Here is a 72,089-nt window from a genome sequence, read left to right as displayed (position 1 = left end):
CCTATCTCTTTGTTGAACTTCTCAATTTGTTCTTGGGTTTTTTTCCTGACATTGTTAAATTGTTTATCTACGTTCTCTTGTAGCTCTGTAAGCATCTGTAGAGCAATTATTTTGAATTCTTTGTCAGGCAATTCCTGGATCTCCATTTCTTTGGGGCCAGTTCCTGCAGGTTTACTATATTCATTTGGTGGAGACCTGTTTCCCTAATTCTTTCTGATCCCTGTAGCCTCACATGGGTATCTGTGCATTTGAGGAAGAAGTCACCTCTTCCAGACCGTATGGACTGAATTTGGTAAGGGAAGCTTTTCACTGTGGGGGGGAGCATGCTGGATCATGCTGTCTCCCTGGGCCTGGTGGTGCAGTGTGTCATGTACAGGGGTAGGGGTAAGTGGAAGCACTGGGTCCAGGGGGGCATGGTGTCTCTTCAGCTCAGGCCACAGTGGTCCACAGAGTCAACAATTGTGTGGTCTTTGGCCAGCTCTGTGGGAGGTCCCCAGTGGCTGCAGGGGCTGTTGGAATCTTAAGTGGCCCCTCCAGGGCTGGTACCAAGAGATCAGGACAGGCAGTAGTGATAGCTGGAGCTGATGGTGTGCACACACTCACCTGTGGGGGCCAGCTGCAGGCACCTATGTAGTGGCAGCAGCTAGTTTTAGACACACTCATAGTGATAGGGGCTATAGGCAAGGTACCAAGGGCCAGGGCCAATTATGGGCATACTGGTAGCTGCAGGGTCCCTGGCTGTCAGTGTGCTCTCCAATGGCTGCACACTACCCCTCCTACCCCAGGCATGCATACCACAGTGGAGGCTGGTGATAGGGTTGGGCTGGGAGTGTGAAGGTGCACAGCTGGTGGGACTAGCTACAGGTGGGTGCAGTGGTGCCAGCCAGTATCAGAAGGTAAGGCCTGATCCAGACCTGCAAACATCTGTAGGAACCCTAGATGTCAGCATACTCTCCATGGCTGCATTCTCCCCCTGGCCATGCACACTCCAGTAGAGTCCAGTAATGGGGATCAGTATGGGAGCAGGCAGGTACACAGCTGGAGGGGCTAACTACAGGTGGGTGCAGGGGTGCCAGCCAGTGACAGAAGGCTGTGATTGATATAGACCCACAAGCAGCTGTGTGGCTCTGGCTGTCAGGTTGCTCTCCTGTGGCTGAACACTCTCCCCTTGCAGTACAGGCCAATGACAGGTGTCTGGCTAAGGGCATGCAGATGCACAGTTAGAGGGGCTAGCACCAAGCACAGGCATAGTGGTGGGGGTCAGCCGGGGTGCCTAGGCTGGTATCTTACACATGCACAGTTGCAGAAACCTGAACTGGCTCTAAAGTTGGCTCCCCAGCTCCAAGGAGGAGGAATTCAAGTGGCTGGTGTCTTACACTTGTGCAGACGCAAAAACCTGGGTTGGCTGCTGGTGTGAGTCCTGGGCTGTGCCAGGGGTGGTGGGGGGAGGGAATGTGGAGGGACTCAGACAGCTGGTGTCAGCAAAAGCAGATACCTGTGAGGCAAAATGTCATCAGATCTGCAGCAGGTCTGTGGAGGCTGTGGAGGCCATGGCCTTCATCAGTGGCTAAATCTGCTAAGTTTGTCTGCAAAGAAGGTCTCTGTGATCCATGATAGTTCTACTGCATGTCTGCTAATAATAGCCTCTGCTTTTCTTCCTTGTTCCTAGCTGGCTCATTGTGTCTTGTCTTTGCCAATCTGGGAGGAGTAAAACTGAAGTGGGACTTTTCAACAGTCCCTTGCAAGGCTAGAGAGGCTGATTCCTGCTCATCCTGCTCTTCCTTTTCTTGTGAGAGGAACTCTTTCTAGCTGGAAGTTCCTTCTTGGCGCTAAACAATTCTGGCTTGGGGGATGGGATGATGCAGGTAAAATGAAATTGTTTTCCTTCTCTTCATGTGCAGTTATTCTCAGTATTTTTCTTGCTCCACGGTGTTGCTAGAACCTCCTGAGTGGAATCTGGAGGTTGCCCGAAGCTGTTTCTGTTCACGGATAGATGTCTAATCTTTGATCTTTGTTAGGGACAGGGAAGCTGCGTTCTCCTATGTTACCATTTTGCGGGGAGATGGGGGCAGGATTCTTGCTTACAGTTCGTTAGGTGAGTATACTCGGATGTCAGGAGGGCCAGTAGTCATTTGAAGATTCAACTGGGCTGTATGTAGATGCCACTTGGCTGGGTTGATGTTGCTTATTGGTTGGAAGCTTATCTAGGATTTGCAAACAAAGAGCCTATGTGTGGCTTATTTATGTGTCTTGAGCCTATTCTAGGATGAAGTCTGAGTTTTAAGAAGGGGTATTCCAAGAGTAAGAGTTTCAAAATCAAGAATTTCAAGAAGCAGAAGAGGAAGATGCCAAGTTGGGTAAGTGCTGTTTCTAGAACCGGCCACAGTATCATTTCTGTCATATTCTATTGGCCAAAACAGTCACCAAAGCATCCAGAGTCAAGGGGGAGGAGAGATGCAAGATCTCCCCTCTTAGTGGGGAGGTAGCAAGATCACATTGCCGAAGAGCATGGGGATTGGTAATTGCTGAGGCCACATTTGGAAAATAGAATCTGCCACAGTAAGGATATTGGATTTTATTTGGAATATATTTCAAAGATACTAGAGGGTTTTGAGAAGAGAAAAGATAGCAGATGTCTTCGCCTTCTTGACCTACAAGCCTCTGTGTGATGTCCTGGTCTCCTATTCTTCTCCTTATTACCTGTACTACCGGCTCTAAATAGCACCCAGCATGTTCCTTCCAGCCTCAGTGTATTTTGCCTGCTCTTCCTTCTGCCTAGAATTTCACCCGACTTCATCCCTTTATCATTTTAACTCCTACTCAAATATCATTTCTCCACTTAAATGCCACCTTCCCTGAGACACCATCAGATCCCTCTGCTTTAGCCCTCATAGTCATAGCTCCCCAGCCATTGCTTCAAAGAAATTGAGATTTCTAATTGTATTATTCTGTACTTGTTGTAATAAATATTTGACATTGACAGCCAATATCTGTCATGCTTATTAAACTTCAACAAAAGAGGCCCCACATTTCTTTGACTCAATTTTTGTCCTAGGTCTTGTACAGTGTCTGACTCATAGAAATCACTGTTTGTTCAAAAAAATAAGCTTTTCTACAAAATTTCTTGATCTCTAAAACAGGTCTTGAGAGATGAGAGTTAAACAACCTGGGAATGTGAAGACATCTTTTATAAGGAAAAAACAAATATAAGTTATAGCATAACTCAGTAAGTAATCCTGAACTTGCAATGCTACCCCCATCTATGGAGCTTTTTGATATGTTAACGTGGCATATAAAAGAAATCTCAGGAAAATCACTCCTTATGTTCCACTTCATTGACACTAACTCATAATAATGAACTCACCCATAATGCTTGGTTTGGTGGACAGGCATTGTTAGCTAGTCAGGCTTGCCAGGCACAGGGGTCCCTGGGCTCATTTGCAAGGTCCTACAAGCCTCCTTTTGTGTGTAGAGTTCACGCTTTTCATCAAAAGCCAACCTCTCTTTATTTTCCAGTACATTATCCTGAATTCTTTCCTACAGTTTCTGTTTTTAAGACTCCCCTGCTTTTTCCCCATTCCTCATCTGCATGAGTTGCAAGCATTTTTCCAATGCCTCTAGCAAGTGAACCCTTTTGCTTGAACCATTTTCACATGTGGCAATATTTTCTCCTAAAGCGGTTAAGCCTTTTATCGTTGCAGTTTGAGACAGAGGTAACTTACAGCGCAGTCTCTGGGTATTGAGAGCATGATGGATGTCGTGTTTGTCTTGATTCTACCGGGCCTCTGTTTCAGGCATGCACTGAATAGTCTGCCTTATTGATGCTTGAGACTCAAGTCACTAACACTCGGCAGACATAGCTTAGCTGCAGACTGGTCGCCAGCTTTTACTCCCCTGCCACACCTCCCTCGCTTAATTCCTAAAAGGCTGCTTTTTACATTTGTACTGAATTTCCTTCTTGAAATTCTTAAATATTTCCTGAAGATGCTTCATATCAATTTAAATCAGAATATGTTCTCTACTTTATAATGATGCTATGTTTTCTCATCCTCGTTCACATTTTCTGTTAAAACACTGAATCATAGTTATTTACTTCATAAACATCATCTCATATTATTTCAATTGCACATTATTAACTACATTTCCAAGAAAACTTTACATTCATTTTTATATATGTCCAAAGGAGTCTCAAGAACATTAGAATCTGGAAATAGGTATAAAAAGATGCATCGTTTGATAACTATTTTATGTATATGTTATATATATGTTCATTCAACATTTAGCTTGCTAAATTTAAAGCAAAACAGGAATTTTAGAAGTATCTTTTGGTGTTTAAAATCCATGTCAAAGACGTAGGTCCATAATTTATTTAAAAGGGGTGCAAACTGCTATATGTCTACAACGTTTGAGGAATCAGGTCAATGAAACACTAGTTGTGATAGCATAGTTTCTCACAAGAAAACATTATTATAAATTTGAGGAATAACTAGTGAGTTGAAATCCAGTCTTTTAATTTAACTTTCTAGCAGTGGGATTAAAGAGGGGAGGAGGGAAGAGTTGTAACACCTGAATTAGTGACCATGTATAATCTGAAAAGCCAGCAATTCTGAATTACTCATCAAATAGTGTCAGTAGTTTATTTTCAAAAGTTGCTCTCTGAAATGACAGGAGTCAAAGTTTGTTATGATTTTTCTAGAGAGTTTCTGGGTAGGAGTAACTATTGCATAATGGTGAATGCTGATGGTAGAGTAATAAGCAATTTTATTTGCAAGAGAAAGCAATATCTTGAAAAAGGAAATAATTCTGTCATAATAATTTGTGACTGTGGGATTGTCATTAGGACAAAGCTGATTTTGTGACAGGAAGTGCCATATTTCTTTGTAGGCATAAGCTTCCATGCAAAAAAGTACTGATACAGGATATTTTATTTTTTTCCATTTAGTTTTTCTCCTTTTTTTATACACAATATAATTAAAAGTGAGAATCTGCCCACATTACACCAGCAGAGAACAGAATAACAGAGCTTTAAAAGTATTTCAACACCTGACTTTTCAGTTAATAAAGCCATCCAAATGGTAAAATTCTGCACTCTTACTTCATGTTTCAGCCAATTAATTTACATAAGTTAAATTAACAAATCTTAAAAAAAGCATTTTTCCTCCAACACACGCTGCTGGTAGATTCCAGCCTCACAGCTGAGAAGAGCAACAGTTTTGGGTCACGAATTTTAAATGTGATAATTCATTTCAGGAAATCAACTTCCTAGTAACCAGCCCTCAGTAATTTTAAAAATTGTTAGTTTGTTTTTCCAACTGATGATTTTCTTCCCCTGGGCAGTAGTTCTTGAAAATTATGGGTATGGTACCTCACCTAGAATTCAAGAAAATATATTGCACAGCTACATTGATATATCTATTCTTGGTACTCATCAAGATTTAAAGATGCTTTGTGAGAACTCTGAACCCCTAACAAATGAAATAATTGGGTGGAAATTTGTATTTTATTTCTTCTATTTTTGGAAGCTAGTTGTGTAGGCAAGTGATTCCAGAATGACTGGTTACTTTTCACCGCAGTCAGTCAATTGTTATTTGTGGTCTATTCCAGTGATAGGAATGTTTTCTACTGCTCTGGAGAAATGGTTAGATGTCTTCAAATACAGGGAAGAGTTCACTTGAGCATCTATGCGCTTGGACGCAATCATTAGGTGCTAACCTCTCTGTTGAGCACCCCTCCTTTTTGTTCCCATTGGCTTCTCAGAGTCATACTGGTTTGGGCCTCAGATCCAAATAAAGTCCATTGTACGATGAATAGTGATTCCTGGGGTTTTTAAAGTAGTTCATATTTTAATTTCAGGGAATACACAAACTTTTTTTTTTTTTAAATTAGAGGTAAGCCATAACATAAACCTAAAATTCAGCGTACTTGTAAGTTTCATAATATCCGTGCTCAGAGGCTTCAGAAATTTCGAAACTAGAAGAAACACACATAAATTGTTGTCCCATGGTTGACAGTTGATTGTGCTCGTTTTCTCTGCCTTTCTCCTTTTTCATGAACTAAGGAAACAGCAAGGGTAATCTTGTGATTAACTGAGATAAATATCACTCCCCTGCTTAGAATCCTGTCATTTCTTGTACTCAAGGGAAAGTTAGAGTTTCTTAGCAATACTCACAAGGTCATGATTTCCATTTCAGCCTCGCTTTGCACTGCTCTCATAATTTCTCACCAATCCCTCAATATTTTACTCTCAGGTTACCCTGATGTGTGCAGTTTCCCAGCTATTGGGTACTTGGTGTCTCTCCCCTGAGATACCTACCTGACACCAAGTGCTCCTCCTTTTCCATATCCATCTGCTTTTCTCCAGGCAAATACCTATTTATCCTTTTGGAAGCAGCATTTTGGTTACCAGGCTGCTTCCCCTGAGAGGCCTGACCTACCCTTCACAGACAAGGCGGGTTCTCCATTGGCTCTCATGGCACTCATTGCTCTCTGTGCCCCCTCCTTATCCCCACTCCAGCAGCCAGAGTCTACAGTCCTTATTGTTGGCTGTGTGTAATCTAGGTTTCAATGACAATTCCATTTTCTGGCTAGATATAACTCATTCACAAATTATCTGATGAATTAAAAGCTTGAATTGCAAACATTATGGAAATCATAGTACATTATTTTCTGCCTCTTGCTTCGTGAGTGTTTGATGAATACTAATTTCTTAACTCCTTTTAATCTTATTTTCATCCCTGCTTCTCTGAACTTAACCTCTTAACAGAGTCTTTCTAATTGTCAATCCAGCTGTCTCCTTCTTGTTACCTTCTTTGACCTCATTGTAGGGGACAATACAATTGGTCATTTCTTTTTTGTTAAAAATATTGCTTCCCCTAAATTTCATAGTATGCAACTCTCCTTGATGCTTTTTCTCAACTCTCATGCATAATGTATAGACATTCCCCAGGTTTCTCTTGGGGAGCATTTTCTTCGTGAGTTTCCATCAGAGATCTCACTCAGGTCCACAGCCTCAACTCTTATTTCTGTGCCCTGGACCCTTAAATTATTCTTTCCAGTCTGACTTCTTTCTGTAGTTTTAGTCTGCATTTCCCAACTTGCAATGATTCTCCAGATATTTCCACTTAAATTTCTTAATACTTCAAATTCAACAGGCTTTTAAAATGCTTCCCCACACACACTCAGACTTCCTCTTCTCAATATCCCAATTCTCAAAGCTCCCTGGAGTTGAAAGCTGTCCTTCCTTGATGACTAGTTCTGTCTTCTCTTTTCTCTCCTGGGTTGCTAAGTCCTAATTACTGTACTTCCACAGGATTTCTCATATGCATGTTCCTTTGTTTTCTTTTAATACCACTAGAGTCACAGCACTAGGTATCTCTTGTTCACATTAAAAAAAGAAAGAGAAAAAAACCCCTCAATTTAACTGACATTTCCATCTCTATTTTTTCATTATTACTCTGATAAATCTTTAACCTTTTGCAGAAATTTTAAATGACTTCCCGTTTTGAGAAGAGTATCAAGTTAAAACACCTAAACCTAGCATTCCACGGTCTAAACAGTCTTGTCCCAAGCAACCTACTGTGATAAACCTCCCATCGCTGCTTTTCGCAAAGTTGTTAAACCAGCCTAACTCATTCTCAGTAAATTCTGTATTTTTCTGCCTTTGAGATATGTTTGTATCATTCACTCAAGTTGAAAAGGTGTTCACCATAGTCTCTGCCTATCTATTTTCTAAATACTGAGCTTAGCAACTTTCCTTTATAAGACTTTCTTAGCTTATTCTGGGGTTACAGTCCACCCTCATAGATTGCCCTTTGAAACAAAAATTTATAATTTATTCTTTATATTAATCCCCCTGGAAACCTAGTTCACCTTAAATATGAGTGCTCAATAAATACTAGTTTATTTCACTCTGCTGCTAATGAAAGATAGTACCTAATTTGATTAACATTTTTAATTGGAAAAGTATGTCTGATTGGGAACTTGGAGTCATTATCAAGTGAGCTAAGATAAGGAACTAAATCTTAATCATTACCACATAGAATTTGGGAAAAAAAAAAACAGACTAAAAGCTTCTGTGAATAATATCAGAAGGTGAGTCCAAGTTAGCTATTTCTAAAATGTTTTTCTCACTTGCATTTGTTTACTTGGCATTTAATAAAATGTAGGGAGATAAATCATAGTCTTCATGAATACTTTCTTAACTGTCTCAGTGGTTAGGGTCAGTTTTTGAAAGAGATGTTACTTTACCATTTTGTCTTTGGAATAAGCTAACTACTTGGAAATCCTGAAGATTTAAGTGAAATCCATATAATGTTAATTATTTTCATTAAAGCACTGCCTAATTACAACTCTTTGTTTAATATAGATTACCTGCACTGAAATATAATGAAGTAGTGTAAGTTTCTTTATTCTCTATTATTGTGTCATTTTGTCTTCTTTATTATATTATAATCAGAACTCCAACTGAATGTATACAGTATCCATGTCTCTTTAAACAATGGGGTCGCCTAAAAAAAAGACAAATGAAAGATACGTTTTATTCAAAATTGACAATGCTTTTCCGTTAATCTCTGATCCTCTTAACATTTTGAGGTAAGAATTACTAGTATTCGTCCCTGTTAAGAGAAGAAATGGCATTTTGAGAGAGCCTGTGATTTATCTAAGATGGCAGAGTCACTAAGTGGCAGGCACATTGTGTACATAAATATCCATGAATCCTGCGTCAAACTCTCCTGGCCTCTGTCGCTGGGTCACTTGTGTGCTCATATCCTACCACCTTTTCAAACTCTAGAACTGCCTAACAGGCAGCCAGCACACAGGAGGCCCTGAAATGCTAATTGACCCTGTATGTCCCCTGGTACAGATGACAAACTGAGCTACAAAACTAAGTCACTCACCTAATGTGGCCTCAGTAGTTGACGTTAATGCTGTGACGCAAATTCAATAGTAAATAGACTGCAGTAATAGTTGGGCCTACATCTTTATCATTTTTTTTCCTCAATTCACAAGGTTCTTTTGATTTGAATAAAGGTAGAATGCAGTGGAGAAGTCAGTACAATCAGAAACAACTTCTTTTTTCCTGGACGTTTAAGTCAATTCCAACAGCCAAGTGTAATTCTGTATTAAACAGGAAGCCTAATAATCAGGTTTCTTAAACAAATATTTTTATCCAATTAACCCTCTTAAATAGATATTTCTTATTAATGTTGCACGTAATAAAATTCTTAGCCACACTTAAAGTCACATTAATAGAAAACAAAATAATAATATCTTGGGAAATTTGTTTATCTGGCAGCCTTTAGACAGCTTCTTTAGAAATCATTATATTTTAGAAATGGTTGGAGAGTTGTTCAGGATCCATTTAGTTGCTTACGTACTCACAGACGCAGGGAGCAGAAGAGAAAAAAATTTTTAAATAATAGCAAAATATCTCTGTAACATACACTGAAATATTAATTTTAACTGTGGTTCTTCTGACCCATTCTCCTTTCTTTGATCTGTACTATAGAGTTGTTGTTTGTTCATACAAGACAATGTTCTAATTCATCCAATTGTCGTGGCAGTGGCTGAGATGCTCTACGTCCTCCTCATCTTGTCTAGCTTCTCTGGAGAGAGAAACTAGTGAAAAAATAATAGAACACTTTCCTTACTCTCTTGGAGTTTCATTGTGTTTTTCTTATTTCTGGGTTCCTGTCTTTTCCTTTTAGCTTAAGTGACAAATTTCACATTCCTATTTATGAACCCAATATATTACAATACCCTTGGCATATTCTTCTTCTCTTTAGAGGTTTATTGTATACATAGTCTACATTACATACAGATAGAATGTGTCTGCAAATAATTTTCCACATGAAGTTTGGGCTCTATACATAATCAAAAAGCAATATTTAATCTTGGGTCCACTACTTCCTAGCACTATAACCTTTGTTCAATTGCACATATCTATATACATGTGTACATATACATGTGTATATCTATTTAATTTTATTTTTTATATTATATAGTAATTTTTACTAGTTTTTCTTTAGGTATACAGTTCTATTAATTTTAACACACATTCAAGTTCCTGTAATCACCTCAGTATACAGAATAGTTCAATATACAGAACAGTTCCATCTCTCCAAAATTAAAAACCTTTATAGTCATACTCTCCCCCAACACCCAGACTCTAGCTATCGCAGCTTTGCACCCCACCACTGTAGTTTGTCTCTCAGAGAATGTCATATCGCTGGAACTATCTGGTAGGTAACCCTTTGCGACTAGTTCCCTTCACTCAGCAACATTTCTTGAGGGTCATCCAAGTTGTGTGTATCAAGAGTTCATTCCTTTTTATTGCTAACAATATTTCATTGTATGATGTACCACAGTTTTTAAAATCTCTTTACTCAGTGAAGGACATTTGGTTTATTTGCCAGATGAATAAAATCCAAATTTCCCAAATGAATAAGGATGCTGTAAACATTTGTATACAGATATTTGTGTGAACATAAACTTTTATTTCTGTGGGGTAAATACCTAGGTTAAATATTAAACAGCTGCGGCAAATATTGTGTTAGTTTAATTTTCTAGAAACTGCCAAGCAAATTTCTAGAGTGGTATACAATTTTGTATTCCCAGCAACAATGTATTGGAATTCTGGTTGCTCTATATCCTTGTCTGCACTTTGTATTGTCAGTGTGTTTGTGTGTGTATATATATATTGTCTGTGTATGTATATAAAAAAATATATAAATACACACACATATACTTACATATATATAATTTTTATTTTAGCCTTTCTAGTATGTATTCATGTAGTGGTATTGATGACTAGAGATGAGGAACATCTTTGTTTGGACAATAATTTAACCTTTTTGAATTTGTTTCCTATTCTATAAAATGGGAGTTATTAGAACATCTGTACATAAGTGATTATGTAAAAATTATATTGCTTCATAAACAAATGATAAAAAGTAGAAGACATTTTAGCTGTTCTTCACAATGGATTACACACATAGAATTGATGACTTGAGTTATTTTTGCTGACTAAAGCCCAAGAAAGCAATAAATTTGGGACCATATGATCAAATATAATTTGAAAATGTATGTTTCCTAGAAATAGTATTTAATATAGTACTAGCTTCTGCCATCTAGAAAACAATTCTTAGGGATCAGCAGTGCATCCATCAACTTTGCTGAGGAATAACAAAAATACAATAGAAGAAGGGAAGGCAGTGTATGTCTTAAGACCCTAGAATCTAATTGGGCAACTGAGTGTACCGTGTATGTGTAAAACAGAAGAGGATGATCTAAGGATATATGGAATATAGTAGGCTATTTTATTGTGTGCATAGTTTCAGAGATGGATCACTTTCATTTGACTATTATAAGAAAATCATGCTAAATATTTACTTTTAATGCAATAAAAATAATTTCACAGCACTCATTTTATAACATTCTACTTTTTCTTTGGATCACATAGAGATTGAATTTGCTTACCTAAAGGTCAAAAATATGACATCATGAGCTTGAAGTTGTAGGAAGAATATCAGGCAATTTGTTCTATTTGTTTTTGAAAGAATGTAGAATACAATGGATATTACCAAATACTACCAAAGAACACTAAGAGCGAACACTGATTGCTATAAATGTAATTACACAAAAACTAATTAGTATAGTCTTTAAGACTATTTTCGCTGGGGGTTTAAATTTTTATTTCACAGACAAGTAAATTTTCAGTGTATTCTCAAATGCAGGTAAAACAAAGTTAAACTCTAATTTTCAACTCTATAAGGACCTTTAATCATTGTCATTAGAAAGTTTTCAATATGGCAAACAATTAGATTTTATTATACACTTAAACTTCTGTATTAAGCATTTAGCCATAAATGTTTGAAACAGGGTATATTCATGAATTTCTGATCCACAGCAGGAGATAAAATTTGATTTGATGAAATTTGGTATTGAATGATCTTCTATCACAGATTTTGTTTATGGAGAAAAAAGTTCATTCCATTTTAGCTGTCGAAAGAAGATATGTTTTAAAATAAAAGCCAACATATTAACAGAATTAAAGGTCTTCAAATAACACATGATGTGTAAAGTAAGTTATAAGCTGTGGTACTGGAGTTAAATTATATCACTGTGAAGTTCATAGATATAATCTAAGATACATCAAAATATTGCTAGCTTATAACCTTGGGAATTATCATAGCTACAAATCTGCCATCATTTCATCTTGTAGACCTGCCTGTGCATGTACTGAGCTCTTTATCTACAAGGTGGCAGATAGTTTATCTTACCCTTATGACTCTTCAATTAGGAAAGCCATTAGTTTGGTTCTTCTCTTTTTAGCCTGGCAGGTGACCCAAAGGACCAATGTACATTTTTGATTCTTAAGATCATTTCCACGTTAAAATATGACATATGTGTATATATATCATACAACTTAAATTTTGCTAGAGGCATCGGCAGTTGTCATTTATAATGCTCACAGTTTTTGCACTAAAAAATATAGTCTTATTTGTTAAAATACGTGTCCCAATTTTTTGGTTCAGATGCCTGATGAGAATCTCTAGATAATGTCAGGAAAATGACCCACCCATTCTTTCTACTGTGTCTCTCTGTCTCCGTCCATTGGAGCTACCCAGATGCCATTAACTTCACAGTTCCTATTTCCTATCAACTGGAAATATCAACCTCTTTTTAGGATGTCGGTAGAAATACTATGCAGACGTTAGGTGAGAAGAGGATTTTGGCCGTGCAGTAAGTCAGCTAAGTTACATGTGGCTCTTAATGGGGATGAGAGTGGTTAAAGCTTGATCCTTTTCACATCTGTGGCCTGAAGAGATTTTTGGTGTAGAGCAAGAGCAAGGATTGGAGTGTCCTGCTGAACTAAATTCAGATCCTGTCTACGCCACTTGTTGGCTGTGTAAATTACTAATGTGCTAAGGCCTTCTTGAGAAAATAAAATAATAAGATGAGATAAAGTACTCTTTGAATTAATGACCATATATAAAGTATTCCTGATTTCTAAACTGTGGCAACTAAAATTCTCCATAAAGTGTTTCCATATTTAGTGCCTATTTGACCAAAAAACATTAGTCCATTAGATTGCAAATTCTTTTGGGCTATGAATCTTGTCATATTTATCTTTATATCCATAAAGAATAGCACCCATGGGAGAGAGACTTGTATCCTTTCTCTAAAGAAAATCTCTCCTCATTTATTTCAGTCATCTTATAATGGAATATCAACTTACAAGTATAAAAATAAAATGCCAGTAGATTTGATAACTTTCTTTTTCCCCCTTGGCAATTCATGGCCCTTGGACACAAAGTTAAGGAATCCTTGTTTATATCTCTTCTTATCTTCATCTTATATTTCCAGGCAATAATTGCTATGTTCCAGCAACTCCTCACTTGCTTTCCCCTAACAATCTTCAGCAAAATAATGGCCATTTATCAGCCATTCTCAAGTGCTTTTTATCATTCAAACAACCATGGCCCATGGACAGGGTACTTAGCTGTCTGTGTGACATTCCCTGTGTTTCAGGACTCTCTAGCATCCGTCCAAGTAGTTATTGCCTGCCTGTTTTCAACCAACAGGTACAAGGCTCCACAGGGTCTGGTCCACTGTTACCTCTATGCTCTCATCTCTTTTCATCCTCCCCTTATCTACTCCATTCCAGTCATCCTGGTCTCCTAGCAGTTCCTGGACCACAAGCCTGGAAAGCAATGTCCCTGGATCTGGGGCTTTGTACTTGCTCTTTTTGTTCGTTTCCTTCAGATTTTTACTCAATTATAACATTCTCAATGAAGCGTTCCCTGACTACATATTTAAAATTGCTACTCTTACTACTTTCCTATTCCCTTCCCTTGCATTGCTTTTCTCCTTAGCACCTATCATTATCAAATGCATCATGTATTTTACTTACTGAGTTTGGTTTTTGTTTGTATGCCCTACAAGAATGTAAGCCCCTTGAGGGCCAGGGTTTAGATCAGTAGCCAGCAAGTATTAGGAGCTGAACAATGTACGTTGAATGAGTGAAGGCACAGTTTACAACTCCTGTCGTTTCTCCCCCATGAGCGGGATATATTTTCTTTTGCTGGCAGTTGATTTTATTTTTCTATGTATTTCCTCAAAGATTCAGTGAGCCAGAGTGCTGTTTCCAGGTTTTTCAGAAAACGGATGAAGTGAAAAGAGAAGCCTACCAAATATAAAGAAAACTGATTAATTAAATGAGACTTCTCTTAGTGAACATGTGGTTTTCTCTAGAACCTGCTTGTTATTTTCTAGAGATGAACTATTTCAAAAGATTAAAATTGCCTTATTATGCACTGTTTTGGGTAGTATGTATCTATTTGTTCATTAATAATTATAATACGTAATAAATATTTATATATGCAAAAATGCTTTAAATATATTATCTCATTTAATTCTCAAAACAATCCAATAAAATAGACACTATTTTCCTTGTGATAGAAAATGAAGAAATAGAATTAAAGAGGTTAAATATCATCCATTATGCAATATTTGGGGTTTTCCATCCTACTTTTGCAAGTGGTTTTGTTTTTAATAGAAAACAGAGAAAAACACACAGGCAATGCTCATATGCTTATGACCTGGTTTTATTGCCATAAACGAGAAATTCGATCAATAACCAACTGATGCTAAAATCTAATTAGAGCCAGAAACAAGAATTCAGACCGATTAAAATAAAGATATTTTTGGTAGATACATTCTAAATATTTAGATTTTTCATTTTGAAATAGTTTATCTTCACAAGAGTCACCTTACGGAGTGACTGTATTACAGAGTGATCTTATGTTACCATAATATTTTATCAAAAGCAGGAAATTTACATAAGTACACTGCTATTAACTCAACTACAAACTTTATTTGGATTTCACAGTTTTTACAGGCACTCATTTTGGGGGGGAGAGATGTATATTTACATAAAATTTTATCACATATATTGATTCATATAACCATCACGACAATCGGGATACAGATTTGGTCATAAAGCAACTCCTTCATGTTGCAGTTCTGTAGTCACGAGCTCCCTCCAACCTTAACCCCTAGAAACCACTGATGTGTGTGTTCTCCATCACCATTACTTGTGTCGTCTCAAGAACATTATATATATAAATGGAATCATACAATGTGTAACCTTTCCATATTGTCTTTTGTTTTTTTAACTTAGCATAATGCCCTTGAGATCTGTCCAAATTGTTACATATAGCCATAATTTGCTCCTTTTTATTGCTGGGTAGTATTCCATTGTATCAATGAACTATTGTTTGTTCATCTGCTCACCGCTGACTGTGTTTCCAGTTTTTGAGTATTACAAACAAAATTTCTATGAATAATTACGTACAGGTTTCTATGTGGACATAAGTTTTCATTTCTTCAGGATAAATATCTGAGCATTCAGTTGCTGAATTTTATGGTAAATGTGCACTTAACCGTACAAGAACCTGCAAAACTATTTTCCAGCGTGGCTATATGTCCCAATTTTTTTTAATTTTATTTTTTTTTGTGAGGAAGATTGTCCCTGAACTATCATCTGTGCCAATCTTTTAAACTTTTACAAGCCTCTGTTTGAATGTTCAATGACTATGAAGTTTAAAATTACTCCTCGTAAGAATACCATTTACCTATTTAAGTTTTTAGCAAGACTTTCAAAGGCTATATGTGTAAAACATTGCATTTTCTGTAATCCATTTGCTCACAGACTGAGTTTGCCCCTTTTGTCTCCATATTTTAGGGTTTGAGTTTCTTAGTCATATTTTATTTGACTCTCATTGCTAATTAATGGAATTCTAGCGCTTTGAGGTTTTGAAAGTCATAGGTTTTCCTACTTCCTTGTCAAAGAAATCTCACAAGATAAAAATGAGAAATTGTCCTTTTTCCCCATGCAGCTGCAGAAAGATATATGCTATTCAACATTTAAAGCTATTCTTGCAAGTCATTTCTAACAACATTCCTGTCACACACCCAATTATAAAGATTATATCTTTATTTTGTGGGTAATTTTTAGCTCTAACAAGAAGTCTGTAATTTGTATTGGTTATCTTAATAATATGTTGCTTATTAAAATTAAATTAAAATCTCAATTTTCTGAAAAGGTTAAGCATTATGAGATTTATTTTTAAGTCAGAAGTAGATCATTGACACATTTTTTTTGGTTCTTCATGGAAAGAGGCAAAAACAATAAAAAAGTATGTATTTTTTGTGTTTAACAGATAATTTGATAGTCCAATCTCATTTAAATGAATCATATGTAAATATGTATATTTGTATTTTATATATTTTTATGTTTTCCAGCTGCATTGGTTATTCATATTTATAAGTAACCATCTAGTTTGACTAGTATTGATAATTTAATTGTGTCTGTTCATCCACAGATGATAATCTCTGTTTCCCTGAGGAAAAATATAGATCCTTGTGAGAACTTACTAGATATCCACGGCTACATGTGTGGCTAAGTAAGTTTTCTATGAATGAGATAATCTGCGTGTGGAGTTGCTTTGCTTTGACAGTGGTTTGGGCGATTCGAGGCATTGCACTTCTTTTCCCATTTCCAAATTGACCCTTTAGGAAGTGACTTGCAGCTTTAGCCCTTTAGAAAACATTGGGGGCCGGCAGCTCTGAGAGGAGGGACAGAATCATTTACTCCACAGCCTTTTAATTAATTGACCAAGCAATCGCACTACTACACCAGTGTCCATTTCCTACCTCACACCCTGAATTATTGTGGCCACTGCTCAGGCTACAAGCTAGTTTATTCTGAGGTCGTTTCTTTGGCTGACATGGGGCTGTTAATTAATTAGTTTTGTTGAGTTTTACATTCAGTCTGATTTCAAGAGTTTTATGTATAGAGAAATTCTCGTGCCTATGGTTTGCTCATGATAATTTACAAATATTTAATACTAGAGTGAATGCTTAAGTTTCTTCTATAATTTCAATTTGAGGAAGAAGCGAGTTCTCTAGTCAGGCACCATAAATTGGAAGTATTTATAAAGCTAGAGAAAGTTGTAATACTTATGTTTGTGAAGGAAGGGAATACCACTATATGCCATTCTATGGAAATTCACTAATATAACAAAGTTAAGATGTAATCAATTTAATCTAAATTATGTAGCTGGAACTGCAAATAGAAAAGGACTCTAGCTGCTAAAGATGGTGTAAAGCAGAACCTTTAAAAAGGTACTATTAATGGAGGCCGATTTCCTCCTAAATTGTTTTTGTAAGATTTCATTTTAAGATGGTATATTTATGGTTTCTGCACTTTGCAAACTCAATAAACATCTCTCTAGATTATGATTTGATGTAACAATTTACTGAATACATGTATTACGTATTCCATTTTCTGAGTGCTTTCTCCATAAGGAATCTAAATCATATTTACAGAAGTGCAACTAATTTTCAAAGCGTTCCTTTGAGGAAGAATAATAGGTAGAAAGAAAAGCTTAGAGAAGCAAAACTTATAGCAATGGGCTAACAGGAAAATAACATTTAAAGACACGGTCCCACATTCTACATTTATGCAATATAGTATAAGGGGTTTTATTTTATTTTTATCTGAAATTAATAATATTTATTAATAAGTATTGATATGTCTGTGATTTCGGCATATTATAAGGATAAAAGGAAAAATATATAAAATTCTTGAGAGCTCACTTGGCTTTAATTTACCAAAACACCATTTAAAGTAATTCATGCCCTATGTGAAATGTGAATACTTGGGAATAGACTTAACTCTCTTAGGTATATGTAATAAAATTGCAATCATTTCTGTGGTTCAAAACCTATTCATTGGAGTTATATTTGTGCTCAGCCTTGTGCTCATTGCTTGAATCACAGGCATGGGATCCAGAATCCTTGAAACTCTCCATAAAGGGAGAAAGTCTTTTAGGTGGGGAATGACCACAGCAGAACTGCTAAACCAGCATACTCTCGCAGTCTTCCAGTGCATCCACCTGCAGATAACCAAGCATCCACAAAGGGCATCAGGCTAGACTAGAGCAGAGAATGTGTTATTTCTGCAAAAAAATGGCTTTGCCTTTTGGTAACGAAAATAATTCCTTGATTACTCTTCTGCATTTAGTTTGATCATAGTAGAAAGTAAGACATCATTGCTAAGTGGATTTTTAATATGTGAAAAACCCAGACAGAGATCTTCCTTGTTAAAGTCTCATTCTAAGAGGTGTATTTCTTACGTAGCAATATATATAAGAAACTGCAGTGTAGGTAGTACTCCCTTGTAAAGATGTTTTTCAATAAAAATATGTTTCTCTCAGAACTTCATGAAGACAACAATGTCAGGCATGTCAATAACAACAGCAAAAAGTGGACATATATTGAATGTCAATGTACCAGCCAGCAGGTATAAAGTTAAGAAAATAATGGTTTGTGATTTCGAGGAACCCAGTCTATTGAGAGAAAGAAAAAAATCTAAACCAGTGAATCCAATATATTTTTTAAGTGCTTTGATGGACTTCTTTACAGAGCTACAAATATTCTGAGGAAGTAAAAATAGCTAAACCTTGCATTCTGGGAATGGTTTCCAGATGAAACGAAATATGCACCCAGTTTTGAATTCTAAATGGGAATTTTGACAGGTAAAAAGAAGTCAGGATGGACATAATATGTAATAATAGTCACAATTCCTTTCCAGACTACTTCTTAGATTTCTATGGTTCTTTGCTCTCTCATCTCTCCTCCCATCTCTCTCCCTTTCTTGATTTGAGAAAGCTGTTTTGAGTAAACCAAATTTGGATGGGACAGTCACACCCCTTCTCCCCTTTCCCTGAGGCGTAATTTTCCCAGTATAAAGGAATTACCCATCACCACAGCCTTGGTCCCCTTTAAGACCCCTGACCAAGTGTTCACAGTTACTCATTTCTTACCCTTTGCCTTGTCTTTACTAAACTTTGGTCAAGCTTGTCTCCTCCCACAGGGGTCTGTCCTCTTAAAAACTTTATTATTGTCAAAGGAGGTTGCTATACTTAAGGTAGAAACTCCCAAAGCAAAAGGAAATTGACCGTCTGACAAATATGCTAAGCTGGGAGTTCATAAATCTGTTCCAATCTCACCACAATGAGACAAGATCTTAAATCTACTGCTCTACTTACCAACGGACCCCCTCATTGAGGAACTTAAAATCTCCCAATTTAAAGCCCCTCAGTGTGGAAAGGTCAGTTGGAAACAAGTTGGATGTTTTATCCACTCAGATGTACTTTGGAGACACTCAGATGGCCATTTAGCTGCCTGACCCCAAATTTATTCTCGGGTTCTATAATATCACTCAGCAAGGAAGGGAGAAACTAAATCCACTCCTCTACCCACATTGGTGGGGGAATTTCACTCCCATGTGGAAAAAGAGATGTCTTCTTGCACCATCTGTCAAAAAGGTAACTGGTGTAAAGCTCCGGCAGGACCTTTTCTTCATTAGCCATTAGATTTTGTTCAGCCTTTTTTTCCCCCTCAGTTTTACTGAGATTTAATTGACATGCAGGCACTGTATAAGTTGAAGGTGTACAACATAGTGACTTGGCTCATATATATTGTGAAATGTTTACCGTAATAAGTTTAGTTAATATCCATCATCTCATATAGACACAAAAAATGTCTTTTTCCTTGAGATGAGAACTCTTACGATCTACTCTTTTAGTTTTCAAATATACTATAGAGCAGTGTTAACTATAGTCATCTTGCTGTACATTACAGCCCCAGTACTTATTCATCTTATAACCGGAAGTCAGTATCTCTTGACCACCTTCATCCAATCCTCCCACCTCCCACTCCCCTGCCTCTAGTAACCACAAATCTAATCTCTTTTTCCATGAGTTTGTGTGTTTTTTAGATTCCCCATGTACATACATGAGGTCATACTGTATTTGTCTTTGTCTATCTGATTTATTTCACTTAGCATAATGCCTCAAGGTCCATCCATGTTATTGCAAATGGCAAGATTTCCTTCTTTTTTATGGCTGAATGATATCCCATTGTATATACATATCACAACTTCTGTATTCATTCATCCATCAATGGACACTTGGGTTGTTTCCATGTCTTGGCTATTGTAAATAATGCTTCAATGAACATGGGAGTGCAGGTATCTCTTTGAGGCAGTGTTTAGTTTTCTTTTGTATATATACCCAGAAGTGGAATTGGTGGAACATATGGTAGTTCTATGAGGGCAGCAACACTCTGTCTTCTATATTGTTGTTAAAGGATAAATCTTCATAGATTACATTATTCTCATACCATGCCTAGCTCAGTCAGTATGTTGGTTTTCATTTGCTGCATATCAAAGGAGCCCAAAACATAGTGGCTATAAACAACAATGATTTGTTATTTTCTACCATTTTTTATGTTGCTTGAATGGTTTCTTTGCTGATTTCACCTGGGTTCATTTATACAGGCACTAAGTGTTAATTGATTAAAAATTTCCAACCCCAAGGAGAGACAAAAGCTCTTCCCCCACCAATAGTCTTACTGATTTAGAAAGTTCATGTGTTGTAAGGTGTTCAAGAATTTTCTGGAGAAAATTGGTCTGTTTTGTTCTTCTTATCTATTACTGCTTTTATAAAGCATGCTATATCAGTTTACATGCCCTAATTTCTGTCTCCTCAAATGGATGTCTCACAGTCTGCTTTTATTGGTGAATATCACTTCTGTTAGTGTTTATTTTATCACATCAGGTGACACCTATCTACTTCACAGAATGCTTTTTTGCACTGAGTTTATTTGGAAGAGAACATATTAAAGAGTGAGAAATCTCAATTGATTTAGAATTCATTGAACAGGTCCTTTAAATTTCATTTTTAAAATGTTGCTGAAGTTAATGCTCGTTCATAGTGAAGAGTAGCAATAATCACCCAACCTCATCCAGCACTCGAAATGTACCAGCACAAGCTCCACAGATGTTCGCTCATTTAATGCTAAGAACAATTAGACATATGCGACAGAATGAGTTCAGGCCAATGGTCATCAGCAATGATGAGATTAATTAGGCAGAGGATAGATAGGAATGAAATGAAATGAGGACTAAGGATGGAATCCCTCTGAGGCACTCTAACATTTAGAGTTCAGGCAGAGAAGGAGGAGCCTGCAGAGCAAATTCCTGGTTTCCTGTAGAAATACCGTGCTACTCACTGTCAATTTTGATGTCCCACTGAGTATCCATATCTTCTTCTAAAACATATTTCACAGTTGTTTTTGACTGAGTTGCATCCCCCCAAAAATTATATGTTGAAGTTCTAACCCCTAGTACCCTAGAATGTGAACCTATTTGGGAATAAGATTGTGGCAGATGTAATTAATTAAGTTAAGATGAGGCCATATTGCAGTAGCGTGCACCACTAATTCAAATATGACTGGTGTGCATATAAGGAGATGGCCATGTGAGGAAAGAGACAAAAGGAGGATGCCAAGACAAGGCAGAGACTGGAGTTATACTGTCCCAAACCAAGGAGAGCCTAGGATTGGTGGCCACCACCAGAAGTTAGGAAGAGGCAAGAAAGGACTCTCTTCTACAGTTTCCAGAGGGACATGGCCCTGCAGGTACCTTGATTTTGGACTTCTAGACTCTGAAACTGTGAGAGAATAAATTTCTGATGTTTAAAAACACTCAGTTTGTGGTACTTTATTATGGGAGCCCTAGGAAACTAATACAACAGTATATGCACGTATTTTCCGTAATGATCAAGAGAGAAAATAAGTGGTATGGGTATCTATAGTGAAAATCCAATGTGGTTAAAGGTTAAAGCTAAACTGTGGAATTACAGTAAATTGAAATAATTCTGTTGACATCTAGTCTGAATTTAGAATTTTCTTCAAATATCTTTGTCAGAGAAGTAGTATAGAAAGATATGCATTCTGGAATTATAAGATGTTTTCAAAGCTTCTATCAAGGTGATAGACATTACAGAAATTTAAGTTTCTGTAAGTTCATTAAGTTTTAATTGGCCAACCACTAGCCAGGGCAAACAAAACAAAACTTCTATCTTCTCTCTATTAGTCATCTCACAAATAGAAAAAAGAATGGCCTTGGAATTATTTAGTAAACTTGACATGCTCTTGAATAAAAACTAGAAGAACATGTCTATTTAAATTTAATTTTCAATTTACAGAAATATAAAGCCTATGGTAGAATATTATGCAACAGAAAGCTTCTTCATATAGACATTTAAAATGCTATATATTACAAAAATAATTAAATTATTCAGGTCTTAGTAATGCTAAATGGGTAACATTTGTGATCAAAACAATTACTACCAAATGCCTCAAAATATGTAGTACAAAATGCATGTATAAAATCAATTATTCAACTTTAGTTTTTGAAATATGAAAATATTTTTCATTTAGTTTTTGAAATATGTATATATGCAAATATAGCATTGTCAACAGGCTGGTATGCCTGTTGACATTGTAAAAATAAAAATGAGAATATTTGGAACAGCATAAATAAGAAATATGGGCTTAAGTTTTCATTTTTATTGTAATTCTGCATTCTCTTGAGCCTCACAATAATGACCTGATATAGCATGCCACTTTCTGGTTTATGACAAAGATTTGCCAATTATACTGTAATCATAAATGACAATTCCAGCTAAGCTTTGGGAGAAAAACTTTCAGTAAAAAATTCATTTTTTTAGAGAAACTTTTATTGGAAGCACAATTCATATGTGCACAGGTCGATACATTTTCAAAAAGTGAATACAACCTGTAACAACAATCCATAACAAAAATAGAATGTTTTCATTACATCTAGTTCAAGGTATAAAATATTTTTCATGCTATTATAAAATGGTATTTTAAAATTTCACTTGTATTTTCTGGTAAAATTGACTTTTGAAAATTAGCCTTGTGCCTAAAAACTGTTTGGCAAAGTTGCTTATTAATTCTAAGAGTTTGTCTGTAGATTCTATTGGATTTCCTATGTACACATTAGAACTGTACATTTTTAAAAATTTATTTTTGAAATTACCCTCATTTTCACAAAATTTTAGAATTTATTAACTTGTTAAATTAGATTTAACAAGATTAGAGGATCAAGACTACAGCGATAAGAAAGAAGGACAATTCCAAGTGGATAATATCATCTAGATAAAAGACTGAAAATGGACAGGGAAAATTCAATTATTTTCAGAAAAAGCATTTATACTTTCAGTTTGTCAAAGACCTTCAGTTCAAATGAACAAGTATTCAGAGACCATGGGCATGTCTTAAGGAAACGTCTCAAAGAAGGTATGGCATATTTCACTTGTTTTTGTAAATAATAATGTTTTGAAGTTGTTTTAGGTTTAATGTCACATTTTGATGAAGTAAAAAGTTCTCCTACCACAACTATCTGTTTACTTTTTCTTGTACCTCCTTCTTTCCCTTTCTCAGTCTTCAATGATTACCACTTTTTCTTGTAACTACTGTCACTCCATTTCTTCCTTTTCTGTCTTTCCATCATTGTAACCTCTACTCAGGCACGTTACACAGAATGACACATGCAGGTTTACAGCACCATGAAAACTATGAAAAAATGAAGAAAATAACCTAACCCTGCAGTTAGTGAGAAGAAAAACAATCTATGTTAGATTTTATGGCCATATTTAAATGATCTTTTTTCTTTCATCACAAAAATAAGCTGAGAACAGGACGTTTATTCACTTAGATAGTTATGCCAACCTTTTCTTTTTAGGAAAAGCTAGATTAATTTCACAGTAAAAATCTCAGTTTAACTATTGGCGATAACTAACTGGTTTAATTCATTAGAAACATCAGAGTATTTTGTTTAATTTTATGATCAATTCAGTCTGAAACAAACACGGGACTATATAAAAAAGCCTATGTTTTTCTTGAGAGGATGAGACCCTTTTCAAGGAAAAGGTTCTTCTCATGGTCAGAGATCACGTGGAATTGTTGATTTACCATATTGTGATATGCTATATTCTTCAGTAATAGATTTTATTTTCAGTTTTATTAGTCTCAACTTGATGGTAGGATATCTTTCAAACATTAGTAGCTTGTGAAATTGTTAAAAGCTTAAGAACTCATCTTCTGTCACAGTCTCTCATCTCTTGGAGGAACTATTCTGAGTCATTTTTATAGGATTCCTCAGAAAAGGCCTGGGATTCCCAGTGGCAGATGGCATTATTCAGGTCCATTACACATTCTTTTTTTAAAATTTTTTTAATTTTTTTATTATTTTAGAGGTCACACTGGTTTATAACATTGTATACATTTCAGGTGTACATCATCGTATTTCAGCTTCTGTATAGACTGCATCATGTCCACCACCAAAAGTCTAGTTCCCTCCTGTCACCATTTATATATGCCCTTTTGCCTTCCCGCCACCCCTTTACCCTCTCATAACCACCAATCTGTTTCGCTTATGGATGTGTTTGTTTGTTTATCTTTCACATATGTGTGAAATCATACACTATTTGTCTTTCTCTGTCTGTCTTAGCATAATACCCTCAAGGTCCATCCATGTTGTGGCAAATGGCATGATTTTGTTTTTTTATGGCTGAATAGTATTCCTTTGTATATGTATACAACATCTTCTTTATCCGTTCATCCATTGATGGGCACTTGGGTTGCTTCCAAGTCTTGGCTATTGTGAATAATGCTGTGAAGAACATGGGGATGCATACATCTTTTCCAATTAGTGTTTTCATGTTCTTTGGATAAATACCCAGAAGTAGAATAGCTGGATGATATGATATTTCTATTTTTAATTTTTTGAGAAATCTCAATACTGTTTTCCATAGTGGCTGCACCAGTTTGCACTACTCCCACCAGCAGAGTATGAGGGTTCCCTTTTCTCCACATCCTCTCCAATGCTTGCTATTTCTTGTCTTTTTAATAATAGCCATTCTGATGGGTATGAGGTGATATCTCATTGTTGTTTTGACTTGCAATTTCCCTAATAATTAGTGATATCAAACATCTTTTTATATGCCTGTTGATCATCTGTATATCTTCTCTGGAAAAATGTCTATTCATATCCTCTGCCCATTTCTCGATCAGCTTGTTCATTTTTTTGGTGCTGAGTTGTGTGAGTTCTTTACATATTTTGGAAACTAACCCCTTATTGGGTAGATGATTTGCAAATATTTTCTCCCAGTTGGTGGCTTGCTTTTTGTTTTGCTGGTGGTACAACTTCTTTGTTAGTTTTTCCTCCTTGATGTTTTACTTTCCCTGCTCTCTTATTCTATCTTCCCAGGATTGCCTCCCAAATAAGCATCCAGTCCTTAAGTTCCTGCATCAGGCTCTGCATCTGAGGGATCCAAATGAAGATACTTACAATCAGGAGCTGTTAAACCTCATTGAATTGCTTTCCTCCACCAGTTAGAATGATCACAACTTTTAAAATTTTTATTCTATTTACATAGTGAATGTCAGTGAGGAATTTTCTGATGCTAAACCATGCATTCCTATAGCATCAATTTTTCACCTTCCATGTAAGATTTAGTTAACTGTAACTTATAATTTGATTAAGATTTTTTATTATGTTCATAGGCAAAACAAGCCTCTATTATAGTGTTAAAATTAACTTATCTTTGAGTTATAGTTGTTTTGAATCATGTTTTTATTGTCAAACTAAATGACTTCTAAATATGTAAAAAGCAACTTAGACACAGACAAAAAATATTAATAGTTTTCAATAAATCTTGAACTTTGGTAGATCAAATAGGGAAGTGTTAGATAAAGAATATAGTTAACATGCATGAAAGAATATCTGTATCAGTTTTGCCAAATGTTATATCAATGCAGATTATGTGCTAAACTACAAAGGAAACCCTTACTGTTAAAAAAAGTTCTGTCTCTGGGCACAGTGAAGCAAAATTAGAAATTATTAAAAGGTAAAAATTAGATAAATGAATCGCAGACCCAAGGAAAAGCAAAACCAAAATGACATATCATTTAAAAATTAAATGGGGCTGGCCCAGTGGCATAGTGATTAGGTTTGTACACTCCGATTCCATGGTCTGGGGTTCGAGGGTTCAGATTCCAGGTGTGGACCTACATACTGCTTGTTGGGCCATGCTGTGGTGGCATCCCACATACAACATAGGAGAAGATTGGCACAGATGTTAGCTCAGGGACAATCTTCCTCACCAAAAAAAAAGAATTAAGGACAATGAGAATACTAACTATTTCAAATGAATTACAGTGATAAAGGGGGAAAAATCATATAAAAGAACACAAACTATAATTTACCATTATGTGATATGTAATGCAGTAAGCCTTTTGAAGCAATAAAAACAAACAAAAAAAAACGCAAAAAGAAAAAGGAAGAAAATTTCAGTGAACACATAAATATTTCAGTACCTCATAAAAAACATAATTAAAGTACAATTAAAATTGTGGCTTACTAAAAAAAAAAATTTGTAACATTTATGACCCACAACAGTGATATTCTGTAAATTAAGTGCTTGCAAATCATAAAGAATAGAGAATATTAATAAAAACAATGCATCAACAAACTCTTTAGAAAGAGATACAATTTTCTAATAAAGAAAAAAAAAGCCAAAGTTAAACATAGGCTTCGTTTGAAAATTAATTATAAAATTATATTTTCCTACTGATGAAACAAAGATTATTTATCATTCTCTCTACATAGTTTTTAATCATATATCATGAAATCAACAATTGTAGGAAAGCTGTGATTATAAGTTGGTATAAATTTTTGAGCTTAATCTGCCAATATAAAATAAGTGATAATATTTATGTTTTTATCAGTAATTTAATTTCAGGATTTCATTTTATAAGCATAATAAGTAATAAGTAAAATATTTTACAGTATTATGAAAGTTGGAAATAAATATATTATAAACCTATGATAAAATTTGGAGATAAACATACATTTAATAGACTGGTAAATTATAAAATTATAGGAAGGAATGGTATGTGGTCAATTAAGCAATGTTTGATAAGGACTTTTGATGATGTGAGGACATAGTTTTTAAGTGGAAACGGAAAGAGATAAAGACAGAAGGGGAAAGGGAAAGAAAAGAATTTCCAATTTAGTCAGACTATGTAGAGGGAGAGACTGAGACCTACAAATCTAAATGTAATCAATGTCTAATTACCTGAAATATCATGAGTAAATTTAATTTTATTATGCTTTTTTATGATTTTCTCATGAATATGTAAAAAATTTTATTCGCAAAAAGTTCTTTTAAAAAAATGAGGTAAAGCAAAAGAGATTTCCCTTGTTGTATTTCATTTTGTTTGATTTCTGGATTGCTTTATAATTATGGCTTTTATTTCACATCTCTATGTATCCACCATAACACGGGAAATATTTTGTGAAAAAAATAGAATCAGAAGCCTTTATATCTCAACCATAAATACCTACTTGGAATCATCAAGCTGAAGTGTCTCCTTTTCAGGAAATGTACATAGAAAAAGAAAATTCAACCATAGATGTACATTAATGGGAGCTTTGCTTTTACTGAGAGCATAGCATGTTTTTCATAAGCCTCTTGTGTAAATAAAGCCTTCTGTTCAAGTTATTTGGTTCCTTTTTTTCATTTTCTTTCAGTCATATACACAAAAGCTTCCTGTCGAATAAAGTCATTCCTACCAGTTTACGCTAATCACATGAATAACTGGTCCTCATATTACACTATAGAGAATTTTCTTCTTGGTTTATTTGTGTTTTCTTTACAACAGAAGTAAGGATTTTGAGAGGCATTTGGGTCAGTTATTTGCTGCTTTGTCTCTCATATTTGCTATTTTACGTAAATTGTCTTTACTGAGGAGTTATTAATGGCGCCCTGCTACCTTTATGAAAATAAAAAATCAACATTTTCAAACTTTTTCTATATTTCCAACAGAGAGAAGTAATCAAAACATGGATGAATAAATGAAGCAGGATGCTTTAAAAATATATTTAAAAAGGTCTCTGTTTTGAAATTCCTGGCAGAAAACCATTGTCTTCTTAATTTCTCATAATTACCTGCAAAGCAAGTAAACCATATATACCATATTTAAATTCTACTGACATTCTCCATCTGCAAATTGACTTATGATATTTTTTATACGATACACATACTCAAAGCCAAGAAAAACTTTTTTGTTTCTACATTTATGTGGTTATGAATTCTCTATTACTTTTGAATTTAAAAATCAATATATTGAAATAAATTTGGATATCTAAAAATAGTTAATTTAATATATAATAAGTTTCAAAAAGCAGCAATATAAGCTTTAATAACTTCTAAATCTATTGCAGAATATGCCATTTAGTAACAAAATATGAAAATAAGCCATATCATATAGTACCATATTTAATTCTTGTTTTTTTAATTAAAACCATTTTTAAAGCAGTTTTTAATATTTATTTATTTATTTTAGGATACAGAAGATTTATTTTTAATTGAGACATACAAAGCACTAATGATTAGTAAGTTAAAATTAAGAAATCTGGTTTATTAGAGAATACCAATAATAAAGTCTAAAGACAAGCTATGGGGAGGATGAAGATATTTGCCAAACATTTACCCAACAAAAGGGCTAAAAGTTCCAACCCTCTAATTACACAGTTGGTTCCCTTGGCATCTAGTCCCCACCCTTAGGGGCTTTCCAAAAGTCACTTTATTAACATAAACTCAGTGTGGTTAAAAAGGGCTTGTCATGACACCCCTTTCACCTTTGTTACTGTGGAGTTACCTCAGGATGAAAGTAATTATTGTAAAAAAAGACAATCCTATGGTTCTTTTTATTTTATTTTATTTTTTTATTGCAGTAATATTGATTTATAAGATTATATGAATTTCATATTGCATCATTATATTTCAATTTCTGTGTAGATTATATCATGTTTACCTCCCAAAGACTAATTACAATCCATCACCATACACAATTGCCTAATCACTCCTTTTGCCCTCCTCTCCCCTAGCCCCTCTGGTAACCACCAATCCAATCTTTGTCTCCTGTGTGTCTGTTTGTTGTTGTTTTTATCTCCTATTTATGAGTGAGATCATACAAAATTTGACTTTCTCCCTCGGATTTATTTCACTTAGCATGATACCCTCAGGGTCCATCCATATTGCCACAAATGGCAAGACTCCAGTTTTTTTTTATGGCTGAGTAGTATTCCATTGTGTATATATACCACATCCTCTTTATCCATTCATCCTTTGATGGGCACCTAGAGTGCTTCCAAGTCTTGGCTATCATGATAATGCTGCGATGAACCTGGGGGTGCACGTATCTTTACACATTCACGTTTTCACATTCTTTGGATAAATACCCAGTGGTGGAATAGCTAGATCATATGCTGGTTCTATTCTTAATTTTTTGAGGAATCTCCATACTATTTTCCATAGTGACTGCACCAGTGAGCACTCCCACCAGCAGTGAATGACAGTTCCCTTTTCTCCACATCTTCTCCAACACTCGTTATTTCTTTTCTTATTAATTATAGCCATTCTGATGGGAGTGAGGTGATAACTCATTGTAGCTTTTGTTTTGTTTTGTTATGTTTTTGAGGAAGACTCGCTCTGAGCTAGCATCTGTGCCCATCTTCCTCTGCTTTATGTGTGGGACACCTACCACAGCATGGCTTGCCAAGTGGTGCCATGTCCGTACCCTAGATCCGAACCAGTGAACCCCGAGCTGCTGAAGCAGAACGTGCAAACTTAATCAATGCGCCACTGGGCTGGCCCTCATTTAGTTTTGATTTACATTTCCCTGATGATTAGTGACGTTGAACATCCTTTCATGTGCCTGTTAGCCATCTGGATATCTTCTTTGGAGAAATGTCTGTTCAGATCTTTTGCACACTTTTAAATTGGGTTGTTAGTTATTTTGTTGTTGAGATGTATGAGTTCTTTATATATTTTGGATAATAACCCCTTATGAGATATATGGTTTACAAATATCTTCTCCAAATTGTTAGGTAGTCTTTTCATTTTGTTGATGGATTCCTTGGCTCTGTGGAAGTTTTGTAGTTTGATGTAGTCCCATTTGTTTATTTTTTCTATTGTTTCTCTTGACCGATCAGACATGGTACTTGAAAATTTGATGCTAAGACCCATGTTGAAGAGTGTACCTACCTAACTTTTCTTCTAGAAGTTGCATGGTGTCAGGTCTTACATTCAAATCGTTAATCCATTTTGAGTTACTTTTTATGTATGGTATAAGGTAATGGTGTACTTTCTTTCTTCTGCATGTGGCTGTCCTATTTCCCAACACGATTTATTGAAGAGACTTTCCTTTCTCCATAGTATGTTCTTGGCTTCATTGTTGAAAATTAGCTTTCCATAGATGTGTGGGCTCTCAGCTCTGTTCCATTGATGTGTGTGTCTGTTTTTGTGCTGGTATCATGTTGTTTTGATTAATATAGCTTTGCAGTATATTTTGAAATCAGGGAGTGTGATACCTTCAGCTTTGTTCTGTTTTCTCAGGATTCCTTTGGCTATTTGGGGTCTTTTGTTATTCCATATAAATTTTAGGATCTTTTGTTCTATTTCTGTGAAAAATGTCATTGGAATTTTGATAGGGATTGAGTTGACTCTGTAGATTTCTTTGGGAAGTATGGACATTATAACTATGTTAATTCCTCCCATCTAGGAACATGGAATGTTTTTCCATTTCTTTGTGTCTTCTTCAATTTCTTTCAACAATGTTTTACAGTTTTCAGTGTACCCATCTTTCACCTCTTTGGTTAAATTCATTCCTAGGTATTTTATTCTTTTTGTTGCAATTATCAATGGGATTTTATTCTTAAATTCTCTTTCTGCTACTTTGTTATTCGTGTACAGAAACGCAACTGAGTCTGTATGTTGATTTTTTTACCTACAATTTTACTGTATTCATTTATTATTTCTAAAAGTTTTTGGTGGATTCTTTAGGGTTTTCTATATGCAAAGTTATGTCATCTGTGATTAGTGACAGTTTCACTTCTTCCTTACCAATTTGGATCCCTTTTATTTCTTTTTCTTGCCTAATTTCTCTGGCTAGGACTTCCAATCTATGTTAAATAAGAGTGGTGACAGTGGGCATGCTTTTCTCATTCCTGTTAAAGAGAGATAGCTTTCAGTTTTTCTCTATTGAGAATGATGTCAGCTATGGGTTTGCCATATATGGTCTTTATTATGTTGAGTTATTTTCCTTCTATACCCATTTTATTCAGAGTTTGTATCATATATGGATGCTGTGTCTTGTCAAATGCTTTCTCTGCATCTGTTGAGATGATCTTGTAATTTTTATTCTTCATTTTGTTAGCGTAGTGTAACACGTTGATTGATTTGTGGATGTTGAACCATCCCTGCATCCCTAGAGTAAATCCCACTTGATCACAGTGTATGATCTTTTTAATGTGCTGATATTTTGTTGAGGATATTTCCATTTGCTCATTTTTTTGAGGATATTTGCATCGATGTTCATTAGTGATATTGGCCTGTAATTTTATTTATTTTTGTCCTCTTGTTTTAGTATCAGGGTTATATTGACTTCATAGAATGAGTTAGGAACTTCCTTTCCTCTTTCAATTTTTTGGAAGAGTTTGAGAAGGATATGTTATGTCTTTGAATGTTTGGTAGAATTTATCAGGGAAGTCCTCTGATCCTGGAGTTTTATTTTTGGGGAGGTTTTTGATTACTGTTTCAATCTCCTTAATGGTTATTGTTCTATTCAAATTCTCTATTTCTTCTTGATTCAGTTTGGAAGGCTTTTGATTCTAAGACTTTATCCATTTCTTCTAGATTATCTAGTTTGTTTGCTTATAGCTTTTTGTAGTATTCTCTTGAAATCTGTATTTCTGAGGTGTCCATTGTAATTTCTGCTCTTTCATTTATGATTTTATTTATTTGAGCCTCCTCTCTTTTTTCTTGGTGAGTCTAGCTAAAGTTTTGTCAATTTTGTTTAACTTTTCAAAGAACAATCTCTTAGTTTCATTGATTTTTTTCTACTTTTTTTTTAGTCTCTATTTCATTTATTTCTGCTCTGATTTTACTATGTCCTTCCTTCTGCTGATTTTTGTCTTTGTCCTTCTTTTTCCAGTTCCCTTAGGTGCACTGTTAGATTATTAGAGATTTTTCTTGTTTGTTGAGGTAGGCCCGTGTTGCTATAAACTTCCCTCTTGGAACCACTTTTGCTGTATCCCGTAAAATTTGGCATGTCGTATTTTATTTTCATTTGTCTCTGGGTATTTTTTGAATTCTCCTTTGATTTCTTTGTTGAAGCAGTTGTGGTTCTGTTGCATTTTATTAATCTCCACATATTTGTGGCTTTTCTGATTTTCTTCCTGTAGTTGATTTCCAGTTTCATACTGTTGAGATCAGAAAATATGCTTGGTATTATTTCACTCTTTTTAAATTTATCAAGACTTGTTTTGTGGCCTAATATCTCATCTGTCTTGGAGAAGGTTCCATGCACGTTTGAGAAGAGTGGGTATTCTGTGGTTTTTGGATGGGATATTCTATATATACCTACTAAGTCCATCTGGTCTAATGTGTCATTCAAGCCAATATTTCCTTATTGATATTCTGTTTAGTTGATCTATCCACTGGTGTAATTGGAGTTTAAAGTCCCCTACTATTATTGTGTTACTGTCTTTTTCTCCTTTTATGTCCATTAATAATTGCTCTCTATATATTAGATGCTCCTATGTTTGGTGCATACATATTTACAAATGTTATATCCTCTTGTTGGTTTGTTCCCTTTATCATTATCCCATTGTCTCTTGTTACAGTTTTTGTTTTAAAGTCTATTTTGTCTGATGTAAGTATTGCTACCACAGCTTTCTTTTCATTTCCATTTGTATCGAGTATCTTTTTCCATCCATTCGCTTTCAGTTTGTGAGTGTCTTTAAGTCTGAAGTGTGTCTCTTGTATGCAGCATATATATCTATGTGTTTTGTTATCCAATTGGTCACCCTATGCCTTTTGATTGGAGCATTTAGTGCATTGACATTTAAAGTAGCTATTAATAAGAATGTACTTATTGCTATTTTGCTACTTTTTGCTAGGTGGTTTAGTAGTTTTTCTCTGTTCCTTTCTTCTTCTCTTGCTTGCTTCCATGTGGTTTGATGGCTTTCTTTAGTATTATGTTTGGGTTCCTAACTCTTAATTTTTTGTGTAATTGTTATAGGTTTCTGGTTGTGATTACCTGGAGGTTCGTATGTAATAATCTACATATATAGCAATCTATATTAAGTTGATAGTTTCTTAATTTGACCTCTTGCTAAAAGCTCTATTCTTTTACTCCCCTCCTCCCACATTTTATGTTTTTGATATCTTATCTAAGCTCCTTTTTTGTGCATGTGTACCTATTGCCTTCTTATCATGGAAATAGATGATTTTAGTACTTTTGTCTTTTGACCTTTGTATTAGCTTCATAGGTGGTTGATCGCCATTTTTACTGTATGTTCCCTTTACCAGTGATTTTATTTCTCTTTTTTTTCATAGTTTACTTATTTGTATTTGTGGTCTTCTCTTTTCCACTTAAATAAGTTCCTTTAGCATTTCTTGTAAGGCTGGTTTCTTCATGATAAACTCCTTTAGTTTTTGCTTGTCTGGAAAACTCTTTATTTCTCCTTCTGTTCTGAATGATAACTTTGCCAGATAGAGTATTCTTGGCTGTAGGTTTTTTCCTTTCAGCATTTTAAATATATCATGTGACTCCCTTCTAGCCTGTAAGGTTTCTACTGAGAAGTCAGCTTGATAGCCTTATGGGGTTTCCTTTGTATGTAACTTGTCTTTCCCTTGCAGCTTTTAGGATTCTCTCTTTATCTTTAACTATTGACATTTTAATTATAATATGTCTTGGTTTGGGTTTATCTTGTTTGGTGCTCTCTTTGCTTCCTGTACCTGGGTGTTTGTTTCCTTCCTTAGGATAAGAAAGTTTTCACTTATTATTTCTTCAAATTGTCTCTTTCTTCTCCTTCTGGGACACCTATAAGACAAATGTTAGTGTGCTTTATCTTGTCCCAGAGTTCCCTTAGACTGTCGTTGTTCTTTTTGATTGCTTTTTCTTTTATCTTTCAGCTAGGGTGATATCCTCTAGTCTTTCACTGAGCTCGCTGATCTGTTCGTCTGTGACGTCTATGCTGCTATTGAGTCCCTCTAGTGAATTTTTCATTTCCAGTATTATATTCTTCATTTCTGATTGGTTCTTTTTTATATTTTTCCAATTCTTAGATGAAAATCTCACTGAGTTCATCCATTCCTCTCCCAAGATCAGTGAACACTGTTATGGCTGTTCATTTGTACTCTTTGTCAGGTGGATTATTTATCTCTGTTTCATTTAGTTCTTTTTCTGGGGTTTTGTCCTGTTCCCTTACTTGGAACATATTCTTTTATCTCTTCATTTTGCCTCTTTCTCTGTGCTTATATCTATGTATTAGGTAGGTCACCTACTTCTCCTGACCTTGGAGAGGTGGCCTTCTCTAAGAGATGGCTTATGAGGCCCAGCAGTGTGCTTCTCTCTCATCACCAGTTCCAAATGTTCCAGGAGTGTCCCCTGTATGGGCTCTGTGTGTCCTTCTGTTGTGGCATGGCTGTTCTTGTCCAAAGGGGCCAGGGAGTCTAGACTGTGCCCCTCACTGGCTGGTTGTAATGCTCAGCTGTGTGTGGCTTCTACGGACCCTTCAGTCACTTTATCATGTGTGTGGAATCCCAGCACAGTTGGCTGCAAGGTTTAAAAGCACATTCCTGTTGCAGAGTTTCTGTTAAGTGAGTAGACCCCAGCATGATTGGTTGCTAGGCTCAGGGGCTTAGCATTGCTGTAGGCCTCTGGCCTGCCATGCTGTTGTCAGATTTCTCAGGATTGCAGCTAAGCAGAGCCAGCCCCAGGCATGAGAGCACCCAACTGTCTCAGGCTTTGGAAGAATGGGCCAATCCCCTATGTGGGTGTTTGAAAAACACAAGTCTTCTGCAGCTGACAAGCCCTACCTCCTGCAGGGCCACACACCCTGTCAACACACTCATGCCCTGTTTGCCTACCCTGACCCACTGAATCTGACCCAGGTGACCCTCTGCAGAGGCCCCACGCACTCCACCAGTGCAACCTTGCCCCTTGCACATGCCCTGGCTCACTGAGGTGGAACCAGTCACCTGGCTTCAGAGATTCTAGGTACCCTGCCTATGGGAGCCCACAAGTTTCCCAAGGGCTTACTGTTGGGTGGGGCCAGTCCCTTGGCAGGCTGCCTGCCCTGGATGAATTGGATTAAATCGGTGTTCTATTGGTTGGGGCAGACCCTTGGCTAACAGGCCAGGGTAAGAACTTCAATGGCATCTGCCAGCATCTGTGTCAGTATGCCTGGATGATGTCACATAATGGCTGCTGGCAATATCTCAGTCCCTTGGGAGGTAGACTCAGTCTGGAGAGGTCTGACCTCTCACTGAGATGCACCCAGAGCCTATCAAGTGAGTCTCTTTTCACCAAAGGACTATACACCTTTCTTTCTGGTGATTTTAGGTTGCTTTCTGTATAGGTGAATTGTGCCTAGACCTTTAAGGGTAGGCTTTTTATTGCTTTAAGTCCAATAGCCTTTTTGGGGCTATTCCTCATTGTTGTTAATAGCTAGCAAAGCCAGATATTATGCACTTATTTTGGTTCTGCTAAGTTCAAAACCTGCTTCTTGTGCTAATGCTGCCCCGCTCAGATCCCCTCCTCCTTCAGGGAAGTCTTTGTACCCTGGGATTGCTGCTGGGTGACCATGAAGTGCTGCAGCTAGAAGGTGGCATTTTTCTCTCTGGAAAGGAATTTCTGTCTCTTCGATCTCAGTCAGCACTGTCCCTTGTTGTGGGGGTTCTTTTTATCCAGTTTTCAGTTCTCTCTCTGGGGTAATTGTTCCAAGAGTAGTTGTAAATTTGTTGTGTCTGTGGGAGGAGGTGAGTTCAGAGTCTGCCTATGCTGCCATCTTGAACCTGGATTCTAAAGCGGTTTTAGATTCACAGCAAAATTGAGGGGAAAGTACAAAGTTTCCTATATATCCTCTGCTCCGACATATACATAGCTTCCCTCATCCCCCGCAAGATTAGTACCTTTATTACAGCTGATGAACCTACATTGACACATCATAATCACAGAGACCAATGTTTTTCTTAGAGTTCACTTCTAAAAATTCTATGGGTCTGGACAAGTGTAAATGACATATGTCCATTATTGTGGTATCATACAGAGTATATTCAATGCTCTAAACACAGGCTTTACACTCTTCACAAAAATTAACTGAAAATGTATCAAATACCTAAACATAAAATGCAAAACTATAAAACTCCTAGTAGATAGGATAGGAAAAAACATTGATGACCTTGGGTTAGTTGTTAACTCCAGAGATTTGGTGATCATCAGCAATAGCAATGTATTTTAGGAAAGAAATTGAAGAACACAGCATGCTAGGGTGTTCTGAATAGCCATGGAGAGGGCACTTAAGTAAGATAAGAATATATGGGTATTAATATAATTTTAGACCAAAACATATGAAAATTCAAGTGGAATGTATATTTACTCCATAATCAATATACATCAGAGAAATATATGTACACTAACTTTTCAGAATTTCTGCCTAGATAGATATTTGAAAAGATAGATATGTGGTAGTAACAGTGATGACTTGAATTCAGTTTGTCTTCATTTACGTACTCCTAGAAACATTTGAGAAGTGGAAAGAATACTGGTTGGCAAGTGGGGAAATTGATATAGGGAAAGCAGCCTTCTGAATATGTCCCTCAGTGATTTTAGCATAAATCTATGGTGACACATTATAAACATCATTGCTGTTATTGTATTTGTCATTCCACATATAGAAGCCATTTCCTCTTGCCCATAACTCAGAGTATATTTCTTTCTCTTCTTATTATTCCTTGCTGGCTTTTCTTAAAATTATTTGAAGGAAACTTTTAAGATGACATTATAAACTTACAAGAGGAGCTTGTGAAATGAAGCATAATTAGTTTATATTTCCTAGTGAAAACCAGTCTTATATAAATTAATTTGTGCAAAAATATGTCAAAATGTAATTCCATTTTTTAAAAATAGTTATTCAAGAGTAAAGCTTAAAAATAAATTGGGAATGTGCCAAAATTTCTCCTGAATTACCTGTAATCTTTGACCTCACCAATAACATGTGAGAGTTTCAGTTGCTCCACCTCCTTGTCAGCACTTGTTATTGTCAGTTTTATTTTATTTTATTTTTAGCTCTTCTGCTGAGTGGATAGTGGCATCTCATTTTGATTTCAATTTGCATTTCCCCAGTGGTTAATGATGTTGAGCCTCTTTTCATATGTTTATTTGCCATCCATAAAGTATATCCTCTGTCAAAATCTCCTCATGTTTTTGTAATTTACCTATTTATGTCTTCTTATTGTTGATTTTAACAGTTATTTATATACTCTGTATTCATGTTTTTAGTTATAAATGTGATTTATATATATTTCCTCCCAGTCTTCAGTTTCTCTTTAGTCTCTTAACAGTGTGGCAATGTGAAAGTTTTTCATTTTGACAAGGTTCAAATTATCATCTTTTTCTTTCATGGCTCATGCTTTTGATGGTAATTTAAAAACTCTTTGCTGAATATAAAGTTGTAAATATTTTCTACTATGTTCTATTCTAGGAGTTTCATTAATTTATGGGTCAAGGTTCAAGTTTTGAATTTGGGGGTTCAATTGTTTCTACACCCTTTTGTTGGAAAGTGTGTTCTTTCTCTATTAAATCAAGCCGCTTTGTGCCTTCATTAAAAATCAGGTGACTATATTTGTGTGGGCATGTTCTGGCCTCCCTATTCTTACCCATTTATTTAAATGTCAGTCCTTTCACTAATGTAAAATGGTGATAGTTACGTTATCTATGTTAAAAGATAAGCTGAGGCATATTAAAAATTTTAAGAGTTTATTTAAGCAAAATCAGTTGGAATTGGGCAGCTCCAAACAAGAAGTAGTTAGGAGTGGTCCACCACACGGGATCTCAGGGAAAGACTTTTATAGAGAAGAGGTGGAAGCAAAACAAGGAAATTATTGGCTGACTATAGCTTAAAGCCTAGTTGGCTGTGTGTGATTGGTTGTCCTTAGATTTTGATTTTGTAACCCAGAACCACTTACAGGCTTAGATTTTGATTTGCTTATGTAGGCCACCATGTCATTAGAGCCACCTCAGTCTAACGACGTCCTTGTTAAATTAATTTAACACGTACCTCACAGATTGTGAAAATTAAAAGAATTAATACATGCAAAGAAATTCCCTTCAGGGGCTAGCACATAGTGGGCACACATTATGTGTTAGTTTGTCTATCAAAATATTTGACCTCAAAGCACCATCCTGTCTCTCCATCTCTCCTTTACCTTCTGGAATTCCCAGAGGGCTGTTTACCAGACAAGAAAGGACAAATAAATAATTAATAAATCACATATATGTTGCAAACAAATTATTAGAAGAAATATGTTCCTCACATTTAAAAACAATGGCAATTTGGGGCTATCAGCTTCTTGTAATATTTCTCAGAAAGAAAAGTTTCTCAGAGTACAGTTTGGGAAATGCTACTCTAGCAGTTATGGTACATAAAAATGATTAGCTTCCAAAAGTTTTGCCATACAACATAAAAAGAGAAATAAAGATATAGGCTTCATTCCGTTTTTCTGTCTATAGAAAGTGTTTCTTTTGGGACACACAGGGCTTGTCATTCAGTTGCAGCTGGAGAGAACCCAATTCTAAACATAACTTGAATTTTCTTTTGAATATAAAAGGGCCTTTTAATTTACATTTTGCCATATTTCTGTGTTTCTCAGCACATCAGGCTTCCATTTATCAAATAGGATAATTTTTCATCTTGACCATAGCAGAAAACAAGTGTCACTTCTTCTGTCATTTCCATTACCTGCCTCTAATCTCTCTTCAGCACAACCCTCAAGCACTCTCTGCTTTAGAGGAGAGTAAATTGAAAAATCAAAGAATGATTTTTAAATCTGTGCACAGTGGCACTAAAAACTGAATTCTAAAAAGGGGCCTCCGTGCGCTTTCTTCTCTCTGTCAAAAGGTTTGGTGATAAAAGAACGCCTACGAGGGACAAAGGAACTCAAGCTTTCACTGAGCAGAGCTCTCTGTTCAGACCAAACACAGACCTCTGGGTGATTGACAGGAGTTCCCACCTCTTCTTTGTTCGCCAGCAACCAGTGCACCCAGGTGTAAGTCTCTCTGTCCCTCGTAGGTTGTCCAGGCAACAGTCTCTCAGCAAGCACATTTGGGACACATCAGCCGGTCCACAGCTGGTCTCTAATGCTAAAAGTCTTGGTAAAAAATGATACTGCTAATAACTACTCTCCTTCATTATTCTAGGAAATTAATTTATGTAAAGTCAACATAAAACAGCCATCATCTCATAGAATTTCTTGTTATTATTCTGATTAGTCTTCATTTTCCCTGCTTCTTATTCAGAATTTTCACATATATGTACATGAGAAAACTTAAAAATAACATATCTGTGAACAATTTATTTTAATACTCATAGTGCTGTTATGGCAAATATCAGTGAGAGAGTCCCTAGAATATGAGATCAGCAACTCAGGTAATGTTTGAAAAGATTATAAACATTGATGTAATCTCTTACAAGGCATATTGACATTTATTTATTGTGATATCATAGAAAAACTTCTTAAGTTGCACCCAGAATAAGTGAACCACATTTAGAAACTGAGAATATGTAGAGGCGTGTGTACTATATGAGATATAGGGGGCATTGTTGCATTAATGAAGACTAAACAATGTAATACAAGTTGTTTTCAGAAACGCTAGATGATTTTTGAAAGAAAAACACCACATTGCAAGAATGAATAGCCCAAAGCAATTGTTTTAAAATCACATTATTAAAGTATGATTAACATACAAAAAAGCTGTGCATATTTAATGTGCACAACCCGATGAGTTTGCAGATAAGTACACATCTGTGAAGCCATCACCCTGATCTATGCCATAGATACATCCATCACCTCAGAAAGTTTCCTCCCACCCTCAGAGCAATTCTTACACAGGGCAGGTATTTTATATATACTCTTTTCTCACATGTGCACATGTATGCACACACTATACTGCCATTATCTGGCTGTATGAGATAATTTACCTTCCTAATGTACCTAATATATTGAGAACTGAGACTAACAATAAATCAGGGGACAAAGGTAATGATGATGAATGATTTCAAAAGGCTGCTTAATGGGTTAATGTATCAGTATTTACCTTTATTAATTACATGTAGGGAATGTTACATAAGCTTTGAGTCTGATGCTTGCACAAAACAGAAGGCTAACGTTACTTTTTGGGAAAAAATAATTTTACCCACATAAAATAATGTTACTATATAAATTGCCATATAAGTTTACCATATATATACTTGCAGTATGTTGTGTGTTTAATTGTCCCTCAAAATGATATGTTGAAGTCCTAACCCCTGAATCCCATGAAAATGACTTTACTTGGAAATAGGAATTTGCAGATAAAATCAAGTTAAGATGAGGTCATGCTGGATTAGAGTGTATCCGAAATCCAATCACTGGCGTCCTTGTAAGACGAGACACGCACAGGGACAAAGTCAGAGATTCGAGTGATGTGTCTGCAAGTCAAAGAAGGCCAAATACTGCCAGCAACTACTGGGTGCCAGGAGAAAGGCATGGAAAGATTCTCCCTCAGAGCCGACACCTGCTTTCAAACTTCTGGCCTCAAGAACTGTGAGAGAAGAGATTTCTGTTGTCTTAAACCATCTAGTCTGTACGATATTGTTACGGAAACTAATATACTGCCTTGGAAACTAATATACTGTGGAAATAGAAACTACAAAACATAATTAAGAAGAAAATTAAAGTTACCTGAAATTACAAAATCCAGAGCAAACTGTAACATTTGTCTGTCCAGATTGTCTTTTGTTAAACATTTTCTTTAGCTTTATATATGTTTTTATATGTTTTTGGCTCTTTATATATTTTAGCTGTTTACTGTATTTGTGGTGGTCAAGTTTATTAATAACTTCTTTTGTGATTTATTGATTTTTGTATCATAAGAAAGGCACTTTCCCGTTGTAAAAATATAATTCACTTAGATACTTTTATCATTTCTTTTTTGTACTTAAATATTCCATCTCTTACCCCTCTCCCCCTTTTCCTCTTTCTTTCCTTCCTTCCTTTAGTGTAAGGCGAGAGGCAGAGCTTTATGCTTCAAACAACAAGCAAAAAAATCTTAATATTATGTATAAGATTTCATCTTTCCTCAAATGATTTAAACTGCCACCTTTATCATATATTACATTATATATGCCAATGACTTACTTTTGTGCCTTCTACTCTGTTTCATTGATCTTCTTTTCTATTACTGAAAGATTGTCATATACTTTTTAATATAAAAATACATGTGGAGACTTTAGTGATTGTTTTTCTTTTTGGTCCAAGTTTTCTCAGCTTTTCTCATAAGTGAAATATTTCAAATAAAATTTAGAATTATTACCTAATTATGTATTTAATTTTAGTAACATTGCGTATATGATTATAAAAATGAAACTAATAACAGCAATTATTATAAGATATTTCAAGGTATATGTTCTAAAATTTGTATGATCTATATATCTTGTTCTCAGCAAGAAAAATTTAACATGGCAAAATATTAAATATTCCTACAATTATATGTAAATTAATTCTAATCTTACTCTTTAGTTAATTGAATTCATATCATAGATGTTTTTCTCTGTGGTTATGTCATCCAGCCAAATCTCCTACAATCATATCAGCATAGTCTTGCATCCCTACATACAGACAAGTCCTGGTAATTATCAAATATATTCTTTCCTCAAAATTGTCTCCATAATTGTAATTATAAATTTTGTAAAAATTTCGTTATTTTATATTCTTTTTTTCACTCGCATTTCTAACTTGGATAGGAAATTCTCTTCAGTTTTAGCTACCTTTTCCTTTTTTCTTTTATTGGGGTCACATTGGTTTATAACATTATATAAATTTCAGGTGTACATTATTATATTTTGGCTTCTGTATAGGCTGCATCATGTTCACCGTCAAAAGTCTAGTCTCCATCTGTCACCATTTATATGTACCCCTTTACCCCTTTTGCTCTCTCCCTTCCCACTTTCCCCTGGGTGACCACCAATCTGTCCCCCTTATCTATGTGTTTTTTTGTTTATTTATCTTCCACATATCAATGAAATCACATGGTATTTGTCTTTCTCTGTCTGACATATTTCACTTAGCATAAAACCCTCGAAGTCCATCCATGTTGTCAGAAATGGTATGGTTTTGTCTTTGTTTATGGCTGAATAGTATTCCATTGTGTGTGTGTGTATATATATATATACACCACATATTCTTTATCCAGTCATCCCTTGATGGGCACTTAGGTTAGGTTGCTTCCAAGTCTTTTGGTTCACTATTTTGTTTATTGATGGTATTTGTATCTTTTCTTATCAAGCATCATCTTTGTGTGTAGCTTCTCGATTTCTAGCCTTGGTTAGAAAAGACTTCCCTATACTCAAATAATTCATATAGTTTCCTAAATTTCCATGCAACATTTTATTGCTTTTTAAAAACATTGAAGTATTTTATTCATCTGGATTTTAGTTTTGAATATGATGAAAGCTGGGAATCCATTTTTTTCCTTCTGTTTTATATCATAATCTGGTACTGTTTATGAAAATGCCCATCATCAAAGTCTCTATATTAATATATATTAATATGTCATATGTGGGAACTTAATTCTGGTTTCTGCAATCTGTTCCATTGGTTTGTATATTTATCAATCAATAGCAAATTAATTTTTATTACAGTGTCTACCTACTATATTTTAGTATCTTTTTAAGAAAATTCTCCACTAAAATTTTTAATAGTGTCATCATTTATTCTAATCTGATTTTTGTTGCAGGCACTTCTGCTGCACTCTATCACTTCCCCTTGGCCCAACTCTAATTTCAGAAGCATCTGCATTGGGTAATTCCTTGAGAACTCAGGCTTACCTGTCACTGTCAGACTAGACAAAGTCAAGCTCTTATTTAAAGTCTTTCCATTTTTAGCTCCAGGTCTTCTGCAAGACCTGCACTCTGTTTGGCTCAGGTTTTGTGCAGCCCTGAATTAATGCCCCCTGGATCCATCCTGAAAGAACAAGGGAATAAAAATGGTAGAGAAACGCTCCAGCATCCCAGCAGTGGGGTGCCCTATTCTGGGAGACATTCTTTATACTCTTCAGTTATAAACTGAACTCCTAGTGCCACCAATAGAAACCATGATCCTGCATCTTCTTGTGGATGCTTTTCGCTGTCCTCCTTCTCCCTGTTCCTTCACTCGTGTTTACTAAGATCATCTCCCAAATAAGCCACTTGCACTGAAATCTTGATCTCAGGTTTTTGTACAAGTGAATATAAACCAAAATAATTTTTAAGATCTTTTTATTTAATTCCATGAAAATCTCTTTTAGGATTCCATTAAATACTTATATTAATTGAGAACTGACATTTTTATCATGATATCCAAGTACTTGCTCTTTGTAACTTTACCTTTGTCTTTAGGTATTGTTTTACGTCTGCTAAAGACTTTGTAATTTTGTTTCATATAGATATTGCATCTTTCCTGAGTATTACTTCTTAAGTATTTTGAAGTATTTTATTGTATTACTTTCACTGTTGCCAACAGAATATTTTTATTCATTTCACTCCTAATGTTTAGAGTTAAAATGAAGAAAAACTTTCTTTAATCTAGCAACCCTAACTTAGAGCTTATCTAAGTTTTCATCTTTTCTTTTAGCAAAATGAGGGGATTTTTATCTCTTCTGAAGTTTATGTCAGCAACTTCGTTTTCATCTATTATTGTATTTGCCAAATCCTTCAAGGAAATGTTAAACCATAGTGATGATAGTAGCATCTTTGTCTAGATAATTATTTTAAACAATTTAAGCAATTTTTTGGTATCACATTTTAGGTAAGATTTCTTTTTGGATATTGGTGGATAGTCTTTATTACACTTATCTAATTGCCTTCTAGTCCAGTGATACTTAGGACTTTTTGTTAGGCAACTCTGTTGAATTTTATCAAATGTTCTAGCAGCATCTATTGATGTGATGCAATGATTTTTTCTTCCCCTTTATTTTTGATGTCATTGAATTACTGAGAGGCGGCTGACCTACTAGAATATTGGTATGCTTTTTTCAAAGACTCCATAAAATAACAGACAGGAACATATACCATACATGTCTGGATATTCTTTTAAAGGTTATAGTTTATATTTTAAACAGCAAACTATATATGGGCATTTTATTCCATGGCTAGTATGCACAGACCTGAAAGCTAAGGAGTAGAAGTAGTAATTACTCTTTTCACCATTACATCTAATGATCCATTTCTACAGTTTTTTCTTCTCCTCCTACATCTCTAGACATTGTTCATTTAGAGGCCTTAATACTCAGGGAGATGCTTCGAATAGAAGACACAATGGTTCTATTATACTGATGTTGAAGTTCCCTCCCCAAAAGTATAGACTCCTCACGGCCTAGTCAGACATCTAGTCTCTCCTAATTAAAATTGTTGAGGTGAGTGATGAGTTAAGAGTCTCAAAACCTGTTTCAGAAAAACTTAGCATAGTTTAACTGTATACTTCAAATTCTTCATATGTGTTTTAGGGTAGTTATATGATTTTCATATTAAACTGTAAAAGAATACAACTCTTTCTCAATCTTAGGGTTTCTTCTAAAACTCTAAGGCAACAGAAAAGTTATAATTAATATCCTTTTACAAATTTTTGCCAAGAAAATGGATTTTGGTGAGTAGATAGATGATATTCTATATCCTTAATTTTTAAGTCAATTGTATTAGCTTAGCATCAAGATGTTAATCTCTTCCTTTACTATTTTATATCTGCAAATTTGTATTGGTATTTTTCCTAATTTTTATATATTATATGCTATATTATTTGTCTAAGAAAAATATGCAGTTATTATGCATTTTCCTTCCTTCATTGAATGTCAACTGTTCTTATTTTTGATATAGTTGTTGTTTGTAATGTAATTGAATGCTGCTTTCTCTGTATTTAACAGTATTGGATATTACTAAATTTACCTATTCTCTGCCTTCTGAATATCTTCCTGCTATATCTTTACCCTTTGTTTCACTTCCCAATATTATATTTCACTCTGCTTCATTGTGATCCTTTTGACACAGGATTGAGGTTTGAGATCGTCAGTGAAGTCAGGATTAGGGTTTTGTTCTTGTATGCGTTTGTTAACCGAGCCAAGTACATCTGAGATTTTTCTGTTGCTCATGAACAACATGTTGAAGCATCACAAAACTTGGATTACAGTTTTTCACCATCCGCCTTCAGAATCTGTGATGCTTTGGTGATTTTTGCCTCAAATATTGAGCAGGAGAAGTCTATCATGAACATATTATTTCTTTTTTCTATTTAGGTAATTTGAATCTTCTTCTTGGATGCTCATAGAATTTCTTTTTTGTGTGCTTGAAGTTCAGTATCTTAATGAAAAGATGTTTTGGCATTCATTAATTTGTGTTACGTTGTTTTGGTTGACCTTTTACAAAATTCAACCTTGAATGATTTTGTATAGTATTTTCTTGTTATTCTTTTTGAAATTAAGTATCTAAATGTTTGCTGTCTGGTTTGTCTCCTATATCATCATTGACAAGCTCTATGTCTGCTCACATATCTTTGCGATTCAAGTTCATTGATATCTGTAAAGAAAATTTCCAGATGGATAATTCTTTCTCTCTCCATTTTGCCTTCTTTCTATGGTAGCCATCTAATTTAGGGAACAAGGTAGAGGTTTAGAAACTTTTCTTACTTTAGACATAAAGTATCACTCATAATAGAGTATAATATCTTATAAAACTCCAATTTTAGATTTTTAATAAGGAAACCTAAATTACATTTTCATTTATACATGCATTTTCTATATATATAAAATTAATCCAATAAAATATAATTTCTTGCCATATCAGACTTTCTGTATTCACTACATAAAATTGAAGTACATGGATGTGAGAAATTAATTAGATATATTAAAATAGCTATCTTACTTTTTCTGACTCTTATTATAGCCAAAAATGAGATATGATAACTATTTACAGCGATTAGTTCATGAAATACATTTTATTACATTTAATTTAGATTTATCTCTCAGAAAGATTGAGTTTTTTTAAGCAAAAACTTGAGGATAATGCAAATATTGAGATCATGTAGAAGATAAATGAGAGTAGTCAAGAAACTGCAAAACAAAAATTCCATAGTTAGACTTATAGACATATCGTAACTGCTCAAAAAATACCATTTAAAATGAATCTTAAGTGAGCATTAGGTAATAGGTAAATATTGTTACATGGAGTGTCAAAGATGTGTGCTATTTCATGATTGCCATCATGCTCATAGTCTGTTGAAGTTTTAAAAAAAAAATTTTCAAAAATAGTTGCATTCTTCTACAGTATTACAGGAAAATCATATAAATGCCTTAAAATACACGTGAAGAATTTGCACTGTTTGTCATATTTTCTCCACATGTCATTCATGTGACAGGGACACTTCGTTGTCCACAATGAGCAATGATGCATGTGGCAATGGGGTGTGGGTAGAAGGGGGTGAGAGGATGCATAAGGGAATAAGGAAGAAGAAACTATTTAAATATTATTTGACTTTTATCAACGTCTTATATGCATAAAGCGAGCATTAACATTCTTACTTTGGTGTACAGAAAGATGTTGAAAGACCTAAAAATGTCAATTTGTTAGGAACTAAAGCAAGAAAACATTAACTCCAATAACTAGGAAATGTACACTAATTTGTGGTTACAAAATATTGTCTTTACATTCATTAGAACCTCACACCTCAGAGAGAAGTAGGTTTTTATAATGTGCTTTTCAGATATAAGTGAAGTGAAACCAAAATCTAAAAAGACTGGTCAAAATTAGTATATACTGTGACTGCAATTTGGAAGTAGTTTTTATTTTGGTTGCAAACGTGATGGCCCTTCCACTAGATTATACTACCTTGCCAATATATTTCAGATGTAATCATTTTTAATCAGTTATTTTAGATAAAATTTAATTTATGCTATAATGAATAATATATCATCTATTTCTGAAAGATGTATAAGTATAGACATCTAGGGTGGAGAATTTATTCTACAAGGAATTCTGTGCATAAATAGAGAATATATGTTTAAGTTCAGCTATTATGAGTTTAAATTACACCAAAAATAGCCCCAAAATAGCTTAAAAAGCATTGAATAAGAGAAGATCAATAGTTTAAAACCATGGGGAAAGAAGTGATAACTGAGACTATATATTTTAAAGCCAAATGCAATAAAGCCAAATTCTCATTTAAAACTTTCATATAACCAGAACAAATTAAGGCTATAAAAAGGTGCACTCTGAAAGCGGATTTTTTTATTTGGTTTGGGAAATATTCAAAAAGTCAAGCTTATATTCTTTATAGTTCTATTATGATTTTTATTTCACAGAAATCCATGATTGGGAGAATATTCAGTTTTACGGAGAGCAGTTTCAGGGCAAATAGACAATTTTGAGAACCCTCGTTTACAGTACAAAGAGGAGCACATCAAGATGTGCCTTTGGTCTACATTAAATGATAGGTCTTTGATTTTTATTACTTCTCTATTTCTTTTAAAACTATTTTTTGCTTTAAATTCATCTTAAATCCAGAAAAGAAAGTAAAAATACTATGCAGTTTACATTTGTTCTCCATCAGTATCTTCTATAAGACTTGTGCATTTTGCAAATTTGCACGTTTGCCGTTTAGCATGGCAGACTCAGTCCAGAGCGCGTGAGTCATGCCATGTTCTTTTTACCCCTTACACCATCACCACTAATAAAGCATAGCTAAATATTTTGTTGCTGATGCAGGAGATCAGGCTGTTCACTATCCAGTATCCCTATGCTCAGAAATGCTGGCTGAGGTTAAAAAACAATGTATCAGAGTAATCAAATCTAAATCAAGAATGTGGACTTGTCTGTAGCCACTATATTAAATTTTTTTAAAAGTAGCATATTTGCAGGAATACCTTTGGCATGATTTCAGATGGTTTTGCTTAGTGCAGTGGAAATGAGGGAGGATAAAGTTCCTTCCACTTAAACTGATTTTTTCAGTCGTCATTCGTTAGAATAGTCTAAAGTTAAGATTTTGAAGAGAGTGCTTGTGAGATATCATGTTAGTTGAATGTTCTAGGCTTTAGAAGAACTACAGTGACAGGGATTATATTTCTTAATTCTGTCCTATCTTTTCAAGTGTCTGAACATAGCTTTAAGAAAACGCAATAACTCCAGATAGATTTAAATACCATTAAAAAGTAAACATCTATTAATTACATGCAAACCTTATACCTAGCACTATGCTAGTTTTCTTGAATAACTTAGTGAAAAGAAAAAATACTTCAAAAGATGGAGTAGGTCTTAGAGTTGATGTAGAGACATAGTTAAGTTTCTAGTGAATTCTTTTTAGCATCAAGTAAGGGTTTAGAGTAGACATGTTGAGTCAGCAATTGGATATGTGAGTTTGTAGTTTATGATAGCCATGTAGTGGGACAAGGCACAGATAAAAATGAAAGGGACAGATTATTTATATGGAGAAAAAAGAAGAAATGAAAGTAACCAGTGAAAGAGCTACTTAAGGAGAAAAATCAAGAAAGAAGATTTTGCAATGAGATTGAGATGCAAAGTCTAAAAGAATAGGTAGAGAGTTAGGAGAGAATGATGAGATAGATACTAAAAATTGGAAATGATTTTCATGAAAAATAGGGTGGAACAGTGTTAAATATAGTCGTCAAATAAGAAAAGATATCTGTGATTTTTTCCCTTGGAGATTCTTGTGGGATTAGTCATTTTTATAACACAGTTTAAGAAATGCAGCATTAGAAGCAATGGAATGAACATCTACTGATGTGGGGACCCAGGAAATGTGGATCAATTAGGCCACAAGTTTTCAATTTTCTCAGGTAATCCAGAAATTTAGAAATAAAGATTTAAGGAGATAGTGTCAAGATGGTGGCATAGGTGGACTCTGAACTCACCTCCTCTCACAGACACAATAAATTTACAACTACCCTTGGAACAATTACCACTGAGAGAAAACTGAAAAGGGGATAAAAAGAACCCCCACAACAAGAGACAGTGCTGACTGAGGTGTAAGAGGCAGAAATTCCTTTCTGGAGAGAAAGAAGCTACCTTTGAGCCACAGTGCTTTGTGGCTGGCTGGGAGCAATTTTAAGGTAAAAGCATTTCCCGGAGGAGTGGAAGATCTGAGTGGGGGAATGTTACCACAACAAGCAGCTTTTTCACTCAGCACAACCAAGACAAATGTCATAATATCTGGGTTTGCTGGCTATTAACTACGAGGGGAAATACCCCTAGAAAAGCTATTGGACATAAGGGGGTGAAAAGCCTGTTCTTAAAGGGCCTGTGCAGAAATTCGCCTGTTTTAGAAAGCAACCTAAAATCATAAGAAAGAAAGGTGGACAGCCGTTTGGTGAAAAGAGACTCACTTAAGCACTGGGTGCATCTTGGTGAGAGGTGAGACCTCCACAGCTACTGAAACATTGGTGGCAGCCATTATTGTGACCTAGTACAGGTGTGCTGATGCAGATTCTGGCAGACGCCATTGGTGTTCTTCCCCTGGCCTGTTAGCCCAAGGTCTGCCCCGCCCACTAAAGCACAGATTTAATCCAGCTCAGCCAGGGCAGGCAGCCTGCCGTAGGGAGTGGCCCCACTCAACAGCAAGCCCTCAGGCAACTTATGGGCCAGCATAGACAGGATACCTGGAACCTCTGCAGCCAGGCAAGTAGGTCTGCCTCTGTGGAGCAGGACATGTGCAAGGAGCAGACCTACATTGGTGGAGTGTGTGGGGCCTCTGCAGTGGGGTGACTGGATTTGCTTCACTGGGTTGGGGCAGGCACAAGTGTCAGGACTGTGTTGATGGGGAGTGTGGCCCTGCGTTGGTGGAGCTTGTCAGCTGCAGAAGACTTGTTCTTCTCAAACAGTCATTTAGGGGATTAGCCCCACTTGCCAAAGCCTGAAACAATTGAGTGCTCCCATGCCTGGGGCCCGCCTCACTCATCTGCAATCCTGAGAGAGCTTGAATAGCCTTGCAGGCCAAAGGCCTACAGCAATATTAAGCTCCTGAGCCTGGAAACCAGCCCCACTGGAGGTCTATTCAATAAACAGAAAAACTGCAACAGGCAGTTTTTAGACCTGGCAGCCTACTGTACTGGGGCTCCCCAAACTCAACAAAGTGACTGAAGGGTCCATAGCAGTCACATGCAGCTGAGCATTACAACCAGTTGGCCAGGGGGAAAGGCTGGCCTCCCCAGGCACCTGCAGCAAGAACAACCCTGCCACAACAAAAGGACATAAGTAGCCCACACAGGGGACACCCTTGGAACATTTGGAACTGATGATGAGACGGAAGAACACTGTGGGGCCTCATAAGGCATCTCTTAAAGAAGGCTTCCCCTCCAAGATTGAGTGATGTAGCTGACGTACCTAAAACATAGATATAAGGACAGAGAAAGAGGCAAAATGAGGAGAAAAAGGAATATGTTCCAAGTAAGGGAATAGGACAAAACCCCAGAAAAAGAGCTAAATGAAAGAGAGATAAATGATCTACTGGACAAAGTGTACAAAGTAATAGTCATAGGGATACTTGCTGATCTTGGGAGAGGAATGGATGAACTCAGCGAGAATGTCAACAAAGAATTGGAAAATATAAAAAAGAACCAATCAGAAATGAAGACTACAATACTGGAAATGAAAGTTTCACTAGAGTGACTCAATAGCAGAGTAGATGATACAGAAGAACAGATCAGCAAGCTGGATGAAAGACTAGAGGAAATCATCCAAGTTGAACAGATAAGAGAAAAAAGAATTTAAAAGAACAAGGAAACTCTAAGGGACCTCTGGGACAATATCAAGTGCACTAACATCTGTATTATAGGTATCCCAGAAGGAGAAGAGAGAGACAAAGGGGCAGAGAATCTATTTGATGAAATAATAGCCGAAAACTTTCTGAAACTAAGGAAGGAAACAGACATCCAGGTATAGGAATCACAGAGAGTACCAAACAAGATAAATTGAAAGAGGACTATACCAAGACACATTATAATTAAAATGTCAAGAATTAAAGATAAAGATTAAAGATTAAATTAAAGATTAAAGATAAAGAGAGAATCCTAAAAGCTACAAGAGAAAGGCAATAATTTACATACAAAGGAAACCCCATAAGGCTATCAGCTGATTTCTCAGCAGAAACTTTGCAGTCTAGAAGGGAGTGGCACTATAAATTTAAAGTGCTGAAAAGAAGAAACCTACAGCCAAGAATATTTTGCCTGGCAAGGTTATCATTCAGAATGGAAGCAGAGATAAGGGTTTTCCAAACAAGCAAAAACTAAAGGAGTTTATCATGATGAAACCAGCCTTACAGGAAATGCTAAAAGGACTTTTTTAAGCAGAAAAGAGAAGAACACAAATAGGAATGAGAAAACTATCAAAAAAAAAAAGCAATAAAATCACTGGTAAAGGCAAATATACAGTAAAGGTAGCAGATCAATCACCTGTGAAACTAATATGAACGTCAAAAGACAAAAGTACTAAACTCACCTATTTTCATTGTAAGAGGGTAACTGATACACATACAGAAAAAAAGAGATTAGATATGGATATCAAAAACATAAAATGTGGGAGGAGGGGAGTAAAAGAGTAGGGCTTTTAGCAAGAGGTCAAACTAAGGAGACCATCAACTTAATATAGACTGCTATACACATGGGTTGTTATACATGAACCTCCTGGTAATCACAAACCACAAACCTAGAATAATAATAATAATAATACACAAAAAATTAAAAGAAAGGAACCCAAACATAATACTAAAGGAAGCCATCAGACCACAAGGGAAGGGAGCAAGAGAAGAAGAAAGGAATAAAGAACTACTAAAACACCCCCAAAAAAAGTAACAAAATGGCAATAAGTACATTCTTATCAACAGCTACTTTAAATGTCAATGCACTAAATGCTCCAGTCAAAAGGCATAGGGTGGCTGATTGGATAACAAAACAAGGCCCATATATATGCTGCACACAAGAGACACACTTCGGACCTTAAGACACTCACAAACTAAAAGTGAAGGGATGGAAAAAGATACTCCATGCAAATGGCAGTGAAAAAAAAGCTGGAGTAGCAATACTTGTATCAGACAAAACAGATTTTAAAATGAAAACTATAACAAGAGACAAAGAAGGACACTACATAATGATAAAGGGAGCAATCCAACAAGAGGATATAACACTTATAAATATCTATGCATCCAAATAGGAGCACCTAAATATATGAAGCAATTATTAACAGACATAAAAGGAGAAATAGACAGCAACACAATGATAGTAGGGGACTTTAACACTCCACTAACACCAATGGGTAGACCATCCAAACAGAAGATCATAAGGAAACATTGGCTTTAAATGACACATTAAACCAGATGGACTTAGCAGATATATACAGAACATGCCATCCAATCTTCTATCTAGCATTAAACAAATATTAAACATTCCATCTAGCATTGAACAAAATCCTACTGAACATCAATTGAGTCAATGAAGAAATCAAAGGAGAAATTAAAAAAGTAGCTAGAGACACAAGAAAATGAAAATATGACCTCCCACAATTTATGGGATACAGCAAAAGCAGTACTAAGAGAGAAGGTTATAACAATGCATGCCTAACTCGACAGACAAGAAAAATCTCAAATAAACAATGTAACAGTGCACCAAAAGGAACTGGAAAAAGAAGAACAAACAAGCTCAAAATCAGTAGAAGGAAAGAAATTACAAAAATTAGAGCAAAAATAAATTAGATACTAAAAAAATGAGAGAAAAAATCAAGGAAACTAAGAGCTGGTTTTCTGAAAAGATAAACAAAATTAACAAACCTTTAGCTAGACTCATCAGGAAAAAAAGAAGGCTCAAATAAATAAAATCATAAATGAAAGAGGAGAAATTACAATGGACACCTCAGAAATACAAAATATTATAGGAGAATACCTTGAAAAGCTATACACCAACAAGTTGGATAGTCTAGAAGAAATGGACAAATTCTTAGAATCATACAACCTTCCAAAGTTGAATCGAGAAGAAATAGAGAATTTGAATAGACCAATCACCAGTAAGGAGATCAGAACAGTAATCAAAAACCTCCCAAAAAATAAAAGTCCAGGATCAGACAGCTGCCCTGGTGAATTCTACCAAACATTCAAAGAAGAATTAATGCCTGTCCTTCTCAAACTCTTCCAAAAAATGGAAGAGGAGGGGAGGCTTCCTAACTCATTCTACCAAGTCAACATTACCCTGATACAAAACCAGACAAGGATAAGACAAAAAAAGAAAATTACAGGCCAACATCTCTGATTAACATTGCTGCAAAAATACTCAGCAAAATACTAGCAAATCAAATACAACAATACAGTGAAAAGATCATGCACCATTATCAAGTCGGATTTTCCAGCGATGCAGGGATGGTTCAGTATCCCAAAATGAATCAACACAATACACCACATTAACAAAATGAAGAATAAAATTCACTGATCTTCTCAATAGATGCAGAGAAAGTATCTGACAAGATACTTCATCCATTGATGATAAAAAGTCTGAACAAAATGGGTATGGAAGGAAAGTAACTCAACACAATAAAGGTCACATAGGACAAACCCACTGCTAACGTCATTCTCAATACAGAAAAGCTGAAAGCTATCCCTCTAAGAACAGCAAGCAGACAAGGACGCCCACTTTCAGCACTCTAACATAGTGTTGGAATCTTAGCCAGAGCAATCAGGCAAGAAAAAGAAATAAAAGGGATACAAACTAGAAAAGAAGAAGTGAAACTGTCACTGTTTGCAGATGACATGATTTTATAAATAGAAAATCCTAAAGAATCCACCAAAAAACTTTTAGAAATAATAAATGAATATGGTAAAGTTTCAGGAGACAAAATCAACACACAAAAATCAATTGCATTTCTACAGACTAGCAATGAAGTAGCAGAAAGATAAATTAAGAATACAATCCCAGGGGCTGGCCCCGTGGCCGAGAGGTTAAGTTCGTGCGCTCCACTGCAGGTCGCCCACTGTTTCATCAGTTCAAATCCTGGGCGCGGACATGCCACTGCTCATCAAGCCACGCTGAGGCAGCATCCCACATGCCACAACTAGAAAGACCCACAACAAAGAATATACAACTATGTACCGGGGGGCTTTGGGGAGAAAAAGGAAAAAAATAAAATCTCTTTTTTAAAAAAAGAATACAATCCCATTTACAATTGCAATAGAAAGAATAAAATATCTAGGAATAAACTTAACCAAAAAGGTGAAAGATCTGTACACCGAAAACTATAAACATTGTTGAAAGAAACTGAAGAAGGCACAAAGAAATAGAAAGATATTTCATGCTCTTGGACTGGAGGAATTAGCAGAGTTAAAACGTCCATACTTCTTAAAGCCACCTACAGATTCAATGCAATCTCTATCAAAGTTTTAACATTTTTCACAGAAATAGAACAAAAAATCCTAAAATTTATATGGAACAACAAAAGACCCCAAATAGCCAAAGGAAACTTGAGAAAAAAGTACATATTCTCATCTCAAAATATACTACAAAGCTACAGTAATCAAAACAGCATAGTACTGGCACAAAAACAGACACACACATTAATGGAACAGACTTGAGAGCCCAGAAATAAACCCACACATCCGTGGACAGCTAATTTTCCACAAGGGAGCCAAGAACATACAATGGAGAAAGGAAACTGTCTTCAATAAATAGTGTTGGGAAAACTGGACAGCCATATACAAAAGAATGAAAGTAGAGCATTATCTCATAACACACACAAAGATCAACTCAAAATGGATTAAAGACTTGAATGTAAGACCTGAAACCATGCTACTTCTAGAAGAAAACATAGGAAAATGCACTTTTTGACATTGGTCTTAGCATCAAATTTTCAAGTACCATGTCTGACTGGGCAAGGGAAACAATAGAGAAAATAAACAAATGAGACTACATCAGAGTAAAAAGCTTCTGCAGAGTCAAGGAATCCGTCAGCAAAATGAAAGGGCAACCTAACAACTGGGAGAAGATATTTGCAAACCACATGTCAGACAAGAGGTTAATATCCAAAATATACAAAGAACTAACACATCTCAACAACAAAATAAATAACACAATTTAAATTTGGACAAAAGATCTGAACAGACATTTCTCCAAAGAAGATATCCAGATATCCAACAGGCACATGAAAAGATTTTCAACATCACCAGTTATTTGGGAAATGCAAATCAAAACTACAATGAGATATCACTGCACACCTGTCAGAATGGCTATAATTAACAAACAGGAAATAACAAGTGTTGGAGAGGATGTGGAGAAAAGGGAACTCATACACTGCTGGTGGGAGTAGTGCAAACTGGTGCAGCCACTATGGAAAACAGTATGGAGATTCCTCAAAAAATGAAGAGTAGAGCAACCATAGGATCCAGCTATTCCTCTGCTGTGTACTTATCCAAAGGACATGAAAGTGTGAATGTGTAAAGATATATGGGCCCCTATGTTCATTGCAGCATTATTCACAACAGCCAAGACTTGGCAGCACCCTAGGTGTCCGTCAAGGGCAGGTGGATAAATTTGTGGTAGATATGCATGATGGAATGCTATTCAGTCATACAAAAAAGAATGAAATCTGGCCCTTTAAGGCAGGGGGAGAAAGTCAAATACTATATGATCTCATTCATAAATAGAAGATTAAAAAAAAACCCAACAAATACATAATGACAGATTGGATTGGTGGTTACCAGAGGGGGAGTGGGGAGGGAGGAGAGTGAAAGAGGTGATGAGGCACATGTGTATGTTGATGGATTGTGATTAGTCTTTGAGTGAAGAACATGATGCAATCTATACAGAAACTGAAATATAATGATGTACACCTAAAATTTATGTAATGTCATAAACCAATGTTACTGCAATAAAAAATAAAAACTTATATATATGTATAAATAAAAATTTTAAAATGGCAAAAATAAAATTCACCCATTTAAAATAAATAAATACATAAATTGGAATAATGAAAAAAAAGAAATAAAGATTTGAGGGAAATAAACTTTGAAGAGCTGCTTTGCAAAGTCTATTGAAGAATTAACATGAGATGATACCAAAAAGATGTATTGTCAATGTCAAAAAGATGTGGTGACTTTAGACAGCGTATATTTATCTGAGCATTCTCCATCAACTGCTATTCTGTATAGACTGTGACCAGAAATAAAAAAAAAAACAGTGTGAGGACCTGGGTTAGTATTTAACCCTAATATCAGAGAAGGAGAAAGTATAGCAGGGATAGCTATCTCTGCAACAAAATGCCATGCTCCATTACATAGTGTTGATCTGATTCTGGGAAGTGGCTGTCTGTCCAAGGACTAGTTTTCCTAGCCATTACTGCTAAGTGGAGCTATGAGAGTAGCTCTGCCTAATGAAAGGTGAGTGGGGGTGATATGTGTTACTTTCAGACTGAGGAATAACAAGTATGTGGGCCTTCTTCATCTTTTCTCTCTTATGCCAATTGGTCATTGACATACAAGTTGATGTTAAATCCATCAGCCTGAGTGGTTGAATGACTTAGAGTAGACAATCCTATCCCATCCCTCCCAATCTCTGATCTCTGATAAGTGTATTTTGATCATCAAGATATAACTTCTACTGTGTGAAGCAACTGAGATTTTGGGAATTATTTATAGCATTACCATAACTAAGAAAAATGCTTGGGAATAAAGGGAGTTTCAGTTACATAGTGGGTAGTTTGGAACATCTGTCCAAACAGGGATGGTTGAAAACACTTGTTGTTATGAGTGAGTATAAATGATCAGAGTCCTGATAGAGATGAAGAGCAGAGTCACAGTGTTTAAAAGAGGAAGTGAGATAATAGAAGTGACCAGAAAGACATTTGTGCTAAGACAATGATTGTGTAAAGTTCAAACTACATGGTGATAATGAGTTCTCATTTATAATAATAAATTATTGTTACACAAATTTTGTGTTTGTCAGATTTATTCTTTACAAACTACAAGGCAGGAGGATAAATTCTACTATTCATTTTAAAGACGAGGAAAATAAGACCTAGAAAGTTTAAATAATATTCTGTTTCCAATGTCATAGTTCTAGCATGTAGTAAAATTACATTTCTTTTCAGATGATGTGCCAAACCAGAGTTCAACCCAGTCAAGGAGGTGTAGAAACCGTGAGTTCAAGATATAGAAGTCACATGCTGAAAGTAGAAGGATACAATCCTTTTTCAAAGTTACATGAATATTTTAATGTAAAATGTTTAACACAAAATTAGCAAAGCTTCATTTAAATTAAAACTCCATTTAAGTAAAGAAGGTTAATCCGAAGAATTGCATAGTAGTTGATTTCTGCTATGTAATGCCAGTCTTAATGCAACACAGTAAGAGCTGTATCATTAGCTGTCATTTCCTCCACTGCTCTTCTGAACCCTAAAGGGTGGGGAGAGAGCTCGCAGACAGACACAAAACAAAATACAACCAAAATAAACCATGCAGTGATTCTAATATTTATCAACCCATTTGGCTAAAGTGTCCCAACAAACAGCTGGGAAATTACCGCAGGTTTTGTTCTAGAGCCTAGAAGAGGTTTTGTTTTTATAGCATGGCAGAAGTTCTGCACTAGGTGAGAAGTCACAGTTGAAGGATGAATGTTCTGCTTAAGTTGTCTTCAGAAGTGGAAATACCAGAAAACAGTAGACAACAGTGATAATTATCTGGAGGAAACAATGAGGAAGACAGCATAATACTCAAATAGTAGAAAGTAGAAAATGGGAGATGGAGGTTAAGCCAACCCTTTCAGCTGGTAAATTAGGATCCAAAGAAGAGGTCATCTGAAGGTGCTTTGTCGTCAATGTAAAGCCAAAGACATTAAGTGCATAAGGGATAGAGTTGCTATACTCTATGTTACCTCAGTGGATAAAGCTCTACTATATATTACTGTGGGGCATTTAACCTCAGAACAGTGTTAAATGAATGATGAGATACATGAACTGTCTTCAAGCAGTGATTACAGAGCTCCTACTACACAGAAGACATCATGATAAACTTGAGAGGGATTGATCCGTTTCAGATGTGGTTACCGCTCTGGAGTTTCCAGTGTAGTGGGCAAGAAAAGCCTATTTATTTCATATAAACTAATAAAAAGTAGCCATTAGCTACCTTATAAAGCAGAATATATTAGAAGTAATAAAGTTATAAGATTTGGAGGTTGGAGAGAGAGATTTCCTTGGAAAGATCAGGGAGGACTCCTTGGAGGATGTGATTTTTAGTTGGTCCTTAAAGAGTTTTTCTTTTTCTAGAACAAAATTGGGGGAAAAGTCTATTTAGTGGTAATAGATGCAGCAAAGTGTTAAGGCAAAAAAGAGAAAGTATAGTTGTGAAATGGCAAATGACAATTGAGTTGGAGGATGGGTTCAAGACAGGAATTATACTTAGAAAGAATTATTTTTTTTTGAGGAAGGTTAGACGTGAGTTAACATCCGCCACCAATCCTCCTCTTTTTTGCTGAGGAAGATGGGCCCTGAGCTAATACCCATGCCCATCCTCCTCTATTTTACATGTGGGTCACCTGCCACAGCATGGCTTGATAAGCAGTGTATACGTCTGCACCTGGGATCTGAACTGGTGGACCCCAGGCTGCCAAAGAAGAGTGTGTGAACTTAATTGCTACACCACCAGTCTGGCCCCAGAAAGAAAATTTGTAATAAATAAATACTCTATGCCTTGCATCTTTTATATTGCATCACATTTGCTCCTAATAATATCACAACATAAAATTTAACACAGTTTGACAGTGAGAAAATAGGTACTTAGAAAACTTAAGCAACTTGCGGTATACCTTAGAGGTATGAGTTACACCCAAGAGAACTTTACCCCCAAAGTTTGCTCTTGCAACAAAAACACTATTGCCTGAGTTTTAAATATAAGCTTGGAACTAGTTTATGGAAGACTTGATCACTACGCATAGGGTTGTTGAATTTTTTTATAATCCCTGAGGAGAAATGAAACGATTTTAGGCAAAGAAAGCTCATTAACAATAGAAAAGTTTTAAGCAAGTTGATTGAATGAAAATACATATGGCAAAAAGAAGGAAAGAATGAAAGCACAATGAGAAGAGAAAATGCAAAGTGGATGGAGACGAAAGATGTTTGATGCATCATATGTCTATTTAAATAAAAGGGGATAGGCCAAAAGGTAAAGAGCAAATGTTGTGGCATCAAGCATCTATGGCTTGGCAATCTTGGAAAAATGATTTAAAGTCTTGAGCCTCAATTTTCATACCTGTAAGATAGAATTCGCTGTGAGACCTATCTCAGAATTTTTGTCTCATTTAAATAAATAACTCATAAGAATTCTTTGAGTTGTTCCTGGCATAGAGTAAATACAAAATGATAGTTACTAGCATAGTTCTCATTATTGTCTTTGTATTATCATTCCCTATTGCTATTATTTTCGCTTCTAAACCTAGGGAAACTTACCTTCCACATAATCGTAGAGTCATCAGCATGAATTCCTTACTTTGGTGGATAATTAGAGTTGTCTCAATATCCTTAAGTTATCTGCACATTTTATTTTCAGAAGAAATCTGTGATTAAGGTAGAAAATTAAATAACCAATGATATGCCTGCTATATAAAACTAAGGGTCTCAGTTTCTATTTTGGTGCTCCTAAATACTATTTATATTATTCAGAACTAGAAGCACAAAGCAGACCTCCCCTACTCTGAGAATGGTGCTGGGTGCTTCTTACTGTGTAGCAAGCTAAGGGTTTAAAAATTGCTGTGGGCAGGATACCAGGAAGCAAATCATCAGAGAAAATTACTGTTAAGAGGTACTGTTTTCTCTCTACTTTGATGTGCATATTTCTTTGCCAGATGGTAGTAGTCCTGTAGGGAATTACTTCAAGCAATAGGCTTCTACTTACAAAATTTCTCTTCTGGAAACCAATGGATCTTTTCCAGTTGAATAATTTCATTGAGAAGAAAATGATAGAAAGTCTGGAATTTAAGTGCACTTAAATTTATGTTGTGTGTGTGGGTGTGTGGCATGCACTCGAATATACATGCACTCAATTTCTGGAAAATTGTTTTTCTTTTCTTAAGATGAAATTTGCATTTAACTCCATGAATTGTTTATTTTATTTGTGGATATTACTGAATATGAAATGTACTGATTTTTAAAATTATTTCAAAAGTACATATATGATTAAAATATAATGTAACCAGTGAAATTGAAGTAAAGGCGATGGATCACAGGACGAATAGAATGATGTATATATAAGTTCTGGGATACAGGAAAAGCGGAATACATGGTTTGGGGATCAAATAGTGAGAATCATTGCAAGACTGGTTAATTTGCCTCAATTATATGGACTAGTCATAAACAATTTTTCTATTGAGCATGTAGGAGAGGAAAAATAATTTCCCCTCTACCCTTCTAGGTTTTTGGCTGAGACTCTTCCTATAACAAAGGCAGATTAACAGGAGAAAAACAAACACAAGTTTAATAATATTTATACCTCCTGTATACGTGGGAGATACCCAGGAAAACTGAGTAGCTCCCTGAACTGGCCCAAGCGACACCTTAAAAACCAACTACAGCTAAAGACAAAAGAAGATGTTGGGGGTGGGGGAAGCCAGTTATGGGAAGTCATCAGGCAAAGCACAGTAAGGAAGGGTATGGTTGCTATGCAGATTTCAGTCCGTGCCTTCTCCACTGATGAGAATTTCTAGAGATTTAGTCATCCTTCTCTTCCTGGTACAGAGACAGAGACACCCTTACAAATGGGAGATTGCCTTTATAAATCTAAATGTTTCTTGTAAAAGTGTAACTTGTATCCAGTTTTCAGAGCTTTTCCTGTGTCTGCCGTTTCTTAAAAATCACCAGCTCAAGATAATCCTTAAGCCAAAGAGGTATATTTTGGGATAGCAAATTCCGCTCCCCTTTATTAGCAAAGCTGGAAACAGAATGTTTCCATTGTAATGCTTCTGCAGAAAACCTGTACAGTGTACTTCATTAGGAGGGGCTAAAGCTTCCTCTCACAGTGTCCATCAAATGTGGGTTTACTTCCTTTGTCATGAGTACAAAAGAAAACTACATTTCACAGTCTCTTATAATTAAATTTGGGTCATGTGACTGGGTTCTGACAAACATGATATGGACAGAATTGACTCATGCTGCATACCAGCCTGGCTGAAAAACATTTTCCATGATTTTTCCCACCCTCCCTTCCCCGACTGCAAAAACAATGGCAGGATGATGCCTCGTTGTGAAGAGAAGCTGAATGTCCAAGTCAAACTTAATACAGAACTGTCTGTGAGAGCAATCTGCCCCAAACTGGATCAAGACATGAGCAGGATGTAAATGTAAACAATGTCAAGTCATTGAGACTTTAGGGTATTTCTCACATGAGTTGGTGTTACCTCATGAGAAGGGGCTTTGCTGCCTGATGGGCAGAAAAAGCTAATGATTATAGCACTGGGTTTTGAGAAAAGAAAAGGCTTTATTTCAAGGCCTGTCAGCAAGGATACAGAGGGCAAGGCTCTCAAATCTGTCTCCCTGATTAAGAGTTTGGGGCAAAATTTAAGAGGTTAGGAAGAACAGGCTGGTATGCGGAAACGCTGGTGGGCATGTTTTGGTTGGAGCACTCTAAACATTTGTGGTAAGGTGTGGAAAGGGCCTTTAACACTGAATCTTTCTGGATAACAACCCCTCGCTTCTGATAAGAGTCTGGCTTTTGAGCTCTCGTCATGTCCTGGTCCTTTGGTTCCATGGGGGGAGAAGCTTTGGTTCTGGATGTTACTTCAGGTCAAGATTTTCTCTTCTGTGCATGCTCTGGATACACGGCTTGCAGGTCTATTTTTGCTCACTACCCATGAAAAACAACTTTTAGTTACTCTCTTAATAAGATGAGGTCAGTTTGAACTGGTCCTAGAGTGCCTCTGGTTAAGTTGCTACATTAGAACTGAAATCAGGTCCAATTTCCAATACAGTGCTGAGTGAACCACATCATCCTGCCTGGGCAACATACTATACATATTTTTCTAAGGGTTCCTGTTGAAATTAATTGAACAATTTTAAATGATCTGGCTAATTTACTTATAGGAAATTCCACATCCCCTGACATTGCTGTACAAATTGAATATTACAATTCAAGAAGATCCTCACAGCAAGGATCTTCGAATAGAAAGAAATGCAATATATGCTATGTGTTATATTATTTATGTTATATAATATATTAATATATATTATATATAGTATCATGCAATCTCTCTTGTTGGAAAGTAAGAAGACAATCTTTTTAATCTACTTCTATTATGCAAGAAATGAAAGACAATATATACATAATAAGCATTTGTATAAGCTTAACTTGGTCCTACAAAAAAGCAGGTAGATTTTAATTGTTATGAGCCAATGTCATAGAGGAAAGAATCAGGAAATGGAGATTCTGAGTAAAAATAAAGAGAAAATTAGAAAGAGTTGTAGCTAGCCTTTATTGGATGCTTATTATATGACAGGCTCTGTCAAAACACTTACTTGTTTAACTTATATAATTCTCAAAACAATCTTAAGTGGTAGTTTCTTTTGTCTCCATTTTAGCAAGAAAACTGAGGAATTAAAACATTAAAAACATGGATAAGATTACGTAGCTAAACCATGGGAAAGCAAGGCTATAAACCACGAAGTCTGTCCCTGGGCTCTATCCTATGGATCATTAGGTTATACCTCCATGTAAACGTCAATACCATTCAAGTTGGCTTTGTTTTGGTGTAGAGAGTACTTTATCCCACTAAGCCTAAATTACCTCTTCTCTCAAACATAAATAATATTTCCTACTTTTTAAAGGTAATCCTTGCCTGTGATCTAGGGAATTTTCTTTGTATTTGCCAAGTTTGAAATCTCCTGCTCACTGTTTAAGAGGGGAATATATATGTATGTATGTATTTTTCCATTAAGAAGTAAGCAAGAGATCCAGAACTTTAAACAAAACCTTGTTTATGTTCTACATAAGATACATTAAGTAAAAATGAGCTCTTTTGCACACTGCTCTCCCTACCCTTAGCTGTTTTCTTTATTTTGTGTCAAATCCTGAAGAATGATGACTCCTTCAGACTTAGATGGCCTAGATATATTGTAGTCCATACAGAGCCAACTTCTGTGGACACAACCTTGGAAATACTTCCAGAGGAAGAAAGGATCAGACCTCTATTTTATAATAGAAATTTTCAAACTTTTGCTAACCTAAAACTAAAGAGCCAAGATGAGAGGCAGAGAGGCATTTATTTTGGGACCAACGAATTGCAATTCGGGGAGCACAGATTCAGGTAGAAACACAAGTAGTGTCCTGATTACAGGTGTTTTTATAGGGAAAAGGGAGGAAGATGAAGTAAGTTGTATTAAAAAAGAGTTCGTTGGTGCTAGATGAGGTAAGGCTGGATTTGTACTTCATTGAGTGGTTAGCAATTTGGTCTTCAGGAAAGTCCAATTTCATCAGTCCTTACAAACAAGATAGTCTTGTCCTTACTGACTTAGAACATTGGCAGTTTGGTCTAGTTTGGAAGATAAAGAAAACAAGACGTGCAAGACAATTCCTCTGAAATGGCTATTCCAGCTCTATTTTGATCTGGCTCCACTCGTGTCATCTTTCACACTTTTAAAAGTGTAGCTCAGAGTAAGAACTATATTTTACATTACGGCAAATTCATAAACACGTGTGTTTTTAATAAATCAAGATTCATGAAGATCTTTACTATGCGAAACTCATTGTGATCATTCTGTTCTAATTAAATCACTGACTTGTCTAATCTATTGTGCCTTTTGAAGAATTGTTGGGGGCTGACCCTGTGGCCTAGTGGTTAAGTTCAGTGCACTCCACTTTGGCAGCCTGGTTTCAGTCCCCAGGCGTGGACCTACACCCCTTGTTAGTGGCCTTGCTGCGGCAGCGACACTCATACAAAATAGAGGAAGGTTGGAAGGTTGGAAACAGATGCTAGCTTATGGAGAATCTTCCTCAAGCCGAAAGAGGAAGATTGGCAACAGATGTTAGTTTTGGGATTTATTTTAGGTCCCAAAATAAATGCCTCTCTGCCTCTCATTTTGGCTCTTTAGAGGGAATCTTCCTCAGCAAAAAAAAAAGAGAGAAAATATTGTTGGTCTTGATTGATTACTTTGACTTAATAATGCACTAAAGATTATGACCTAAAATTTGAAAATCACTGATCCAGATGGTTGACAGTGATAATATCTGAATACGTTTTTTCTTTCTTTACTTGAGTAGTTGAAACGTGTTTTTCTCTATTTTCTAAAAGAAATATCTCAAAAAATAGTCAACACATATAGTTTCTTTGGGCAGAGGAACTGGAAATATAGAGGTGTTTTGTTTTGTTTGTTTAAAACAATACATATTTCTTCCTCTTTTGTAAGTTAAATAAATTTTCTTTTAGGGTGAAACCTTCATAGCCTTGTAATAACATTGTTTCAGTCCAGTCCCCAGAAGAATCAGACAGTATATTGAGCTGTGAATTTTTGGGAGCTTTTTGTAATAAGGGGACTATTGATGGATGTATGGGTTAGGTTAGGAGAATCAGCTAAGGATGTTGAGGCACCCTGGTGTTAGCAATAGCATCTCAGGGCCTGAAGTTGTATGTTTGTAAGCATGGTGTTGGAGCCTGGTTGAGATCTGGGATCAGAAAAGTGGAGTTCCCACACAGAGTCTGTTCTCAAAGAGGAACATAACCTCTGTCAGAACCACTTCAGAGAAAGATGGGAGAAACACGTATGTGGCGTTTGCTCTATTCCCCCTCTTTGATCTCCTGCCAATACCTCCAAATGGCCAAACCCAAGGGGAAGTCAGATGACAATGAAGCCTGAGCGATGTGGCCCAAAGACAGTCTGTTGACGGGTGTGTATTGTAAGATTAAGAAAGATAGAACACGGATCTAATGGGCAAATGGAAAAGAAATTACTACAGTTTCATTTTTTTTAAGTGAAATAAAGATTATTGTTATGTTGAAAATAACAAAGTTTTCCTAAGGGTGTCCTGGAACTCCCACTTGCAGTGTTTTTGTAATTATTTCATGTGATCGCAAAAATAATTTCAAACAGCACTTGATTCAACCTACATGCACACACACTCACACTAAGATTCTCTCCACCTCCCTTACTTTACTGCCTTTCAGAAAGAAAAGCAATTTAGGATTCTCTGTGTTTTCTAAACTCATGTGTGGATCCAAGCAGTCAAGACTAATCAAGTTGAAGGTGCAGTGCAAACCCCCTAGCCTATGGACGCATTGCTCATCTTTGAGAGGAAGCATCACATTGGCTCCATTACTAGAGCCTCTAGGGAGAGAGAATAAAGGTTAACATGTGGGCAGACTTGTCAAGTGGCTTCTCGAACAAAGAAAGGGGGAAAACACCAAACCAGGGCTCTCTCTTTTTTTCCAGGTTAACTATTCCAATTGCATCCTATAATACTGTAACTTAATGTCCATATTGAAAACCTGGATATCATTTCATTATTTCCTCATCTAAATAATGTGTGGCACATGTAGGTTAAAATCAGATTTAAAAATTGCTGAGGTTTTGGAAATTCTAAAAAACAATAAAGCTACATCTTAACACCTTTGATATTGGAAGTTGTAGGATATATGAAGAGTGAAATATAGTTTACATAATTCTGTTATTGTGAGTCTGTAACATCTTTTTGAATATGATTGTGATGAAATTATTTTTATCAGACACAGCAGCCCAGAAGTCCTAGGTGAGTAGTAACATTCTCTATGATTTCAATTCTATTTGTCTATGAATATCTTCAGCTTTATTAACTATTTCCATTATACTCTCATTCTTCTTCCATATGTAACAACCGTCTAATGAAAACTACTGAATATATAAGAAAATTTTTTTTACCATGTATTCTAGCACCCAGCTTGGAATTATGTTTAACATTACATGCAAAGGTAGATAAAAACCAAAGATCTGCCCAGAGTTAGAGTTGCTTTAGAACAACTCAGTCTTAATTGCTGGATAACCATTACTTTTTCTCCTTAGTATTTTAGCAATGTTAACTTGAACACCTTCTCTAAATTTCTGTAGATATCAAAAATTAAATTCTACATAAGGATAATTTATAGGAATAGTAATTGGAGATTTTTTTCTGCTGTTGGTATTTTTCTATTCTCTTTTTAAGGAAGTAACTAAAGTCAGTTCTAAGTTTTAGTTCATTTCATGGAGGAAATATGAGTGGTATTTATTGGCCTATGCATTTTAGGGTCAAAAGCAGAAATTTCCATGTGCTTAGACCACAATCCTCACCCAACAAGCTTTTGTTGTTGTTGTTATTGTGGAAAATGTCAAGTAGAGCCACGTTAAATGGTTTGATATTCCTAGAGACTAAGATGTTTGGTGATTTGGAGGGTTTCTGCACGTGGCAGAAGATATAGAATATTCCCAGAAGCATTTCTTCAAAAGTTATGTGATGCTGTGGTCTGTAGAGTGAATCTGTATAAGGGACCTGTCTCATGGCTCCTGAAAGATATCAGTGGATAATCACAGAGAGAGTTTAGAGTATAGAATGAATAATGGTAATGACGATAATAGTGACAGGGACTGGCAGAGGATCTGGTCTCTCCCAGTTTTCTAGCTCCTTGTAAACTTTGGATCAATATATGATCCCATGAACATACATTGGAAGCCTTACAAGCAGCTGAAGTTATATTTATCATCAGTCACCAACAGGGGAGGCTAAAAGAAGGTAAAATTATTTAAGACAAATAAATGAAATATATAAATATATATATATTTCACTCTCATGTTCTATAGAACATTTACTCATATAATGATTTATAGGCCCAACCAAAATATGATCTCATGGATGTAGTCTTCTCCATCTTTCAAGCTGGATGCAAATGTTTTCTTCATCTGAATTTAGGCAATGTTCAACTGTATTTCTCTAATTATGCTCATCCTTGAAGTGATCCTTGACATTTGTCTTTCCTTAATACTCTGTATTCAAGCCATAGGCAAATCATATTGGCTCCTCCTTTAAAATATATCTAAAAATCAACAGTTTTTTACCATTATCTCCTCTACCTGCATAGTCAAATTATTGTCATACCCCAACTGTTCTCTTGCAATTATCTCCTTGTTGGTTTCCCCACTTCCATCCTTGTGGCTCTGTAGTCTTTCTCTACTGAACAGTCATAAGGATCTTTCTTTAACATGTTAGTTCATGAACTCCTCAGGTCTTAGAGAATGGCTAGTACATAATAACAGCAATAACAGCATCCATGACTAATATTTGCATAGCTCTTAATGTTTACCAGGCATTGTTCTAATTTATATCCATATGTGTGTGTATGTATATATATATATACATGTATGTACATATGTATCCATATACATATTTCTCAGTGTGTGTACACTAATGTATCATATATGTGTATATATTTGTATATATATACAGTCATGTATCATATGTTTATAAATATGTATATCTATATATGTATGTGTATATATATGTGTGAGTATACAAATACAAACATATATACATACACACACACTTTGTAGGTGCTCAGTAAATAGGTATTGCCTTACTGATAACTTTCTACCTTTTATTATTTTCCTTGTGCATAGCTAACCTCCTTACTCTATGCCTGCTTTTGGGTAAGTTTATTTCTGAACTTTTGTTCCTTTTGCTGTTATTGTTTTGTTTTGTTCTTGTATTTTTTCTTAAAGATTTTATTTTTCCTTTTTCTCCCCAAAGCCCCCAGTACCTAGTTGTGTATTTTCAGTTGTGAGTCCTTCTAGTTGTGGCATGTGGGATGCCGCCTCAACATGGCTTGATGAGTGGTGCCATGTCCTTGCCCAGGATTCAAATTGGTGAAACCCTGAGCCACTGAAGCAGAGCGTGCGAACTTAACCACTCAGCCACAGGGCTGGCCTCTTGTTCTTATATTTTTTAATCTCACCCTGTCCCTTCGACATGCCTTACGAGTAGAGGGTTTTACTAAAGACTTACTTGGACATACTTACTCTAAGAAGCTTGAGAATGTTTGCAGATTGTATCACTTAGAAGAAACAGTGAAGATACACTTACATTTAAATCAAATTATTTTATTTACTAGCAGTGTGATTATATTAAATATTCCTTACATCTCTGAGTGTGAGTTTCTACAGTCGTAAAATGGAAATAATAATGTCTGTCTTTTAGTATTAATTAATTCAAATTAATTACTGTGTAATATGTAGTAGGCACTCAAAAAGTAGTAGTCAATACAATTTGAGGAATGGGTGAATGAATAATGAATAAAATAGTGTTTTAGAAAGTCTTAGAGTCTAAAAATATAACATAGGAAGAAATTTTTCAAAATATGGTAATAAAAAGTTAAATAATTTAATCTCAGGTGACGGCTGGTAAGCAAGACTTGATTCCACTAGGATATTTCTTATTCCTTCATGTTCGCCTTTCTGTAAAGGGATGCTCTGCTCTATCTTAATGCTCCTGCTCTGTTTTAGTGCTGGATTGGTCCAGTTTCTCTCTCTCTCTCCCCTTCTTTGTCATTCCCCGCCTTCAGAAATGGGAAGATAATGGGACACGTTTACCAAAAGTTAGGGCCAATGGACTAAAATAGCAATGATTACTCTGAGCTCCTGGTGTGGTCCTACTTGGCAGACTTTGTGTTGTAACTTCAGATGAGCAGCCCAATTCCTTCATCAGTGAACAGATGGAAATAGAAGATTGATATAGCTGTGTGAGCCTGACTTTCTCAAATCTAGGGAGTAAGATGCCACTCTATACTCTTAAATCTGTTACCAGTGAACAGAGATGAGGCAGAGGTGAAAGGATTTTAGTTCCAGGCATGCTTCTTGGGAGAGGCAATGTGTGAGCTGAGATTTGAAGGATGACTTGGAAGTAGAAAAATGTGACAAAAGCATGAGAAACACCTTAGTACTGTGAAAAAGACCACATAGCATATTCAGGGAATGACAAGTGTAGTGCAATACCACTGAAATGCCAAGTACTATGGGGAAGGTGAGTCTAGAGAGGCAAGGAACAACATCTAGATGATGTTTGTCATTAAACCAAATAATCGAGACACTGTTGTAATTCAGTGGTTAGAAAGTCTGGATGCCAGAATCATCCAGGGAGTTTACCACAATTCAAATGCTTGAGTCTTACTTCTTCCCACTTAAATAGGGGTATTTGGGGATGTAGTCTAAGCACTGGTATCTATTAAAACCTCTCCAGGTAATTCCATTGTGTGGCCAGTCCTGATGACTATTGGTATACGTAATGGGGAAAAATTACAGACTTTTATATTTGCTAGCAGGGAAAGCAAGAGATAAGTGGAGATGGAGTGCTGTTAGAGGGAGGGTCCCATGTGATGACACTCTGTGGACTTGCCCTTGGCTAATAGGAACAAGGTGATCCCAGATGTTGGCAGGAGGTTGGCACTGAATTTTGAAGTGGGGGTGTATACAGAAAAGTGCTGCTGATTTTATTTTGCCAAATGTCAACCTTGGTGTTCCAAAGAAAAAAATTAAAGGCAGTGTAATAAATTAATCAACCCATGTTAGCTATGGGATACTTGAGGGAAAAAGAGAATATCCAATGGAATTGCCTAGGAGACAATTAGAGATTTGAAACTGGAAAACAACATAAATCAGCACTGGGAAGCAGCTTTGGAAGTCTTTGGCACAGAAATGATATTGAAAATCTTAAGTTGGTGAATCCAGTAGTGTAAGGGACAAAGGAACATACAGAGATAATGTGAAGTTCGTAGCTAAGGTGAAAAAGGTGGTAATGAGACAATAAGAAAGCTGGCAATAACAGTCAGAGGCAGTCAGAGAAAAATGTAGAAAAGTGTTTCAGGAATAAGATGTGCATTTCTATTTGGTGATCCATTCACCCATCTATTCTCTCATGCATGACTTGTTCAATTAATGAATTACATTCAACTAGATTTCATGTTCATGCTGAATATTTTTAAATTTAAATTAGTATGATATCTATCTATTCATGAATTATTAAATCAACCAGTGGTCAATTGAATAAAGTCACAGAGCATTACATTAAGATAAAAAATGAGACAAGGCCAATGTGTGTTGTAAGATGAAAGTCCTGGATAATTTATTAGGGTAATTTCAGCTGAGAGTTGAGGATACAGCTGTAGTACATAGGTATAAATGTTGATTGACTGGATAAAGACTTAATGGCAGTGGGTGTAGTTACAGATACAGATACAGAGTTGGATACAACAGGAAAAAAAGAATGAACAGTGGCAGAATAAAATCATTGAATAAAACGATTGTAAATTCAAGAGACATTATTCTTAAAAAAAAAAAAACCCTGAGAAATGCGACATTCAAAAGTTGAAAAGAAAGGGTCATTGTGGAAGAATACGATTGAAAACAATAGGAAGAAAAACATAAGCTACAAGACTCGTTGTATGGTATATTTTTTACTTCTTTCACGAGAAAATTCCTATTCTCTTGTACCCTTTTAAAGTTTTAGGTCTGTCTTCAATCACAGCCTCCTCTCTTCCATCGCCAAGTCTTTTTTATTTACTTATTTTTTGACATGCAAAAAAACTATACATAACTAATGTATACAACTTGATGAGATTCGAGATATGTGTACACCCCTGAAACTATCACCATAATCTATGCCATAACCCTATCTATTACCTCCAAAAGGTTCTTCCTGCTGTCTTATTTATTATTATCATTATTATTTTGTGATAAGAACACTTAGCTTAAGATCTATACTCTTTGCAAAGTTTTAAGTACAAAACACATTATTGTTAACTATAGGCACTATGTTATGGAGTAGATCGCTAGAAATTATTCATATTGTGTAACTGAAACTTTGAAATCTTTGACTAATATCTCACCACTTCCCCTTTCCTCCAGCCACTTACAACCACCATTCGACTCTCTGCTTCTAAGAGTTTGACTATTTTAGAATTATAAGTGGTATCTTGTATTTGTCCTACTGTGTCTGGCTTATTTCACTTAGCATGATGTCTGCTGGATTCGCCCAAGTTGTTGCAAATGGCAGAATTCTCTTCTTTTATAAGCTTGAATAATATTCCATTGTATGTATATACCATATTTTCCTTATCCATTCATCCACTGATGAGCATTTAGGTTGCTTCTGTGTCTTGGCTGTTATGAATAATACTGCAATGAACGTGATAGTGCAGATATCTCTTCAAGATCCTCATTTCAATTCCTTTGGATATATACCCAGGATGTATGGTAAATCATATGGTAGTTCTATTTTTAGCTTTTGGTTGAAATTCCATGTTGTTTTCCATAGTAGCTGTGCCAATTTTCATCTCCAACAGTGTACAAGGGTTCCCTTTTTTCCAAATCCTCAGCAATACTAGATCTCCTTTTTTCCTTTGATAATACCTGTCCTAACAGGTGTGAGGTGATCTCTCATTGTGGTTTTGATTTGCATTTCCCTGATGATTAGTAATGTTAGGCACCTTTTCATATACCTGTTGGCCATTTGTAAGTCTTCTTTGGAGAAATCTATAATCAATTCCTTTGCCCATTTTTTAATTGGGTTATGTGTTTTTTTGCTATTCAGTTATAGGTGTTCTCTCTCTCTCTCTTTCTCTCTCTCTCTCTCTCTCTTTTCTCTCTCTCTCTCTCTCTGTATATATATGAGCTATTAACCCTGTATCAGATATATGGTTTGCAAATATTTTCTCCCATTTTGTAGCTTGCCTTTTCACTCTGTTTATTGTTTCCTTTGCCATGCAGAAGATTTTTAGTTTGAGTTAGTCCCACTTAACTATTTTTGCTTTTGGTGTCCAAAAAATCATCGGTAAGGCCAAAGTCTAGAAGACTTTGCCCTATATTTTCTTCTAGAAGTTTTACAGTTTTAGGCTTTACATTTAAGTCTTTAATCCATTTTGAGTTTATTTTTCTATATGGTGTAAGATAAGGGTCCAATTTCATTCTTTTGCATGTATATACCTAATTTTCCCAGCCCCAC

This window comes from Equus przewalskii, chromosome 22 (genome assembly GCF_037783145.1).
Source record: "Equus przewalskii isolate Varuska chromosome 22, EquPr2, whole genome shotgun sequence".
Taxonomy (NCBI): Eukaryota; Metazoa; Chordata; class Mammalia; order Perissodactyla; family Equidae; genus Equus; species Equus przewalskii.
This window is presented reverse-complemented; position numbering follows the sequence as displayed.